This window comes from Rattus rattus, chromosome 4, assembly GCF_011064425.1.
Source record: "Rattus rattus isolate New Zealand chromosome 4, Rrattus_CSIRO_v1, whole genome shotgun sequence".
Lineage (NCBI taxonomy): Eukaryota > Metazoa > Chordata > Mammalia > Rodentia > Muridae > Rattus > Rattus rattus.
In genome coordinates this window covers 42182658-42254746 of record NC_046157.1, presented here as the reverse complement: position 1 = coordinate 42254746, position 72089 = coordinate 42182658, and the positions used below count along the sequence as shown (strand labels likewise).

The window sequence follows — 72089 nt, the reverse complement described above, 5'->3', positions numbered from 1 at the left end:
CAGAAAGGTTTTTGCTTTGATTCTTACCTGCAGATAAGAGAGAGAGAGAGAGAGAGAGAGAGAGAGAGAGAGAGAGAGAGAGAGAGAGTGTGTGTGTGTGTGTGTGTGTGTGTGTGTGTGTGTGTGTGTGTTTTCAAATATAAAATATATCTTGAGGGGATAATTCTGTTTTGCTTTTCAATGAAAATAATGCTACCATAGAGTTTTCCCCCTTTAGACCTGTGTTCTTCTGACTTCATCAAAGTTCACAGACATCTGTCAATCGATTCAATGTCACACTGAGTGAAAATACAAGAACCTAGGCCTTCTGGACATGCTCTCAGAGGACTGATAGGTAGAACTGAGAAATACCATCATTCATGTGTTGCACTCTATCTCTTCAGCAGTATGTTTTCCTTGAAGAAGTGTGAGAAATGCAAGCAATCACCCATTAATTTCTGCCACCATGCCTTTAGAGTTGAAGACTGAAGAAATGACTATGTAGGGGGAAACGGCTTAATGACCCAAGAGTTTTATTTGAACAGCAGATGATTTCAGCGGCTCTGCCCCTAAGCAGCTTCATCTCAGGGCTTTCTTCAGAAAGCAAGGAGGTTGGATTCAAGGGCATCTCCCCCACTACCCTTTGGCCACATATAGCCATAGATAGCCATGAATAGATGTTATCAACAACAGCAGCCCATAAAAGTATGTAAGACGCCATGAAGAAAGTTGGTTGTTTGCTGACTCAACTGCATGATTCTCAAGCGTGAAGGCTGTTGGTGACAGCCTCTGGTGGCAATGACAAAAGGTTGGGTATACTTGGGAAACTGGTCCTTGTTCTAACTTTGTACATTTTCAAGATGTTTTCACTGTAGTTAATTCAAATCTCTTCTTAAAAACAAATAGACAAAACCCCCAAAGAATCATCCTGGAGTCAGAAAGCTGACTCAGCAGTTGAGTCATGTGATTTTCTTCCACAGGATCGGAGTTTGGTTCCTAGCGTCTTCATTAAAAGGCTCCCAGCTCTCTATAGCTCCAGTTCCAGGGCATCTGGTATCTCTAGTCTTGTGGGTACCTACACGCATATGAATATGCATGCATGCATGCAGGAATGTGTGCACGTACACTTGCACACACATGCAATTAAAATGAATCTAAAATAATTGTAAAAAGTCATCTCAAGTTTCATCTTAAAGTCATGGGTTTTAGATATTCATTTGTTGTTGTTGTTAGCAGGTCTTTCTTTAGAAAAATTATTCATCTTTTCCTCTTACATGAGTACTTTAGGGTAAATTTTAGGAGCTTTGAATCCCTTCCTGTATGTAAAGAAGAACAAACATTTTAGAAGAACCAAGGTTTAGTTATACACCAAATAGAATCAGAAGGATATGGTAGAAAATGGTGCCCACTGTAGTCATGAGTTTCACGTTCCTATGGATTTGGGAGATAAATTTTTTCTAAATATTTTCCAATATCTTATTCCTTTTAATGGAATCCTGAAGGCTTCTTTTGGTGCTTCATTTCTTCCCTCACTAAATCTGGAAAGCAGTAAAGAAGGCCCTTGAAGTAGCAGGAACAGTGGACTGTTAGGATCCTTTATTTTAAGCTACCTCAGATTTTTCCCTAACAGTTTTGCTTAGGCAAAGAGAGACCATCTCCTGCTGTGGGACAGATGCACAGGCAAGATTTTCCAAGATAGATATTGCTGGTGAGTGTGATTTAAAATAAACCTCTCAACGGCTGCCAGGGGATGCGGTTTTGGGAACAGGTTTGTACATTCACATCTAGCCTTTCCTATTTGAATCATTTCCCTCTAGAGTGTGAAAGGGGTTGGCGAATGTAATGAATGAATGCAGTGGGGAATGTAATGAAATAATGACCAAGAGTATAGTATTGGCCTCTTGAAATAAATTCATGAATGGTACAAGTAAATGGTTGAAAGTCCCTCAGATGCAAAGTGATACCACAGTTTTAGGCCACTGTCTCATGAGGACAGATGTGGCTTTTTAAAACAGTCACCAGTTTGCAGGATGATGAGCAAGGTCAGTTTGCATGTTGATAATAGTCATGGGTAGAACATGGAGGAGGTCAAGTTGAATTACTGGCTAATATTAAGCATATCCTAGGATATCATAAAGAATAAAGGAACCTATGACTTTCTGTTGGCATGCACAGTGTATGATATCTGTTTGCATGCATTAAAAACTCCAGACAGACAGAACCACTTATTGGTTCCTGTGATGAGAGAAGCTGAGAAACCTTATTCAACATAGACTTGAAAAGACAGCGGTAGAGTTGGAAGGCCAGAGAGCCAGAGGTCCGGCAGTATAGATCCCAGTCTGAGTCTACAGACTTAAGAATCATAAATGCCAACAACAGCAGAGGATTGAGGTTCTAGCTCACGTAGTCAGGAGGGAAAGTCAGTGAATCCCCCCTTACCATCCATGATCCAGTTACAATGCTGTATAAAATGATACATCACACTGCCTAAATGTCATTAAGAACATTACCCCTGGGCTGGAGACGTGGCTTAGAGGTTAAGGGCACTGGCTGCTCTTGCAGAGGTCCTAAGTTCAATTACCAACAACCCCATGGTGGCTCACAACCGTCTATAATGAACACTTGTGCCTTCTTTTGACCTGCAAGTATACATGCAGGCAAAATGCTATATTACATAATAAAATAAATCTTAAAAAAAAAAGAATATTACCCCTAACAAATGATAAAATGTCAATAAAATAAAAGACAGAACCAGGACTTTCTGGGTTTTCTAGTGCAATTAAGTTAATCTGCATTTTCTTGATGACATTATTATGGCCATATGACCCACTTATGTGGCAAAAATGTTGGTATGTACAGCCTATGGGCATATACTTGCAGATTCTACTCTTTGGGTCTTGGATTTATGAGACTCAGCACCTACATATAATCACTTGGAAACATCCCCTTCCCTGCTAGAGCTCTCAGAGCTAGCTTTTCTAGCGGACAGCCCCATAAGGAGGTGACCATAGTCTCCCACTGTGCCCCACCCCCAAGGTTTTCTATCACATGGAACTCTTACTGAAATTAGCAAGGACGTGCTTAATTTTGCTCTGCAACTCCAGTCATAAAAGGTTTTACTTTTTCTAGTTTCTGTTCTTCAAGTTTGCTTTTTGAGTGATTTCATGTAGTCTTTGATGTACTTTTTGTAGGCCTCTTTTGTGAAGCTAGTTTATTGTAATTGATGGTTCATGACAATGTCAACACTGGTGACTACTGTGCTATTGGTATCTTTGCCCTCTGGACCTTCAGTGGAAACATTTCCACCAATGAGCAAGTCATCAATGGCACCCTCTTTTCTTTTTTTTTTTTTCATTGTTATTGCCATTTTACACTTTTAATTATTTAGATTATATTCATATTTACAGAAATAAATATATTTAATACAATGATAGTTTAAGGCAGAAACATTCTTTTTTTCTTTTTTTGATTTTTTATTAGATATATTTTTTATTTACATTTCTTTTTTTTATCTTTATTAACTTGAGTATTTCTTATTTACATTTCAATTGTTATTCCCCTTCCCGGTTTCCAGTCCAACATCCTCCAACCCCTTCCCCTTTCCTTCTATATGGGTTTCCCCTCCCCATCCTCCCCCCATTACCACCTTCCCCCCAACAATCTCGTTCACTGGGGGTCCAGCCTTGGCAGGACCCAGGGCTTCCCCTTCCACTGGTGATCTTACTAGGCTATTCATTGCTACCTATGAGGTTGGAGCCCAGGGTCAGTCCATGTGTAGTCTTTGGGTAGTGGCTTAGTCCCTGGACACTCTGGTTGGTTGGCATTGTTGTTCATATGGGGTATCGAGCCCCTTCAAGTTCTTTCAGTCCTTTCTCTGATTCCTTCAGCGGGGGTCCCGTTCTCAGTTCAGTGGATTGCTGCTGGCATTCGCCTATGTATTTGCTGTATTCTGGGTGTGTCTCTCAGGAGAGATCTACATCCGGTTCCTGCCGGCCTGCACTTCTTTGCTTCATCCATCTTATCTAGTTTGGTGGCTGTATATGTATGGCACTCTCTTTTCTACTGAGCATCGTGCCCTCCACCTCTAGGCTGTCCTGGCCAGCACTTGCTGAATCAGTGTACAGCGCTTGCTGTGAGCTCCCAGAGGGAGAATGATGTAGGGACTTCTTTATTAGAAAAGTTAGGGGAAACACACTCAAAAGGTTTCCAATGCTCAAAAGAAGAGAAAGCCTTTTCTATGGAGACTTTAGTTTGCCCACCTAGTGTATGTGGGCTTCTACCCAGCACTAGGTTTCTAGTCACATGTGTTCACGCTAATCAAATGAAAATCATGTATGCAAGGAGATGCCTTTCGAGGGCTGGTCCATGGCAACTTTGTTGACCTAGTGTTTGGAAACGGTGAGCAGCACTGGCAGGCAAGAGTGGTTAACAGGCTCTAGCTTGCAGTGTTATGTTAATATTACAGTTCTAGTTTGGGCTTTCTGTATTAGGACCCTTAGCCCTAAACATTTCATTGCTCTTGCGTAGGCCTAGATGCTAGGATTTCTCAACACTTATGACAGTTCTTGGTAGACCCTGAGACCCTTGCTCCTAAAGACTTGACAGCCCTTTGGAAATGTTTTGACAGCCATGGCTTACAGATGGTCTTCTCTAGATCCCTACTTAAAAAAATAAAATGTCATGTTTTTCTTGGCTCTCTGCCCTCTCACTGCTTCTCCACTTCTGCCACATTCTTCTTCCTGCTCTTGCGGCTCTACAGCTGTTCAGCTGCTGCTACATCCACGGTTGAGCAGCCAGCTGCCCTGAGTGGCTTGACCTCTCTGCTGTCCCTGATGCTTGGGTCCCCGGCTCTAACACCAAGGCCACCGTTCTCCCCCTGCTGAGTCTCCTTTCTCCGAGTTGTACGTCTAACTCGGTCCTCACCACCGAAGGTTGTCAGGAAAAGGCCACTCAAGACAATTTCCCCCAACTGGGACTAAGGCTACATAAAAGGTCAATTTATAAACTCAGTCTGATCAGCCAGGGTAATTGGACTAAGGGTGGCTAATTGTTTTCCATGGATCACAAGATTTATCACCAGTTACAGCGGTGAAGGCTTTGCTTATACGAACTGCAACCTTACTTGTTTGGCACAGTGTGGTAGTTTGGGTACTTTGAATATGTTTGGACCAGGAAGTGGCACTGTTTGGAGGTGTGGCCTTGTTGGAGTAGGTGTGGCCACATTGAAGAAAGTCTGTCACTGTGGGTATGGGCTTTAAGACCCTCCTCCTACCTGCCTGGAAGCCAATGGTCTCCAGTTTGCGCGTGATGGCAGGGTGATGTAGAGCAAAGCTTCTTAAACTGCGGCTTGCAGCAGTATGGGGTCAGATAACTGAGTATGGAGGTCCGACTCTTTTTGTTTTCGTCAGTAAATGGCTTGTGGATGTGCAGGAGCACACATTTATCTAAGGTAATGAACTCAAGATGTCCCCGTCAGCTTTCGCCTGTGTTGCCCTGCACAGACTCACTGCAGCCTTGGTTCTGAAAATCCGACACGTGCCAATCTGCACTGTGCCCGCCTTCACACTCTGCAGAGTCAATGAACACTGCCTGAAATACCTCAACCTACGTTCAAGACTACTGGATGCTCTGCATGGTAGTGTTTTTAGGTTATTTACAAAGATTCTGCTCTTAAAGCATAATTGTCTAGCTACTGAAAAATGAAGGCTTTTCATAGCTTTCTGCCATTATTCCTTAGGCGTGAAAAACAGATTAGTATCTCTGGACAAACAAACATGTTCATTGCATAAGCATGCAAATTTAGCTTCGTCTGTAAGAAAGGGCAAGATTACACACACACACACACACACACACACACACACACACACAATTACTTTAAGGTAATTTTCTCTCTGTATGCTTTACTATCTATCAGTAAAGGTTTTCGATTTGTATACTTATCTTATACACCTATGCACCTGGGGTCACGTAAAATTTCTTCGCTGGGAATCACAATAGAAAAGTTTAAAGAGGCCCCAATCTAGCATTCTTTGTTGCTTGTGAAATGGGAAGTCTGCTGTAAATTGTTGATAAACAGCCCTGGGTGGGAATGTTCTTTCAAGAGCTTCAGCAGCTAAGGTGATCAGCGTGATCACATGATCAGTGTACGGTTATGATAAGTGTTTATAGTATGTTCATGGCTTGTGCCGGCATAAAGATAGCTGGGCGTGCTACTGACACTGCTTTGGCTTAAGGCAACCATGGCAACAAGGGAGCATTCAACGTCCACTAATTAGAGTAAAGCTGCTCCATTCTCCTAGGTCTTTTATTTATAGAAAAATGAGGAATGAAAGAAGTACTCAGAACATGAACTTAAATATCTTATCGTTAAGAGCAATGACAATTTTAAACAGACTTTAACAGTGCTTGGCACCTGTCCAGTGACCCTGGAAGAGGTAGGTCCCACTTCTCTGTCTCAGTGACACTTAGGTTAATTAAACTTTCCTTTCCCTTAACCCGGAGCCTCTGCCAGGTTACCATGTTATTTATACTCGGCACTGGAATGTTCTTTCTCTCCCTCTGTTCCACTCTCTAAAACCTCTGGTGTTCTTTTCCGGATTCTTCCTAGCTGAAGCTTCAGTGTCTTCCCATGGTCAAGGGTAGCTTTTGTCCAGTTAGCTCGCTTTTGTCCTCTGAGAAGTTGCAGGGGTCCATCTGGATAATTTGACAATTAGCTCAATACAAACATTATTTTTTTAATTTCACTGATTGTTGAACTTATAACTGGAAATTAATACCACAAGGATCTCCAAAGATTTTCTCAAATATTCAAATGAAACATGTAAGTATTAAGGGTAAAAATTTAAAAGCGTGTATTTCTTTTACATAATTTGTTGAGGTGATATTTTGAATACTAACAGGAGAGCTGAGGATTTGTGTAACCCATCAAGTGTTAAAGGACACCCTTAGGGCTTCTCTGGCTGTTCATTCCCTCTGACAATCACAAAGAAGGATGCCCATGTGCTTGGTAAACAGTGCTCTTAACCAAGTTGGGCATTAACACTTTCATCTCATCAGGCTTAAGGGTCCTTGATACTTATTTCTTTTGCATGGGCATTCCCCTGCTTCAGATATTTCTTATCTTCCTGTCTCTTAAAACAACAATTTTTACCTTTGGGTAGAAACAAAAGTGGCATGCCCTTTTCCTGACTCAGTGATGACGCATGTGTAAACCGAGGATATCGCCATTGGGGTGACTTATTAGCCAGTCAAAATATTATTTGAACGTTCGCATTTGCTTTCAACTTGAAAGGAACTGCTTTGTGTGGTCTTTGGTTTTCATTATCTTCCTGCTTACAGGGCCAGCTTCCGATGTGAGGGTAATGGGCAGTAGTGGTGTCTCACGGCGAGCCCTCAGACCTTCTCTGCTGTCCTGCTTCTCCTTCTCCCTTGATCTCCATTTCTAAACAGCTGTTCTTCTTCTTTGAAACATTTTCCACACAGTGGCTCTCCTCCAGCCCAGGCTAGCCTTGAACCATTGATTTAGTTGAGGTGAACTTGAACTTCTAATCTCTCTGTCTCCATCTCTTGCATCCTAGGATTATGGGTATGTGCCACCATGATTGTTTTATGTAGTGCTTAGGAGTCATCAAACCTGAGCCTCTGTGCAGGCTGGGAAAGACCTCTACTGACAGAGCAACAGCCCTAGCCCTACAGCTTGTCAAGTATTCATAGAGGACAACCTCCACGAATCAATTCTCTTTTTCCACTCAGGAAACCATCTTTCACAGTCAAACTTGGTTCTAGTCACTAAGCCATCTCACCAGGCTCCCTCTTGAATGAAGTCTTTGGGGGTATATGGGAGTGTATGGAAGGATGAAAGGTAAGGGAGAAATGTTATTATATTATAATCTCAAAAGAAATTTAATAAAAAGAAAATAAGAGTGGAGAAGTAACCTTCCTTTGATGGCAAATGCATCCAGGAGAAGTAGCAGCATGACAGTCCCTGTGCTGCTAATTGCAAGCGTTCCACTGTCCCAGTCTATTTCACTTGTTATTTAGAGACAGGGTCTCACTAACTAGATCAGGGTGGCTGTGAACTCATTATGTAGCCTTAGAAGACCCTAAACCTTTTTATTTTCCTGTCCCAGAGTAGCTAGGACAGGAAGTAGTAGTAGTAGTAGTAGTAGTAGTAGTAGTAGTAGTAGTAGTAGTAGTAGTAGTAGTAATTGTGCACTACTAAGCCTGATTCATGTGGTGCTAGTACCAAACCCAAGGCTTGTATTCTCAGCAGCACTCTGGCAACTGGCAACATTTAGAGCCCGGAAGCATCATTTTCACACTTTCACGTTCTCTTCTGTATCTCCCTGCATACAGTGAAAACCTAATGATACCTTCAGACTTTCGTAGCCTTTGTGTTAGAATATTTGACAGCTCACATATTTTCTCTGCTATACCTGGCAAGCTTAAGGAATTTTTAAAGGAGTGTCTGTGGCCAAAATTCCCAAATGAATAAAGATAAGAACTAATTTGTGGTGAAATGATACATGAAGTTTAAGGATTTAATTCCCAAGAAGATTAGACTAAATGATTGCTTACAGGTTTAAAGGTTCTAGATTTCTGTCCACCCAGATATTCATAAAGAATGAGTGGCTGCCACTGACAGTGTCTTTTAAAAATAATCTCAGAAATTTTATATTCAGAAAAGGACAATTAAAATGACAGGTTCCTTTGCTTTGTGTCATTATTAACTTACTAGCATGTGAGTTCTTTCTAAGTGGTTGATTAGAAATTTGTTCATGTGCAAAATACAAGATAGTTATTAGTGTGTGGTTGTTGTGTGGTAGACATTTTCCTGATGTCCATCACCACCTGTGACTACAGACAGCATTCCTCCAAAGATCAGTCCATTGTTATCCCAGAGTCCAACATGCCTTAATTCAGTAATCTAATCCAATACTAGATAGCTTGTTGCTTTAAACTACTAGTGTTTCTTTTATTCCCCTTTCTTTCATTTGATTTCCCTGTGGTCATTGACCCACTTCTCTATTTGCATCTCCCAAGCAATACGCCATGGAATAACCTTCTCTTCATTTTCTTCTCCTCTTGTTCTAAATGTATTCATTTAATTCTGTCACATAATTTTATTTCTGAAATATCTCTCATTTGTACCTTCCTTTGTAAATGTTCATGGTCACAGATTTCATCTAGGCCCTCAATTAATAGTTGGTAGTAATGTAACACATGACTTAAAGTCTCTTCACTCTAAAATGTGATGCACTCATGGCAACAACACACAAAATCATGCCATTTCTACATTTAAAATCTGCTCTATACTATCAAAGAAGGAATCTGAGGCCTTAGGTGAATAGAAGACTTTTTAATTCATGGTTTTAATGTAAGAAGTGTCCCTATTTTCTAATGGTTTTTTAATCTATATCTTACATTGACTGAGGTTTATTTATTTTTATTTTATGCATTTGGGTGTTTTGTCAGAATATATGTTTGTAAACAATGTGCATACAGTACCTTGGAGTCCAGGAGGGGGTGTCTGATGCCCTGAAACTAGTGTTATAAGTGGTTATCAGCTTTCATGTGGGTGCCAGGAATCAAAACCAGGTATCCCGGAAGAGCAATCACAGCTCGTAATGCTGAACCATCTCTCCAGTCCCCAAACATTTAATTTCATACTCATTCTAAAAGTTAAACTTTATAATTACTCTGTTGTTCTTTTTCTTTTTTTTTTAAATATATTTTTACATCATTTATCCTTTATGTTCCCTCAAACCCCTCCCATGTCCACACTGTCCCCACCCCCTTTCAAATCCATGGCCTATTTCTCTTTGTTATTGTAATATATTATATGTATAATATAAATTATATAAATTAATATACATATAAATTCAGCATACTCGGTCTATTTAATGTTACTTGTATGTACACTGAACAGGGTCCATTATAGAAAACTACAACTGGTCAAATGTAAAGGTTTTTCCTAGTGGTGAAGCACTGTGAGATTTCTGTGTTTGATGATTAGCCAGTGTTGGGTGACTGCCATGTCACCAAAGTCATGGAAGGGATGGTGCAACCTGGTTCCCACCTGTGGAACAGAGCCACCAGGGTGTGGGCCTCCATGAGTGTTGATGGTTGCTGAGTATAAGGCTCGTTTTGTTAATATATATGCTTTATATATTATTGTTGTTATATATATGTATTATATATGTAATATATAATATATACTATTTATTTGTTTACTTCATGTTCCTCCTTTAGGAAATATTCTCTGTCAAGGTTATTGGGGAATGTCTACTTTGCCAAGGTTAACAACTCCATATTAATCAGAGACAACACAAGATTAGGAGGCAAGGGTGTGTCTAATATGGTTGAGTGCTGTGACTTCCAGGACAGCCCTCAAGACTGTGGGAAGAAACTTTGAAAACATAAGTTCAAAAATCTATAGACAGGATTTATCAACTATGCAAAATATAAGGATGTAATATGATTATATGGCAGTCTTCACAGACCTAAAAGAACAGAGGCAGCTGCACTATAAGCCAGCTTGTCAGAAAGATATTAAGGGAGGATATAAAGAGATTTCGGGAGTGGTGGTTGCAGGGCAAGATCCCACCCAGCTAAGTTTATTGTTTGTGCTTATGAAGGCTGTCATATTCCTGAGTTGAAGGTGGTTTTAGGGCAGAACTAGTTTTGGTCCAGGTCCAGGTGTGGTGGGAATGGTAATTGCAGGACAGGATCCCACCCAGCTAAACTTATTATCTGTGCTTACAAAAGCAGGCAGATCTCTGAGTTCATCTGCAATGTTAAAAAAAAAATAGTGTGCTTGCTCTCTTTTTCCAAGAATCAGGGGTCTGGGGTGATGGAATGCTGATTTATCAAATAAATCAAAAGGGAATCTGGAGTAAATATGTAAATAAAAGACTAACCTTAGTCTTTGAGAACTGAGCTGTCTGGATGAGTGGTCTGGAGCTCTGCAGGAAAAGTTAGTTTAAGCAGAACACAGGGCTGTCAGCTTGCACCCCATGGTTGTCTTCAAGCAGTTTTTTTCACTGCTCTCAGACACCCCTTCTCTCAGGAGCCCCTCTCCAAGCTGAGGCTGGTTCTTGGCAGGTGCCCAGCCCCGGTAGAAATCTTCAACACAACTTGTGCCCCTAAGGCACAAGCATCCCTGTGGAATGGTAAGAACCAGAGGAACAGAACGTCTGTTGTGAGATTGTGCCTCTTATAAACATCAGGAAACTTCCACTATGACAGGGCAATGATGTGGCTGCTGAAACAAGATGCAAAGAAGAATGACAACAGTAGATGCTATATTAGTCAGGGTTCTCTAAATGAATGGGATTCATAGGACACACACACACACACACACACACACACACACACACACACACACACACAGTTTGTTTGACTGACTTACAGGATGTAGTCCAGCTAGTCCAATGATGGCTTTCCCACAGTAGAAGAACTGAGACTTCAGGGGTTCTATAGTTCTTGAAGGTGGATGTTCAGCTGGTTCTGGGGTCCTAAGAGGTTTGTAGAGCTGAGATCTCCAGTCTTTGTTGGGATCTCGAGGAAGTTAGTTCCAGGGTAGGTCAAGGAATGCCTCAGCAGGGGAACAGATGAACTAGTTGTGAGAGTGAGGGCAAGCAGCAAAAAGCAAGTTTCCTTCCAGGCTCCTTCATGTGGGCAGCCACTAGCAGGTGTAGCTCACCTGAAGGCTGAGTCTTCCTTCCCATCTCAAATGATCCAGTTAAGGAAATCCCTCACGGGCATGCCATCAGATTGAGGTTTAGTTGATTCCAGTGGTAGATAGATAAGAACCAAGAAACAGCTCTCACACATTGCTAACACATCTTATGGGGCCCCAACCCTAGACAAAGAACTCTAGGCAATTAAGGGATGCTGAGAATGAAAGAACATTCTTTCCCAGGAACGACACCACCCCTCCCAGCCATTGGTTATACAACACTAGTTAGTCAGCTAGGTTTTTGTGTTTTGGTTTGCTTTACTTAAAATGTTTTCATATGATATGTTTTAATTGTAGTTTTTTCCCTTCACCCAACTCTTCCTCTCTAGAACCTCCTTACCTTCTTGCCTACCCAATATCATGGTCCTCACCCCTCCAAAAGAAAACGACAAAAATCAAAAAACAAAACTGGCTCTGCTTATCTCTATCTTCTCCGTCACACTTATTTCTCCTCAATATTTTAAGGCTTAATTACTTATTTATTTTTCACTGTATATTTTGTTCTTGCATTTATCCATTTAGTCTTGCATCCATTCATCTACATACTTGTTCTGTTTCTACAAGGTAGACTATTAAATTATAACATAGTAAAGAATAGTGCAAAGCTCTTATCTTGGCGAGTTTTTTTTAAAAAAATACATTTTAGTACAAAATACATAAAAAAACAGATAAATGTAGTGATAATATGACTTCAGACAATGAAAAATGTCTTTGGAAAACAACAAAAGCAACACTTTGTAATGCTGTAAGTTGTCAGAGTCAAAAAGTTCCTTAGTGCAATGGCTACTATAAGAAAATAACACAGACACTAATTCATACAGAAAAAAGGATATTTCTGATAATTCTAGAGGATGTGATGTCCAAGCTCAAGATGCGGATAGGTTTCAGCATCTGGTGGGGGCTGCTCTTTGTTTTCTACATGGTACCACATTAATGTATGCTCTGAGAGGAAAAGGTTCTAATGGAAGGGGGCCCAGCTTGCCTAACACTAGGTAAAACCTCTTTTATAAGAGTCTTCATCACACTCAAAAGAAGGTGCACCAGGTGTTAGATCAACTTCTTAAACATGCCACCTCTTTATCCTTTCTTACTGGCAACTGAATGTTGGAGAGGACACAATGAACGCATTACAGGAAGACCCAAATTAACTGTAGTAGCCATGATGACATTCCTCAAATGGAGTTGATGTGGGTTATGTGAGAAATAGACAAGAATAAAATGTGAATACAATTGAGACTTGACACCACTTTCTAGGATGAAGCAGATTAAAAAGACACAAGTTAAAGAGAGGATACATTATTTATTTACAGATTAATGTCTCTCATTAGGGAGAAGCATGGTGGAACAGAGCTCACTGAGGGGCCCTTGGGGTGAGACAACTATGAAAGATAATGTTTTGGAATCATTTTTAGCTCCACTGTGCATCCTTGAACCTTAATTTTTTAAATGACATAAAATAATAGCATATTCTTATGGAATACAATATGATGATTTGGTATATGTATATAATGTATAACGATCTGTATCTTGGAACATGCATTTTTTTTGTATTACCTGTAAAATCTTCGGCTAAGTTTCTTACAGTTTGCATATTGAAGTGTTTTCTTCTCGCTATTACTATGAAACAGAACACTATCAGTTCTTCCTCTTACCTAAGATATTATTTTCCGGTTTCCTTCTATCTTCCACTTCCACCCTCTGTCATCATCCTGAACCCCTGATTCCACTCTCCCATTCTGTAAAATCTGTAAAATAAACTTTTTAAACTTCTAACAAATGATTGGAACATATGGTGTTTGTCTTTCTCTGCCTGGCTTATTTCACTTAGAGTAATGTTGACTCCTAAAACTTTAAGATGGGCAATTTCACAGTAGCTTAAAATCAAATGTTTATTACCCAAAGACATTCACAGCACTCATTACTAAACTCTTCAGAAGTTTTCAACTTAAAATACTGTCTTCAACGTGGGTCACAATAAAACCTAAAAGGGGAGGGGAGCAAGTTAGTAAAAAACAAACAAGCAAGCAAACAAAAACAAACAACAACAAAAACAAAACCCAAAGGAACAAAACAAACAGCGAAAAAAACCCCGAAAACCAAAACTTAGCAAATATATTGTTAATAAAAGAGAAATCTTGAAGTAAAACTTGTTTATTTTTATTCTATTTGTTCACATGGCATTCACATGTTTTGTTCTTTATAACACTGAACACTTATTACCTAGAAGGAAGGGAACCGCCTATGGTCATAGGAAGAACACGGAACATTGGAAGGCCAAGGCCAACTCTGGTTTGTTTACATCCAGGAATAGACATAAACTTCCCAAAGCTCACTTCCATTAACTGTGAAGTAGGATAATTTTGTAGACGCTGCCTATCTCATAGTGTTTTGGTGGCCTTTTGCCAAATAACTTTAAAAATGGAAGGTTTCTGTCTTGCCCCCTCCATAAATCATGAAGCTTTATAGCTGACAAGGCAAACCCCTTGATTTCAAATTTCTCTTTTACCAGGGCTATTACAAAGATCTCAAAGATCGTCTATATACGTTGAGAATGCTCCCGTAGCCGGACAGGCAATTATCATGCCCAAGCCATTGCAAACCGAGGCCTAAGTGAGACGCAAGGCAAGTTCAAGGACGTACTACTCAAGTCGTTCTGCATTGTAGTTACTGGTGTATTCAATTTATTTCCCAAAGAGACGATAAATTCCTGACTGTTAGAAACCATGTCTTGTATAATATTCTCATATTCCCACTATTGGCAGCAGTTATGAGCTCAATAAAGATTAGTTATATGAATCAGTGTGAGTGGGGAGGTAGGCTGTGGAGCTGGTATCACTACATATATAAACACTCCATAAATCTTCCAGTCCACATATACAGTTCCCTTGCTTCTCCACGTCTCTGTTTTTGGAATGTCCATATTATGAAACTAGATTAGTTTTCTTGGGCCACGTCCCCTATTCCCTTGTGTCGTGCTTGCCCTCCCATAAATATTTCCAAAGACATTCCAGAAAGATATGCACACCTCAATTTTCCTAAGAAAAGTATACTTGCTGTAAATGTTTTGGCAAAGTTCGTTCCATTCCTTGAAGCCTGTAGAAGACATGGTATAACGATATAGCTCCTTTTACTCCTTCATCGTAGGCATGCTGCAATGGCTTCTGCTAGGTATTTGTGTAAGGGCAAACAGTAAACTTTCCCAGAACCCTAGAAAACTCATCACAGAAGTGTACTCCCAGGTTATTTCCTGACCGCATTCTGAGAGTGGTTAAGCCCTGATGAGGTCGTTACAGACACAGGAAACAGCTGCAGAGGAACACACTGCCCGGAAATCTGCCTCGTGTTGTCTTAAGCCAAACTTGCTATCTCTTCTGAATGTAAGCTTTTTGATCAATGTCACTGTCAAAGTACATTCCAAACACACTGTGTTAATTTCAAAACAGGCCTAGATAAGAATATTGAGTGCTCAGAACACCTGGCGTGTTTCACAACTCGACATAAAACACAAATGGGACTATTTGATCATAATCTAGTTTCTTCTCTTTACGTGTGTGGTGCCCTGTAGACAAAACATCAAATAAGCTCCCAGTTCACGTGAGTATTGTTTTGTGGTTTCGTTGATTTGTACTTGGGAGATGTTATGACATATTGGGTCAAGTTCATAACTCAGAAGTTAGGAGGTCAGGAGTCGGCTATCAGCTATGATATTGGTCAGTAATAAACGCATATGTTGGACAAACCATTTCACTCTTTAAGATTAATATTCTTACCAGTTTGCAAAGATGGTTGAACTGAATTTGGGATATTTCCCAGCGATCACACTCTTTAGCGCTAATCACTTGTAGCACAAAATAACACAGTGCAAACTTAACTCCTTCATCTAGTAAAGTTGAAGATGGGCCAAGAAGAACTGAATGCCGGATGCAGAAAACTTGATTCCTTACATAAAGAAAGAACTTTTTTTTTTTTGATGAATTAAAGCAAAGTTCCAGGCTAGAGACTACAAATCAATGAATAATTCTCTTTAGGTATTGGGTGAGACTTCTCTATTATTCCAGCACTGGACACAAATGTCCAAGTTAAAATTAAAAGGACACTTGGGATGTCCATGTTTATAAGGCTGGTTAATGGATGTGATTGTAGCCAGACTATTTTATTTTATTTTTTCATCCATATACACATATCTATATTTATATATTAGATACAGGCACAGGGAGGTGGGGAGGGGCACGGGCTCTCCATGGGCCCCACCTCCACATCCAATCACATACATACAGAAGCAGCAAGGGCGTTACATGTGGCAGCTTGAGAGGGAGAGGGTTAGGCCTAGGCCTGGCTCCTCAGGGAAACCAGCCTTGAGACTTAGGAATGTCTGTCAGGGAAAATGGGGTTCCAACATGAGTATGAGGGCAGAGTTAGCCTGCTCAGTGTCCCCACCCTCCGCAGAAAGCACAGGTCCTAGGATGGTCATAGCCCTTCCATTCCAGAACAGGATACCAGAGCTGGGGCTAGCAGGGATAGATTAAGACACAGCAGCAGAGATCAGCTCTGGGGCCACCTCATCACTCAGGCCAAGGGGAGATGGGGCAGGGGACTGGAGTGGGAGAAGCCTGCTTGAAGCAGGAGACCCCGGCAGAGTGAGAGAAGGTGGCCAGGCCCACCCTTGGTCCAGCCTGGGCTGCCGGGGTCCGGATTGAGCAAAGTTCATTTTCTAACAATCTGCAGAGAAGGAGCAGGTAGGAGCAGGACCAGATCCAAAAGGACAGGGGTGTCTGTTCTTGTTAGAGGGCCTCTGGTGCCCCTGGCTGGAAGCGGGCTGTCTCTTGTAAGGTCAGCTCCTTCAGCAGCTCCTTGGGGAGATCATCCAGTTCCACGTCAAAGGTGAATGGCTCCTCTGCCACTGGTTCATCTGTCGGATCATAGTACTGTTCCAGGTAAGGGTGAGCCAGTGCTTCCTCTACTGAGATGCACTTGTTTGGGTTAAAGGTTAACATCCGGTCCAGCATGTCAAGAGCTTTGGAGTCAGATTTGGGAAAAAGCTTGGCCCAAGTCACCTTGGTTTTAGAGGGCAGAGACTGTAGGTAGTTTCGGGCCTTCATGTTAATGATACAATTTAGGTCCTCCTGGGATGGGGAACCCAGTATACCTATGTGGTTGAGCTGGTCCAGGTAGTGCTTGCCGGGGAAGATAGGCCGGTTGGAGAGCATCTCAGCCAGAATGCAGCCCACAGACCAGACGTCAATGGATTTGGTGTAGCCCTTGGAGTTAAGCATGATCTCTGGGGCTCGGTACCAGCGTGTGGCCACATACTCGGTCAGAAAGCCAATGTGGTCGTGCTCAGGGTCAGCAATCCAGGCCAGGCCAAAATCACGGATCTTAAGGTCTCAGGTGGTGTTGATAAGCAGATTGGAGGGCTTCAGGTCCCGGTGCAGCACATTGGCCGAGCGTATGTACTTGAGGTCCCGGAGGATCTGGTAGAGGAAGTAGCAGTTGTGGTCATTGCTCAGCTGCTGGCTCTTAAGCAGCTTGTACAGGTCCGTCTCCATGAGGTCCTGAACAATGTAAACATCTCTCATGGCTTCCAGGGTGGGTGCTCTGAGGATGTCTCGGATGCCTATGACATTCTCATGGCGGAAACGCAGCAAGATCTGGATTTCTCTCAGTGTGCGCTGACAGTAGGTTTGATGCTCGAAGGGGCTAATCTTGATAGCCACTCTGGTCTTGCGCACGTGGTCATAAGCTGAGCTGACCATGTCCGCATCTTCGCCGATGTACTGCAGCTGCGTGTAACATGGGCCCACGTCGAATGGCTGCCCCTTCACCACCACCACCTCCCCGGGGACCACCGGGACGACCCCAGCAGTTCCCTGGCCTCCCCTCGCCCAGGGCCGTCGCCACCGCTTCCCCCCCTGCCCCCACTGCCCTGTCCCAGACTTTTTTATTTACTTATATTTTTTGCTTTTATTTATTTATCAAAAATTATTTATATATGTGTGTATGTGTCTGCTTGTCTATATGTTCACAGTTTGTGTGCTGGTTTCTATAGAGGTCAGAAGAAGATATAGGGACAGTGGAAGTACAGTGATAAATAGTAGTAAACCTCCCAGTATGGGTGCTGGGAACTGAACCCGAGTCCTTTGCAGGAGCGGTATGTCCTTCTCATTGCTGAACCATTTCTCCAGTCTAGTATTTTAAAACATAACAAAATATCCAGTTTACTTAAACAGGACTATGTTTGTCTGTAAATGAGAGTAGAAAATTAAACCAACACCACGTCTAAGCAGAAAGAGCTAGAGCCTTGTTTTCCTGGTGGGGAGTTTCTTTGGGGAAATCCTTTCCTTGAGTCAAGGGATCCAAACCCAGCATTCCTAGAGTAGCCCCATGGAGAGAGCCTGACATATCTGTGTGACAAACTCCAAGGCAGAGGATCAGAGGCCATGCAGAACTCTGTGCTGAACTGACAGGCAAAAGGAAGTGGAAAGTAGAAGGTCTCTGTAAGAAAGCGCGAGAGGAGCAAGGTTCATTCTGAACGTTGTCACCTGAGGATGCCCCCAAAGATCTTGTAGTCAAGGACAACCTAGAAGCAAGAGGCTGTGGGGCACATGATTATAGGGAAGTACATATGGGGCTTGATAATTTCAAGTTTGGATAAGTCTCCTGGGCTGAAACTGTGTAGTTAAAAGACTATGAAAGTGCTGTTGAACAATTTGCTTCTGGGTTCCCTACAGAGGCACACAGCAGACATCATCTCACAGAGAAGGCTACTCATCTTGCCACTTCTTTCTGTTTCCTAAGAGGAAGGGATTCAGAAAAGGGATGAGGAACAATGAATGGAGAACTCCAGGATCTTCTCCATGCGCTTCAGGATAAAGCTAATGGACTAGGGGGGAACAGGACAATCTAGGATGTGGAGTTAAAGTTCAGAGAAATGAATCGGTTTTATCCATTTATGAATTTGACTTCGTGGTAGCCTAGAGTAGCTTAAAACCCATGGGAAATGGCAGTTTCAGAAAGAGGTAGTGAGGGGACAGCCCAGGTCGCAGAGGGAGAGGACTGTTCAAATTAAAAACAGGGTTGGAGAGATGATTTAAGAGCTGGCAAGGCTTACTCTTGCAGGGGACCTAGGTTCACTTCCCAGCATCCACAATCAGGTGGCTTCCAGCTGCCTGAAACTCCAGTTCCAGGGAATCTGTCCCTCTCTGGCTTTCTGGGGTGCTTGAATGACAGTGGTACACATAAAACTCACACACACACACACACACACACACACACACTCGCACACACACACACACACACACACACACTGTCATACACACTTGTATACTCTCATTCAAATGGATAAAGATAAAGTGAATCTCTTCTAAGAAAATGAGAGAAATTTTATTTATTTACTTTTAACACATAATTTGCCCTGTAGATCAGGTTAGCCTCAAACTTGCGTAGATCTTCGGTACACTAAGATTCTAGAGTTATATCCTAGACCTAATCCTAGACATTTTATTTTACTGTTTATCCTTCTCTATCTAGAACTTTTAACAAATTGGTAGCCAAATAATAGAATTTTCTAATACCTTCATCCAAATTGTGATTTGAGCCTAGAATATGCCCCATAGGCCCATATTTTTATTTATTTCTTTTTCTTTTTTTATTGTTTTTTTTATTTACATTTCAAATGTTATCCCCTTTCCCAGTTTCCTACCCATAACCCCCCCCATCCCATATCCCCTCCTCCTGCTTCTCCTCCACTCACCCACTCCTCCCTGCATTCTTCACCTGACATTCCCCTACACTGGGACATCGAGTCTTGGCAGGACCAAGGGCTTTTCCTCCCATTGGTGCCCAGCAAGGCCATCCTCTGCTACATATACAGCTGGAGCTCTGAGCAGTCTTGGGATAGTGGTTTAGTCCCTGGGAGCTCTGGTTGGTTGGCATCCTTGTTCTTATGGGGTTGCAAACCCCTTCAGTTCCTTCAATCCTTTCTCTAACTCCTCCATTGGGGATGACATTCTCAGTTCAATGGTTGGCTATGAGCATCCATCTCTGTATTTGTCAGGCTCTGGCAGAACCTCTCAGGAGACAGCTGTATCAGGCTCCTGTCAGCATGCACTTCTTGGCATCAGCAATAGTGACTGGGTTTGGTGATTGTAGGTATATGGGCTGGATCCCCAGGTCGGGTAGTCTCTGGATGGCCTTTCCTTCAGTCTCTGCTCCAAACTTCATCTCCATATTTCCTCCTTTGAATAATTTTGTTCCCCCTTCTAAGAAGGACTGAAGCATTCTCACTTTGGTGGTCCTTCTTGAGTTTCATGTGATCTGTGGATTGTATCTTGGGTAATTCGAACTTTTGTGGCTAATATCCACTTATCAGTGAGTACATGCCATGCGTGTCTTTTTGTGATTGGGTTACCTCACTCAGGATGATATTTTCTAGTTCAATCCGTTTGCCTATGAATTTCATAAAGCCATTGTTTTTGATAGCTGAGTAGTACTCCATTGTATAGATGTACCACATTTTCTGTAGCCATTCCTTTGTTGAGGGACATCTGGGATGTTTGTCCTTTCCAGCTTCTGACTATTATAAATAAGGCTGCTATGAACATAGTGGAGCATGTGTCCTTATTATATGTTGGAGTGTCTTTTGGATATATGTCCAGTTGTATAGCTGGTTCCTCAGGTAGTACTATGTCCACTTTTCTGAGGAACCTGCAGACTGATTTCCAGAGTGGTTTTACCAGCTTGCAATCCCACCAACAATGGAGGAGTTTTCCTTTTTTTCTACATCCTTGCCAGCATCTATTGTCACCTGAGTTTTTGATCTTAGCCATTCTGCCTCGTGTGAGGTGGATTCTCAGGGTTGTTTTGATTTGCATTTTCCTGATGACTAAGGATGTTGAACATTTCTTTAGGTGTTTCTCAGCCTTTCAATATTCCTCAGTTGAGAATTATTTGTTTAGCTCTGTACTCCATTTTTAATAGGGTTATTTGATTCTCTGGAGTCTAACTTCTTGAGTTCTTTGTATATATTTGGATATTAGCCTTCTATCACATGTAGGACCGGTAAAGATCTTTTCCCAATCTTTTGGTTGCCGTTTTGTCCTAATGACAATGTCTTTTGCCTTACAGAAGCTTTGCAATTTTATGAAGTCCCATTTGTTGATTGTTGATCTTAGAGCATAAGACATTGGTGTTCTGTTCAGGAAATTTTTCCCAGTGCCCATGTGTTTGAGGCTCTTCCCCACTTAGGCCCATTGTTTTAAACACTTGGACCCTGATTTGTGTAACTATTTTTGAAAACTAGGCCCTTTACATTGTAGGGCCTGGCTAGCCAGAGTAGGTCCCTGGGTGAGCCTTTGAATGTTTTTAGTTTGCCGGCTGGTCTGGTCTGTGTTCTGCTTTCTGTCTTCTACCATGTAAACACCCTTGGTCTTATGCTCCCTCACCAAGCCTGCTCCACAAGGAAGACTGAAATCTTTCTGAAGCTGAGAGCTAAAGTTCACCTTGTTTCTGTCAGATTTGGCTAATTGTACTAATGCAGTCCACAGTGGGAAATGACGTTGCTCCTGCCATTATTGCATAGACAGGTCACCATGTCTGATGCTACTTCAAGAGTTTGTGGAAAATCATGAAATACTAGCTTCCGTAGAAAAGAAAGATGCTGTTCAGGGTATCCACAGAAACGTTTCTACCTGTTTTTATAGGCAAGTGATTCTTCCCAAATAATTTCATATTATTTCATGGTCCAGTATATAAAATCCAGTAACAAACATGCGCTGGGAGGTAGATGTTCAAGTTCCCAGAGGTTTATCTACCAGAAGCCCTTGCTTACATTCCATTGATCAAAAAAAATAATTTTTTGTTTACATTTACAGTGAAAGTTTCCCCCTTTCCTTCTGTTCTTAAAAGGAGGGAAACGGGTATCTGCTGATGTTTATGCTTGAGTAACACTTTCAGTATTGTCTCACGATCTGAATCCTGCTGCAAGTGAAGGTTAAGAACTAGACTCATTTTGGTTGCAGGTAAGTGGCACTAAAATGCTGTACAACAATAATAGCTCACATTTCTGTAGGTATGTGTGACATAATCTATAGACATATATTTTATACAGAAATATATATAATATACTTATGGTCATATAAAACATACTATGCTTAGTATACAGATATACATTTCAATAGGAAAGCTATTCAGTATTTTGAGGGTCAATAATTGTATCCTTCTGTTTAAAAAATGACATACTAACCAAATGAGCAGTTTTAATGTAGTATAAAGCATTTTATGTTACTCCTATAATGTAATTTAAGAGACAATGAGATTTTAATTTTTCTGTAAAATAAAATAACTCGATTTCCTATTTCTTAGTCTGAACATATTTGAATCCTAATAATATTAGAAGCACATATTGCAATGATCTATTACTAAGATAGAAATATTTTAACTCTTCAGAGGAATGTATGTATTTCACAATACAGGTGCAGGAAGAAAAGCCACATATTAGTGAAAAATCTACATATGAACAAGTATGTTTTGTAATCAGGTTGAAGTTTATTTAACAACTTTTGAGCTCTCTTTGGGCATGAGGCACTTAGATACAAACAATGATATATTCTCAACTTTGGAGGAGGGTAGTGAAAAACAAGAGCATCTCAGGGAGACATCCTGAGTACAGGGACAAAACAGAGAAGACTTAAACCGTGCTAGGGTCTGAGGCGAATGCAAAGCAGAAATGCTTGGGAATTAATTTTCAATCTCGACTGCACAGTAGGATCTTCCTGCTAACTTCAAAACAAAATGCTTCCTCAAGGCTCTAAACAGGATGAAGAATTTTGAGATGGTACCCTTGTGAGTCCCTGCTGATTCTCATTGCATTTCAATGGAAACCCACTGTCAGGGTTCTGGAGAGTGAAATGGGACTTAATGAGAAATGAACAAATTCCCCCATCCATAAACTACCATGACTGATTCATTAGCTTAGATAGTTAGAAGGTGGGCCCATTCCTGAACGAAGGGCAGATGATTTGCAGCCCCTAACCTACAGTGAGGATGAATTTTAAACTGCATTTAAGCTACAAAGCCCTTTGGAATGCACAGTATACTCACTGCCCCATAGGCTAAGAACTCTTGGAACATAAAGCTCAGGCCTTATTTATCTATCTTTGTATTTCTACAAGTTCTAACATAAGGTTTGTCACCCAGTTGGCATCCAATAAACTTTTGCCAAAAGAGTAAATGAATGAATAAAAGAACAACACAAATAAACACACATCGAGCTCTTCAAACAGCACACGTGCACGCACACACACACACACACACACACACACACACACACACACACACTCACATACAAGATTAAAGAGAAATAGTATCCTTATGGTTTACATTCAAGTGAAGGTTTATAAGGATATGCAAGCTTATGGAATGAATCAAATTAAGTTGATTTATCGCAGCTTTCAAACAAAATGTGAAGAAACTGGAAAAATATGCATAGGAACATGTCTCTTATGCTAAATGCTTAGGCTGAGAACAAAGCTTCATGCACAGACAATTTAAACAACAGGAGATTTCCAGGAAAAAAAAGGTCAATATTTAAATGAACAGTGGAATTCTTGGAAAGCAACCACATTTTCTTTGGAGTCTCCCCTGATCCCCACTCCCTGCTTTATAAAAGATGGTCTGACTTTGAAAATGAGTATGAAACCCCAGTCTGTTTCTGTCTTGTGTTTCTGTCTCTATCTCTCTGTCTCTGTCTCTCTCTGTCTGTGTCTCTGTCTCTGTCTCTCTCTGTCTCTGTCTCTCTCTCTCTCTTTTTCTCTCTCTCTGCATCTTCCTCTCTCTGTGTAAATAATGCTTGGATTCACACATTATGAAGATATTCAGAAAAAAATAAATCTGCCACCCACCAGAATTCTGTCTCTTACCTGAATTGCAAATTCCATATCACAGAACGAAGAAGTCGCCTGTGGTATTTAGGTGCTTGGGCTCTGGAATATGAATATCTAGGCCCAGAGTATTACTAGGTCTGAAATGTTACAGAAACCTTCAGTGAGTATGAAGAATAAACAACAGACAGAGACAGCATCTTGGTGGAAACACCATTATTAACTTAAGGATTAACAGGAGGAAGCCAGGGCTGTGGAAGGTTCCAAGAAGGAAGAATGTGAACAATACAGCACAGTCACACAGTGGAAGAGTAGAAAAGTTAGTCTCTAGATAAACAATACAGTTGATCTGAGGAATGATGAGAATTAATGGCGGGCCTGACATACTTGATGAGTGGCCCACATATGCTCAAATGTTTTAATGCCCCAACAGTTTAGTGGAACTGTCTGGGAAGCATTGAGGGTAGCCTAGTTGGGGTCGGTGTGACACTGTGGGTAACCAACAGTTCCCACCCACATCTGCCTGTTGCTTGTGAATCAGATGTGAGGTCTAAGCTATAACTCTAACATTATGTCTGCCTACATGTCACCACAGTGATCACGGACTAACCCTCTGACCCTGTAAGGAAGCCTCCAGTTAAAACTGAATTTTATGAGTTGCCTTGGTCATGGTGTTTAGCACCTATTCACAGTAATGAAACAGTAACTAAGACGGTAGAGAAACTTATAATACAGCTTTTCACTTTCCTCCGGGTCCGAAGTATTGAAACCCCACTTCTTGGTTCTGCCCATTGTTGCCTTTGACAGGTGAACATTCTTAGTAAACCAGCCTCACTGAGGCTGGAAATCAAGGGAGAAAAGTGGATGAAGAAGATGCATATTAATGGAATTGAGTTGGAGCAGGTAAGGATATGCATCTGTCCATTTGGTGCAGAAATAAGGGTATATTCCAAGTGCTGGTGGTTATGGTGATTTATGTGGTACTTGGGAAAATAAAACTGAATGAATATGGCTATTCGGAAGAGAAAAGGGGAAGAAACAAAGGGGATAGAATTGGGAAGAGGTAAAGTTCTTTTTCAAAAAATTAAATTTAAGGGATATTTGTTTGGACCTAAGGAATCTTTTTTTTTAAAAATTGAATATTTTTATTTACATTTCAAATGTTATTCCCTTTCCGGTTTCCTGACATAAGCTCCTATCTCATTCCCTCCCTTCTTCTATAAGGGGTGTTCCCTCCTAACCACTCCCCTTCATACCTCCCACCCTGACATTCCCCACACTGGGGGTCCAGGCTCTTGCAGGACCAAGGGCTTCCCCATTGGTGCACAAGGCCATCCTCTAGCATATATGCAGCTGGAGCCATGGGTCTGTCCATGTGTAGTCTTTTGGGTAGTGGCTTAGTCCCTGAGCCTGGTTGGTTTGACATTGTTGTTCTTATGGGGTTGCAAGCCTCTTCAGCTCCTTCAACCAAGGACTTTTTCTTGAAATAATGGTGTCTGGAGGCACTGTGCATTTGACAAAGCTAAAAGGATTCACTAAGGTGAATTCTTCTTGTTTCCTGGTAAATCATAGAATACTATTCAGCATTAAATCTGGACTCCAGAGATGGCCTAGAAGTTAAGAGTGCATACTGATCTTGAGGGGATAAGTCGGAGGGCCCAGTGCCTACACTGGATAGATCACAACTCTCAGCTTCAGGGTACCTAGTGCCCTCCTCTGGCCTTCGTAGGTGCCTGCATTGATGTGCATGCCCCCATATACATATGATCAAAACTTGAAACAGGGTCCTTAAAATTGTGTCTCATATTTTTATAATACACATAATATAAAAGCATAATTCTTATGCTATAAATGAATAAATGTGCACCTTAGGTATGTGCTCAATTTTATTGATAAGTGTGTGTGTGATTAAAGAGGACTGAGGCCATAGTATCCAAGAAGCAAAATACTCATTCTCTCAAAAGTCAATATTAAATAAGGAATCATCGAGTCAGGGATGTGAAAAAAATATTTTGGCAAAGTAAAAAATTAAAAAGTGGAAAACAGGTGTGGCAGTTCTATTTTAAAAAACAAATCTTTTTCTTCTTCTTCTTCTTCTTCTTCTTCTTCTTCTTCTTCTTCTTCTTCTTCTTCTTCTTCTTCTTCTTCTTCTTCTTTTTTTTTTTGTGCTTTCTTGAAGCCTCTGCTTATATCTTAATGAGGTGAGCTTTCTGAAGCTGGGAACTGAGTAGAACTTAATAATATTTTTATTTTATTACTTTTCCAGAACAAAGACTTTGGTCATCAATGACTGATCCTGGAATACCAAAAATATCAGGTATGAAATAAATATTTCTGAGAAGAAGGTGCCAGGAGACTCCGCTTTGATTCTTTTCTTAACTCAATGGTCTTTGGATGTCCTAATGTCTCGTTTCTAATCAGACAGAATGAAAAAAAAATAGGTGTCCCGGTTGCCAAAACTGAGGCAATCATGCTTCCTTTTTTATAACGGAGGTAGTAAAACAATGTCAAAGACAGAAAACATCTTGTTCCAAACACTGAAAAATTCTGGGTGTTAATGTAGCTTGACTAGCATGATGGCAATAGCAATCATCTGAAAAAGTATAAGATTTATCTTTATATACTGTCTGCTTTTAGGCCCCAGATGACAGAATTTATAGTTCATATGAAACGTAAAAGTTTTCTCTCTCTTCAGTTGAAGGGACAATGCGATTATTTACTATATTTAGGGTTTTTATAATGGCAGATCCTGCCGGAAGTTCTTTATTATGCAAAAAGACACATTTTAGTCTGAACTAGTCAGTGGCAGGACATTTCTTTAGACCCCGCTTCATTTCTTTGAGTTTCCCTTTGCCATTGAGGGCTGGGTGACCTTCACCCCTGCAGTGTGCTTTTTTTAGTAGAATAATCTAATAGAACGATTTTTTTTGGGCAGGCGAGAAAGGACAAGCGTTTATATATGAAGGCTTGTAATGGGCTCTTGACAGGACAAAACCAAATGTTCTGCCAGCATTTAGATCTGATGACACGGCAATGAACTACTGAAAATACAGGGACACACCTTCATACAATGTGGGGCTGTAGGTCATCCCAGCAAATAACTGTGTACCACAGAATTCCTTCTGGCCAGAAACATTCTAGATGTTCTTTTGAAACTAAAAGTTTATGTAAACATGAAAATTTCCATCACATTGCAATTTTTTTTCATCATTAATATTCAGGGCTCAATTTGCCAGTGCTGTTCCATTTTACTTCATGAATACTTCTCAACAGTTGAAGGCCAACAGAAGAGTTAAGCCTAACTTTAAAAGACCTATAATTGAAATTATACTTTTGATATATCTTTCACACATTTTTTAAAAAATTTCTAACACATTGCTGCTTTAGTTGAATATTAGTTCTTTACTTCTTTATCACACTATTAAGAACTATACTTTTAGTGTCGATTTGAATTCCAAGTAACTTTGTCCAGTTTGGTAAGTCTGTAAGTTTAAATTGTGGGTGCTCTGTCACCCCAGGGTAACATTGATAAGGACCAAACGTCAACTAGAACTGTAAACCTGGAACCCAATGTAGCAAGGCTACATTCATACTCTATGTCTTTGTAGGTTTCCGGCTTCCCACAATCCAATCTGAACATCTTAAACTGGTAAGAAAATGATTTGTTCTCAGGATAGAAATACAGGAAAAGCAGAGTGCTATCATGTCCTCATGCATTGCATAGTTATGGCAGAGCTTCTATAACAAATGACAAGGACAGAAAGCCATGACAGGTGAAATGGTTACCCAATCAAGTTTTATTTAAATTTATTTTCATGCTATGTGTAGGAATTATATATATATATATATATATATATATATATATATATATATATGTGCACCATATGACCAGCGGGTGGTGGAGAAGGCCAGAAAGGAGAATTGAATCCTCAGGAATTGAAGTTATAAACAGTTGTGAGCCACCGTGTCAGCACTGGAAACCAAACCCAGGTCTTCTGCAAGAGCTTCAAGTGCTCTCAACGGTTGAGCCATCTCTCTATTTCCTTTGTAACCTTGTAACATACTTTCATGGGAGGTTGGTTGGAGTGAGTGAGTAAGTCAGTCAGTCAGTCAGTCAGTAAGTTAGAGTAAGTTAGAAAGCCAAAGGAAGGTCAGAAAATATGACCTTGTGTCAGGGGAAAGCATCCTGCATCCTATAAGCATCTATATGTATCATGTGACTAAGATATGGAGTTCACTTGCTGTATTAAGCTGGAGTTTAGGATACTACAGTGAAGATATATTTTAGATGAGCTTAACACTGAAGTCAGTAGGCATACTTTGAGTATTAGATTATACCATAACACGAGGGTGTAACAGCCAATCAGTTGAAAGTCTAAAGGGATTAGTCGAAAGAGAAGGAATTCTGCCTGCAGATTGCCACCGAATCAAGAATGCACCTTCATCTTCTGCCAGAGTTTTGACATTTCCGTGCTGCTGATCTGATTTGCATTTTTCCGACTTGCCATAATCTCTTTCCTCACATAAGTGTTTGAGGGTATATGTGTACACTGAATGAATTCCGTTTCTCTGGAGGAACTCTAATATGGATAAATTGAGATTCCTTTCCCAAATTACTTCAATAAATTATATTGGCATTGCTTTTGAGAAAAATACAGTCTTGCAATTGTTCATTCACGTGTCTTTTCTTTATTTAACCAAGCCTTGAAGCATGTGTGCACTGCTCTATCAGGGGCTGCACATGGTACTGGACACACCAGTAGTAAGACTAAAGTACCGTTGACTTTATACTTAAATGTCCTGCTGATCTTTGCCCACTTGGTTCTGCTGTTAGTCCCAACACCTGCTGGTTTGCAGAAGAAACATTTTCCATCCTGAAGTAAAGCCTTGACAACAAGGTCCTTACCCAGAACTGCCTTTGTGGAATTACAATTCAAATGTTTCCATAGCTGAGGTCAATTCACTGCTAAAAATTGCTCCAAAATCACCAATTATTATAAAATTTCCAACTACTGAATGCAAACACTCTCTCTATCTGAAGATTAGTTTGCTTTTGTTTTGTTTTGTCTGGTGTTCAAAGCAAACAACAATTGGAAGAGGTTTCCTGTCACATTTGTCCTTGATAGACTGATACTTAATAATTTAGAAATAACTGTTTCTCATCAGGAGCAGGGCCTCTCTCTGACTCTGTTGCCTGTCTTTGGGTCCCTTTTCTCTAACTGAGCTGAACGTCTTGCCTCAACAAAAGAAGATGCTCTTAGTACTACTGCAGCTTGATTTGCCAAGATTGATTGTGATTCATGGGAGACCTCCTCTCCTCTGAGGAGAAAAGGGGGTGGATAGGAGAGAGGGAATGTGAGAGGGATGGACTGGGAGGAAAGGAAGGAGGAGAAGCTTCAATCTGGATGTAAAGTAAATGAATAAATAAACTAATGAGAAAAAGTAACTATTTCTTACCCAACATGTTTTCTTACCTCATTTTTTAATGTTGAGGAATTTTACATTTGATTCTGGATTAAGAAGAGTAGAGAGAATAAGTACAATGACTTTCTTTGTATCTTTGCTCTCCTGTGTTGATGAACTGAAAATCAAATTTAGCCCCATGAGACTAGTCTTTACCCTGTTCTGATGCTCTGTGACTCATCATATTCTCTTCTCTCTCTCTCTCTCTGTGTGTGTGTGTGTGTGTGTGTGTGTGTGTGTGTGTGTGTACATGGACATCTGGTATGGGAAGAGCAGCGGTTGATACCACTTGTCTCCCTCAAGCCCTCATACCTGGTTTGCTCTTTGAGACAGAGTGTGCTCACCATCATGCTTGGATTTTAAATGGATCCTAGGCTCTGAACTCAGATCCATGTTGTTTTGTAGAAGTGCTTAAAAAACATTACTGTCCTGAGTTTAGAATTTATTTTTATCTTGCCCAGTGCTGGAACAAATAACCTGGATTCTAAGAAAAAAATCACCCAGAGAAATTGGAATAGGTCAGGAAAATCCTCAAAACAAGTGTAGCTATTTCACTACCTGAAAGCTCTTTCAGTCCCTGTAGACACAGTCACCTCCTCTTGTTTAGGGACTGTAGTTGAGGTGGCTATGGTTTAAGTGATCAAGGATAGTTGATAAAGTAGCCTGGTCTATTACATTGTTTAGCCCAGTCATGTCTCATGCAGTGCATTTTGAATGAATTGCTTCCTCCCTACCAGGTACCATCATTCTACCAAGTTCAGTGGTGCTATGTTAATGTCAACATCCTTTCATCTTTACATCAAAAAAAAAGTTTTCCTTTCTTCAAGGCCAAGAAAGAAAAATGGTCTATACTTCATTTTGTCAGGGACAAAGCTGGTCCAACAAACCTGGGAGGGGAGAGTTTAAGTTGTTCAAAGAAAGAGACCAAGATAAAAAATACCTCAGACTAAACATTTACTGTCTATCTGGAGCTGACTTTGACCAGTCTGTAAAATCTGGCAGTATGTGTTAGAGGCAGTCGGTGGTCCTGAGGCTTGCCAGTTTCTCATCCAGAGACTGAGGTGGCCACAGGCATCTAATTATTATTGTCAGGATTCAAAAAGTCTAAATAAACATCAACATTTTCATAAGGAAATGTAGGAATTCCAGATGCGCCAACCTGGGGAGAGAAAGGCTCTAGAAAGGAAGTGGAGGCAGACACTCCCACACCTCTTGGACAGACATTCATATTTCCTACTCTGGGCATCCGTTTGCCTCTTAACACGAGAACTGAGCAAACATCACTTTCACAGACTGGCCCAGGACAGTCCAGCCCAGCCCAGCAAAGGCACATTTTGATTCCAGAAATTCTCCACGTTGACTAAAGGAGTCTACCTATGAACATTCCTGGCTGTTTTTCTCCACGCTGAAACAAGAATGTCAAGTCATTTCCCCACTCTTTCCTCAGGGGAAAGAACACCATTGAGATGGAAACTCTTCATTCTAGACAGGTCTGGTTTCTAGAAGACCATAGTCACTATAAAAAGCTGTGTGCAGTAAGGTCAAACATAGGGACACACCAGGAATGCTATGCACAGTGTTCTGTGATGTTTTGGAAAGGCTGGTTTTGTTCTTAAAAAGGAAGAGACACTGGCATGTTCTTTAAGTACGCTGTCTTCTAGGCTGAGCTTCGCTCCTATATAAATTCACCACAGCCAGAGCTCTTAATTAAATGTGCTAGAAGAGAATTTGCCTCAAAAATAGCAACACAAGAAATGAAAGCCACTCTTTTTGGATGTGGTGGTTTTTTTGTTTGTCTGTTTGTCTGTCTGATTGACTGACTGACTGGTTGATTGATTGATTGATATGTTGGTTCTCAGGTGTACATCAGAATCAAATTTCCTTAAGTTCTCCTGCTGCAGCGGGGCCTCTGTGCCGAGGAAGGAAGGATGGAAGGGTTCCTCATGCTTGTCTTCTCACTTGACACCAATCACTGTCCCTGAAAAGCAGCACTGAAAATGTGGACAATATAGCCTTTCAGATATTTTGATTTTTTTTTGTTTTTCAGATTATAATATAACTATACAATTTCCCCATTCCCTTTCCTCTCTCCAAAGCCCCCCAGTGTAACCTCCACCATTGCTTGTTCTCATTTCATGGTTTCATGTTCTTTAATTTTTGTCACATGTATCTCTATATATGTACATGCATACATAAATATATACACCTAAATGTAGAAGTACAACCAGCTCACTCTGCATTACTTTACTTTTATGTTTATATTTTCAGGGTTAGCCATTTGGTATTATAGAACCTAATAAGTATGCTTTTCTTTGGGGAAGAGTTTTATCTCATTCACAGAATTCCTTGGTCATCTGTAGTTCTTTGACTTACATTAAGGCCTCCCACACAAACGTTTCCTCTTCCATGTCAGCACGAATATTGATGTCACCCTTGCCGAAGTCATGTTTAGGCCACCGTGTTGGTGGGACCCCATGGGTGTAGCTTCTCTGACTTTTCTGCTTCTCTACATTCTCAACGTAAACTTCCTGCTCAGATATTCAGATGGTCGTGCTTGAGGTCACAGTAGAATGGTTTTAGCAAATAAGTCACAAGTCATCTGAATGACAAGTATTTCCCTTAGAGGTGCCATTTGCTTGGCATATACTAAATGGCCCACTGCACTCAGGCACATTTATCTTTAATCTCTGTTTATGAAAAGGGTAGTTTTTGTTCCTTCAAGACTTTTGAGGCGTTCAAGAATGGAAAAATATGAAAATGAAGACATAGGAAGAAGGCACTTCTTAAAGAACAGAAGCCGACTGGCATCAATGCTTTTCTTGCCAGGTTTGGGGGAGAAAAGAAGCTGTGGCTGGTAAAGTTTGATCCTAAAACTCCAAATGTATCTTTGATTTTAAAGTAGGACCCCATTGTCTAAGTGATAGAAATGCTGATTTGATTATGGTCTAGCCTAAACAACCATGCAGGATTTGATTTTTCTTCTTCCTTTGGATGCTTGTATTTTCGCAAGGCTATCAATGAATCCCTTACAACTTAATTGAAGCTGACTTGTGGTTGAAGAAAAATTAGAGTAAAAAGGTTAACAAAGCTCCAGGAATGGTTCTTCAGATACAAAATTTATGACCTGATTTAGAGTCATCTGAAGAAACAGTACTTTATGAGTTAGTATATACTGGGTGTTGGTTTTCTCTGTTCCTCTCTAAGCTGAGAGGGGTATGATCTCTTAATGTCAGGGCAATGCTTGATAGTGCTATGCTGTAGAGCTGAGTCAGCCCGTATCCTGAGAATGGGGCCCACATACACTTGAGAAAATAGACTCAAGCTTGCCCATCACTGTCAGCTAAATTAGATGGACCTTAGCACTCAAGGATTGAAACATATTTACTTTAAAACATACCAAGTCATAGGACAAGGCCAAGTGTGTGTTTGGCACAGGCTTATCTACTATATCCATTTGTATATTTTAATGGAATCTGTTAGTATATGTAAGCTTCTCTACAGAAATACAATCCAGACATCCCCGGAGGGAAGCAACTCAGTAAAATCATTTTCCGATCTACACTAGGGTTATGATACTGAAACGTGTAAAGGGTCGGGAGTTAGCCCAATCTGTAGAATTATGACATGATATGAATTTCATTTATTCCCTATGAATTATCATCACAAAACCTATTAAAAGCAAGGCAAATTCATGCTAAAAATATAATAGAGTATTTCTTGTGATTACAGTCTAATGCTCTTGGATTAAAGCAGAATTAGGAATTGGGAAAATTTGTCCAGGCTCAGTTCTACAAACTCACTGTGTGACTGTAGGTTGATGTCATTATGCAGGTGAAGGCGACAAGATAAAACGAAGCTCGTCATTGGATGAGAAGGAAGGGAAGTGGGAACAGAGGTTTTAGAAGGGAGGGAGAAGACAAGAGAGAGGCCAGAGTTAGAGAAGGACCTGAGAGACCATGGCGGCAGATATTAAGATTCTTCTCTGCGCATAGATACAGGTTGTTATGACTATTTTAGAAGGATGGGTGTCTACAGGACTTTGTGCTGTCTAGATGGGTAAATTATATCTTATCAATTGGATCAGAGGTTATTGTGTAGTGTGTTCTTTCCTGTGGTGACTTAATTGAGTTCAAAAGGGTATATGGTGGCAGGACGCATTGAGCCTGCCACAGAATTGGGATGTGTATGCATGGTGGGGTAACAATCCACCCTGGGAACTAGGCGGGTAGAGAGATTGCCACAGGCTCAGAGAGTAACCATTGGCAGTGTGAGATGAAATGGAGCTGTGAGTGAGGGCAGGGTGTCATGACTTGTCAACCGCCTGGGTCAGAGGGAGCCTGGGAGAGAAAGTGCAGAGGGGTAAGCTTGGGAACTGGTCCTATGCACCTAAAAGATGTAAACAAACTAAGCTTCAGTGTCTTGTTTTGATAATTAAAAGGAGTTTGACTCTTTGATATATTTTACATTATAGTTATCAATTTGCACAGTTGATAAGTGGAAAATGGAAGGAAAGAAATGCAATAATGGGATTACCCTTTATATATTCTCCTTTTCAGACGCCTTCTCTGTGGGGATGTTTTCAGGCCACCAGCAGCCCTCTCTTGTTCCCATTTAGCATAGTCAGGACAGGAACCATGACAAATGGTACAAACTAGATGTGGAAACTCCAAATAAGCAAACTTTTGATACTAAGGATGGTCTAGAGTCAGAGACTCAGATTCAAGTCAAGGACTTGAATCTCTCCTTGGTGTCTGAAGAGACAAAGGGTCAACTTTATAACGTTTAAATTCTGAGATGGAAAGTGGAGGGTGAGTAGGTCACGGTGCGTAAGGTTAGCTTTTCCTTTTGCTGTCTGGTCATCCTCATCAGTCTTCTGCTTCTTGGTGTCAACATCATCATCCTCATCATCCTCAGCTACCCGCTTGCCGGTAGGAGCCTCAGCTTCCTCATCTTCATCTCCATCCTCTCCGCACCATCACCTTCTTCCTCTTCCTCCTCCTCTTCCTCCCCACCTTCTTCCTCTTCTTCATCTACCTCATTGTCAGCCTCCTGCCCCCCATTTTCCTCATTTTGAGCGTTCCCATGGGCCGGTGCGTCTCTTCCATTCTCTGCCTCCTCCACAACTTCCTTCTTCTCCTTCATGTCCTTGGTGGTGATCTCCGAGCTGGTGTCCCACTGCCGACATAGTCGTGGTGGTCGAGTAAGGGAATTAACCATCGGGGTAGAAAGCTGTTTGAGTCCCGCATTGAAAAAAGGGGTGGGCGGCCGAGGTGGCTGCAGGAGCACGGAGCACGACAGGAACAAGGCAAGATGGTTTTGGAGCAGCCAGTCAGGAAACCATTTTTTTTCTCCATCTTTATTAACTTGAGTATTTCTTATTTACATTTCGATTATTATTCCCTTTCCCGGTTTCCTGGCCAACATTCCCCTAACCCCTCCACCTCTCCTTCTATATGCGTGTTCCCCTCCTCATCCTCCCCCATTACCACCCTCCTCCCCAACAATCACATTCACTGGGGGTTCACCCTTGGCAGGACCAAAGGCTTCCCCTTCCACTGGTGCTCTTGCTAGGATATTCATTTTGCTACCCTATGAGGTCAGAGTCCAGGGTCAGTCCATGTATAGTCTTTTAGGTAGTGGCTTAGTCCCTTCTGGTTTGCTTGGCACATACCGAGCCCCTTCAAAGTCTCCTAAGATTCCTTCTTGGGGGTCCTTTCTCAGTTCAGTGGTTTGCTGCTGGCATTCGCTATGTATTTGCTGTATTGTCTCTCAGGAGCGTTCACATTCCTGTTGGCCTACACTTCTTTGCTCCATCCATCTTATCTGGTTTTGGTGGCTGTATATGTATGGGCACATGTGGGGGAGGCTCTGAATGGGAGAGGAAACCATTTTTATCGAAACAGTTGAATTGCCTTACTTTAACTAACAATGAGCGTCGAGCGAATCCAGAGTTGACAGTGTCAGCTTTAACCCTCTTATCCCAGCTTGTATCACATCACCTCCAGTGAGTTCTCAGGTGTGACCTTGTCCTTTGTAGAACATTTTCTCATGGATAAAACCTGACCTAATTTAGAGTGTTTTAAGTCCAGTTCTTTCATCAACATCTTCAAGTAGAAAGATTCTTAAACAATTTTTCTGTGCCTGAAGTTTTAATGCATAAAATTTAAGCTGCAAAAGGAAACTTTAACCAATATTTCTGACTCTCCTATCCGTCGCTGTCAGTGTGAGACTTTGAGCTCAGCGAGAGCCATTCTCATCTGAATGAGTTCAGTCAGATTGTTACTGAGTGTCAGAACAGTTATCTGGAAATAAGCCATTCCGAGTATATGTTCACTCCAGGAATAGCCCTAAATCAAAATGAATGGATTCCTGATGACACAGTGCTGCTTTTTGAACTGGTATGAATTATTGACGCAAACAACCAATATACAGCTAATAATAGAAAATTGATAACACCAATGTATTGGCCTTCTTGATACTTTTAGATCCAGCTGAAAGGATAGAAAATCTATAAACACATTTCAGATTTCATTTTCTTTTTTCTTTATTTACTCTTTTTTCCTCTTTTATTGGATATTTTTTATTTACATTTCAAATGTTATTTCCTTTCCCAGTTTCCTGGACATAAGCCCCCTATCCCATCCCCATCCCCTTCTTCTATAAGGATGTTCACCTCCCCATCTACCCCCATTCCCGCCCTACACTGGGGGTCCAACCTTGGCAGGACCAAGGGCTTCTCCTTCCATTGGTGCCCAACAAGGCCATCCCCTGCTACATATGCAGCTGGAGTCATGGGTCAGTCCATGTATAGGCTGGGTAGTGGATTAATCCCTGGGAGTTCTGGTTGGTTGGCATTTTTTTTCTTATGGGGTTGCAAGCTCCTTCAGCTCTTTCAGTCCTTTCTCTAATTCCTCTAACAGGGGTCCCATTCTCAGTTCAATGGTTTGCTGCTAGCATTCGCCTCTGTATTTAACATGCTCTGGCTGTCTCTCTCAGGAGAGATCTATATCCAGCTCCTGTCAACATGCCCAATCTTATCTAGTCTTGGTGGCTGTATATATAAGGGCCACATTTCATTTTCTAATGTCACATAAGGACTATTTTGTGAACTATTTGTGTATAACCTTTATTAATTCTTCTCCTGGATAGCTTTTTTAAAAAAATTATAGAGGTTCTCTGTGTGTTTCAGATAGCTGGTTGTGGTCATTTAGAACTGCTTTCTCCTAACCTTTACTTTGGCATTTTTTAATGGAATCAACAGATAATTAGATACGGCAGTCAAATGCATCAATAATAATGTTCCATGGTTTTGCTCCACACTTCTTGACTTGTTTACTACCTTATGTCAGATACTTCCCCAAATCTCTTCATCTAAAAAATACTGTCACATTTACATTGTACATCACCCAGCTGCAATCTTGTGGTTGTTACTTTTCTGTCACTCCATCAAATACATGAGACGTGTAACTTACAAAGAGAAAGGGGTTATTTTGACTTATGTTTCATTGCATGGTTGGTTAGCTTCATTGCAATGAGAGAAGTGACATCACAGCAAATGTGTATGAAATAGCAAGCCAGCTTACCCAGTGACTTGTAAGCAAAAGAGATTATAAGCCCCAGGTTCCACAGTCACCATTGAAGGTGTACCTTCAGAGTAAGATTAGTTTCACCTATTAAGTGTCTACCTGCTTCCCTAATGGTGCTCTCAGACCATGATTTCAAGCCCGTAACACATGAATCATTAGGAAACATTCTAGACTCAAACTATAACAATATTATAATTCCACATGGAGATGTAATTTTGTCTTGCTGTGCTTAACACCACACCACACTTATACTGAACTTTTCTCTAACAATTTGTAAAGGCCCTATCATTTCCCAAGTGCCCCACCTTCTCTTAGACTCTATCATGGCCTTGTTCTTTTTATCATTTCTCCTATTAATATTACATTGCTTTAGTTACGGTAAACATAAAAGAGTTAGATTTCTTTATTATTTAGTGTGTTTGAGTGTTATACATACAGTCTGTGCCTGGTGCCTAACAGAGAGCAGGAGAGGGCACCGGATCCCTTGGGCTGGAGTTGGAGATGGTTGTGAGCCACCATCTTGATGTTGTACTAGTGCTTGGTTCTCAAACATTTCTTTGATGTACCTGGTTCTTTTTGTTTCAGGTGCATTTTATTATCGCCTTCTGCATCAGTTGCTTTTCTTGTCCCTAGACAAAACAACTTAGGAAAAGGAAGATCTATTTTGTTTCCTGATTCCGGAAGGTTTGGGATTTGGTCATTTCATCCTATGCATTTGGGTGGAGCAAGCAGTACACAGGGAAACTGTTCCTTTCATTCCAGACCAGCAACAGAGAGAAGAGAAAGACATGTGTCAAACTGGTCTTCCTCTCCTCATTTTATTTTTGCTGTCTTTGAAGCTCTTGGGATGGTACCACTCATATTAAGGAAGGTATTTCCCTTTCAATAAGTTGTTTCTGGAAATGCTTTTATAGAAACATCTAGAAGTATGCCTGCCCCTCTATCTTCTAGATGATTCTAAATCAAGATCAGTTGATAATAACAATTAGAGGTCACAGTTCCTCACATTAAAAGTCTGTCTTGGAATTTGATTAGAAGTATTTGAAACTTTAAATATATATTTAACCTATACATATTACATATAACTATATACATATTACAATATACATATATGCATTATTCATGTTAATATATACTATATATATTTATATATACATATACGTGCATTATATACGTACATGTTCTCACACACTATGAGAACATTTCATACTTATGTTATTGACTCTTTCAACTAAGCTAAGATAGCTTTCAATTGGTTCGAGTGCCTTTATGAGGCAGAATTTGATATTTTAATTTTAATTTTTTAATTGATCTTTTATTATTTATAAGTTTGTTAAATTTATTGCAAATGTTTGTTTCAGGGCTGGAGATATGGCTCAGAGGTGAAGAATGATTGACCTGCAATCACAAGGAGTAGAGTACAGATTTGAACACTTGTATAACAAGCCACGCACCCCTGAGATATCCAGCCTCAGCACTGGGGTGGCAGAGACAAAGATTATTAGCACTTACTGGTTTCTAACTTCATTCAGGTTCAAACAGAGAACCTGTCTTTATTCAGGAGCAGACAGAGAGTGGTGGAGAATACCCAATGCCCTCATCAGGCCTCCATGCATAGGCACAGGTACACATACCTGCACATAGTTGTGTGCACTCACATAGACACATACACAGACTCACATTCATGCACATGAGTAAAGAGATGGATGGATACTTAGATAAACAATTTTATTTTAAGACGTTTATTTCATCTTTCTAGGAATCCATTTGAATTTTGCCTATTTTTTACACTAATGTTATAGTTATATCTAGCTATTTCTTATTGATTTTAATAGTTTTATTAATGTTGCATTAGCAGAATTATTTCATGCAGATAATAAAAATCAATAGGAGACCACTCCAATGTCTAAAAGTAATAGACCTATTAATTTTAGAGTTCCAAGGAAATCTACTAGGTTTTACTTTTATTATTAATAAGGTTTTGGTCAACTACTAAGTATCAGAAACTGTTTCTTTAAAGTAAGCCATTCTCTGATGCTCAAGGGATCATCAGAGACATGTGTAGATGACTTAGTGAAAGAGATGGCTGGGATTTATCTCTATGACATGTGATTAGTAGGTGAGGAAGAAAATACCCTCAAATTAGCATTCCTAATATTTTTCCTGAGATGGTGCTGCTGGTGGTTAGGGGACCACACAGTCATATCTCTGTCATAGTTCCGGGTTAAACTTCTGTTTTATTAACTGAGCATTACGCTACAATGAGCTAGATTTTGTTTGTACATAAAAATTTTTATACCAGTTTTACATGGAAACTTTCCCTGTCCTCAAAGAAATTACTCAAGTAAATAAGAGGCTCACCTCATGACTTCTTTTGTCAAGTAGTTTGTGGCTACTTGCTGATGTCTAGGAGATGCCTGAAGACATTTGGGACAGTGCTGCTGTCCAGGTTTTATACTTGTTTTCCTTCTGGTCCTTTCATTCCTTCATTTTTGAAAATATAATATAATCACATTATTTCTCCCTTCCTTTTGTCCTTCCAACCCTCTCCATGTTACTGCTCTCTCAAATTGTGGCATCTATTTCTTTAATTGCTAATTCACACACACACACACACACACACACACACACGCACGCACGCACGCACGCACGCACACACACACGCACACAGACACACAATATATATACATGCACATATATGTATATATAGTCCTAATATAGATACACACATATATTACTAAGTGTTTAAGTAGAGCTTCCTTAGATCTATAATACTACTTCTGTATATATGATTTCAGGGATGACAATTTGATGTTAGATAGACAATTGGAGGGCTCTCTGTAGGAAAAATTATTTCTCCTACTAGTAGACCTTCTCAGGTGCCTGTATCCTTTCTCTAGGACTAAGGGCCCACGGGCATTCCTTCTTCCAAGTTAGCATGTTGATTGATGTCAGCCTTGCTCAAGTATGTTTAGGCAGTCTTATTGGTGATGTCATGGGTGTAGCTTCTCTGACATTTCTCAGAAACATAGTCTCACAGCAAGCTTCCCTTTTAGCATCTAGCTATTCTAATTTAAGTGATCTTATTACAGTATTTTGTTAAATCATTTTCAAATGCATAAAAGCCAGAGGAATGCTATGCTAATTGTGTACGTGTTTCCATAACTACTTTACTCTATCTGGTAAACAAAACATACAACTCTCTATTAGTACATTTCATTTTTCATGCATTTGTATCATTTTTCCTTGTGTCTGTAAGTTTCCTTTTCTTCTTAATCACCTTAACCATATTTACTTTAGATCTCTTTTATGTTTTCCTATTTCCTGTCATTACTGGGAATAGAAATCTTTGTTATGAGTTCTGCCTCATTCATGATACACTATTTCCTCTTATTTTATAATTGCATTGGAAACACATTTTCATTTTTTATGGGAATCCTGTGCAGCTGAAGTTGAAAATACTCCTATCAGACATTTTTTTTTTGTTTTCATATTCCATGACTCAGGAGTATAACTGTTACAAGAACAATTTTTATGGTCATTTCTCTTCCAAATCAGACAATGTTTGGTCGAGACCCAACATAGAGATTATTAGTATTTTAGCCATTTAAAATCTAGGCTAGAGAAAACTTCCTTTATTTTCCATATGCTGGTGCACTTTCCTCTTTTTAGTCTTTTTACTTAGTGTGGACTTTGAGGTCCCAACTTTACACTAATAGCATTATCTCCAGTCAGCATTTTCTTTCATGTATATTCAATGTTTTTATGAATTCTTAAAGAATTCCAGAAAATGTGTATTTTGATCATGTTTACTCCACATTTCTCCCCAAATGCACTCTTGTTCAGAAAATATGCAGGATAAGGAATCCTGCCCAAGAATTAAGGTTATGAACTGGCAGATGTGAGCTCATAAAACTTAGCTTCAGTACAGCCCAGGAAACAATCAGTTAAGTCGAGAGGAAGTCCCCAGAGTGGCCTTTTTCATCCTACTTGTAATGGAAGATTGATTTCCAGAATACATAAAGAACAAAGAAAGAAAAAAGAAAAGAAAAAAATCGGAATCAAGAAAACAATCACAACCCCATTAAAAATGGCCAGAAGCTGGGAAGGACCCAGATGCCCTTCAACAGAGGAATGGATTAAAAAAATGTGATACATCTACACAATGGAGTACTACTCAGCTATCAAAAACAATGACTCCATGAAATTCATAGGCAAATGGAATGAACTAGAAAATATCATCCTGAGTGAGGTTACTCAATCACAGAAAAACACACTTGGTATGCACTCATTGGTAAGTGGATATTAGCCCAAAAGCTCAAATTACCCAAGATGCAATCCACAGACCACAAGAAGCTCAAGAAGGATGACCAAAATGCAGATGCTCCCATTCCTTCTTAAAAGGGGGAAAATATACATAGGAAGGGATATGGAAGCAAAGTTTAGAGCAGTGACTCAAGGAATGGCCATTCAGAGCTTGACACACATGTGGCCCATATATATACAGACACCAAAACCAGATAAGACTGATGAAGTTAAAAAACATGCATGTGGAAAGGGACTGGATATAGATCTCTCCTGAGAGACACATCCAGAACATGCCCAATACAGAGGTCAATGCTAGCAGCAAACCACTGAACTGAGAATAGGACCCCCTTGGGGGGAATTAGAGGAAGTTTTGAAAGGAGTTTGCAACCCCATAAAAACAAATGCCAGCCAACCAGAGCTCTCAGGGACTAAACCACTACCAAAAGACTATACATGGTCTGACCCAGGGCTCCAACTGCATATGTAGCAGAGAATAGCCTTGTTGGGGCACCAGTGGAAGGGAAAGCCCTTGGTCTTGCCAAGGTTGGCCCCCAATGCAGGGAATATGGGGGGGAGGGGGCAATAAGGGGGGCTGTATGGGGGGGAATACTCATATGGGGGAGGGGTAGGTGTAGGGGAGGGAATGGGGGCTTATGGACAGGAATCTGGGAAGGGGAATGAAATGTAAGTAAAGAAATATATAATAAAAAATTTAAAAAAAGAAAGAAAATAAATGGCTTATCCATCTGAACAGAATTTTCAAAAGGAGAAATAAAAATGGCTAAGAAATACCTCAGCAAGTGTCCAGCACCAGTAGCCATTAGTTTAATGTCATTCTCTGCTCTTGTTTCAGTGTGTACCAATCCCCGGGCCCAGATGCAGCCTCAGCTCAAAAGCTATCTGCTGCTCCATTTTGTTCCCAGATGTGCCTGGTTTCCTGATTCATTTAAAGGAATCTCTTGTAAGACTCATTCATGTTTTTGGTTCTTATATGGTTGGAGAAAACAGGTTTGCCTCAACATCATTCAGTTGGGATTTAGTTTTGTGTGTACTCTGAGAGGTGCCTATATCCACGTCTTGTCTATTTACCCATATTTCCAGTCTCATACTATGTTATTTTAGATTTTTCCCAACTGAAACTACCCTTTCTTAATATTCACCAGTGTGACTTTTCTCTCTTTAAATCACATTGACTGTGGCTTGTATGAATGAAATGCTTATAATATGCTTTATTATGCTTTATTCTCCATTGATTATTCTGTTCATATCGGTTATGGTATAAACTTAGTTTTTTTGTTACTTTATATTATTGTTATTTACTTCGTCTAAAATTGTTCCATCAATTGAAGTACAGTTTAATGAAAAATATATCTAAAATATAATTATTCCCGTTAAAGTTTAATGAGGAAACAATATTTCTAAATTAATTTTTCTTTTTAAAACAGGTGTCCATAACATAACGGATTGAAGGAGTAGTCTCAAATTTCAAGGTTTATGTAGCAATATTAACATGATGGTGTATTCAAATTCTCACTTTAAGGAAGCCAAAATTAGATATATTAGATATCATACAGGAATAGCATCACACAACATAGATCTTACATGTCCTCGGTAGGGATGTATACGTAAGTTGGAAAGTAGAAGAAAGCTGCAGAACTTTCCCAGTTCTCTTGGAATCATCTTTGATTTTGTTACCTTGTTTTTATCACATAATTCCCCCTTCTCCCAGCAACCTTTGGGAAGCTGACTGAATAAAGGCCGTGCTAGGAGACATACCAAACATGGGCAACATGCTTACAAAGGTGGTGGGACCAGCAGCAGCCTGCCATTAACACTCAAAGGCATGCTCAAAGGCTCCCCTTACAAGAAAGTAAATGGGAAAAAAATGTAGCACACAAAAATAAACCAAACACTCAAGAGCATCAATAAGTGGCTTTGATAAGTGAAAGGGATGAGATAGACAAGAAACTTATAAACATGGGTCAACTAGAGAGCAGGAAGGATGGGATGGTTGGAGTCACCAGCTGTGGAGATGAGTATCTCCACAGCCTTTCACAAACAGGCTCTCTCACTCCCCACTCTCGTTACCTTGAAACCACAGTGCCACTTGCCCTAGTCTTCTTGGGGCTCTTTCGAGACCATGCTTTGTAGTCTCAATTATGAATCTACTCCTCACACGAACTCTAAACATGTGTGCTTTTTTGCATGCAGAATCAGACTAATGTAAATAGAAAAGGAACTGATTTACAATTCCATTTTTTTTTTTAAAAAATAACAGTTAGCAGTCTTGAAGGCAGGGAACATATGTCTTCTGCATTCTGGCATACTAATAATTGGGCAACAGAAGAAAAACATCCTTGCTGAGTTTGCCTGCACCGATTTGCTCATTTAGAACTGTATCTTAGCAGAGGGGTACCCCAAAGCGCATCTATCATCTTTGCATAGGTGTCCTAGGAATTGAAGGCTGTGAATCATTGGCTTGAGACATGGGAAACCTAGATCACAGTCAGAAGTCAGCCATCACAAGGAGAGGATGGTTTGGGGATAATCCAAACTCTTTAGCCTCTCTTTTGGATCTCAGGCGACCTATTCGGAGGAGACTCTGCAACACCGCAGATCCAGTTATTACCTGGTTTATTTATTGGTATAGCAATATCCAATAATACCTGGTGATTGTTATAGTCATCAAAGAGGGCGTTAATGACAGCCAACCGAAGGGGTATGTGGCACTTCAGAATGACTTTCAATGCTTTTAGTCATTTAGCTTTTGTTTCTCATTTCCATTCATGCTTGATTTAAACGTAGATGGCAGTTTCATGTATCTTATTCAGTTAAATGTCTCCATATTCCTAAACCAACATGTAACAAAGGCTAGGTTTAATTTGTTGTCTCGTGTTCACTATTAAGTACAGAGAAAGAGAAAACTACTTCACGCTCAAGCTTGGAAAATACAAAGTTGTTCGCAGCCTTAACAAAGAAAAGGAGATGAGCTGAGGCCTTTTGTATAAAATTGCACTGGGCAAAGGCATGAGCTGGGAGAGTCCAGCCGCATTCCTCTGTCCTTCCTGACCTGAACTCCTAGGTTATCCTCTAGGCAGCAAGAAACCCGTGTCTGTTCTTTCCTCCCATCCTCATCCTCTCAAAGTCTTGCTCCCTGAACTCTACCCAAAGCAATCAGAGTTAACAAAGAAGAAAATGTCTGCTAAGGGCAAAATATATTGTTCACTTAGAACAACATTGGCATTCTCAAACTTTGTCACAGTAGCGGTGAACACCTAGATATGCAGGGATTTTCCATTGGCTTGTGTGTGTGTGTGTGTGTGTGTGTGTGTGTGTGTGTGTGTGTGTGTGTGTGTTTTAAATAAACTGTTCTATTGGTTCTTTGATATTTCATTTAATGGATTTTGATGCTATTTACTCTCCTCTCCCAAACTCTTCCCACCTCTAACCTCCCATTCCTTTTTTCTTTCTTTTCAAACTTTCAAGTCCAACTAGTACTGCCCATCTACCCTTGGGTAAGTGGCTATCTACTAGAGAGTGGTCCACATACCAGGGGTCACACCCTTAACAACAACTGAGTCTCCTGTTCTGAGTAGCCATTATGTGTAGCAATTGTCAATAGCCCCTCAGCTAGGGGTGAAATTTCACCCCCCTTTCCTCTCTCCATGCTACTGTTTTATTGAGCTTGAGCGTGCATAAGTCATGTGTAAACTGTTTAACCTCTGTGAATTCATATGTGGAACTGTGTTGTTGTGTCTGGAAGACACTATTATAGTCATCCACCACCTCTGACTCTTACAATTATTTCGTACCTTCTTTCACAGTTAACCTGAACCTCAGGAGGGTGGAGTGTGATACGGATGACCCAGTTCGGGTTGAACATCAGTATCCTACTATATATGAGTGAAGCACAAGAAGCAGGCTAATTCTCTATGCAAAAGACTCTCTGTCTCTCTGTCTCTGTCTCTCTGTCTCTTCTCTCTTTCTCTCTCTCTCTCTCTGTCTCTCTCTCTCTTCCCTTTCCTTCATTCCTCCTTCCCTTTCCCTTCCCCCTCTCTGTGTTTCTTCCCAGACTCAGTGTGAGACTGCGTAGGCACACACACATGCACGCACACAATCGTGTATATTGCCTTGGAAGAGAAATTCCAGCTACAAATTGTTTTTTTTTTTTCTTTCTTCTATCTCATCTGTAAGATAACCCATGAATGTAACTGTTCTCTAAAGTGATTTCATCTGCTCTGTTTGGGGGACACTGTTAGCCAGTAGGTGTCAGGGAATGATTTTCCTTATCACTGACAACCCTTTATTGACTCAGCCAGCAATAGCCAGGTTGGAAAACATTGTTTATGCAAGGTCCAAATGTGTGCTGGTATCTCATAAGGCACAGATGTCCGTATTCTAGATACAATCTTCACACCAGCGCCCAAACCAACATTGTGCTAGGAGACTGAATTCCATAAAATTTCAGCCCTTATTATCTGAACTCTTTTGGGGAACCGTGCATCTTGTTCCTCTCCCAGCCTCTAGCCCTTCAGAGCACTAAGGGAACAGTTTAAAAACAGTGAAATTCAGCAGGAATGTATTTGCAACTGTTTGATGCTGGCCTTGACTAAGACTCTCTCAAAATTCTATCATAAGAATCTCTGCCTGAGAGACTGAAGGAAAGGCCAGAGAATGCCACACCTGAGGATCCAGGCCATATACATACAGCCACCAAACCCAGACAATATTGCTGATGCCAAGAAGTGCATGCTGACAGGAACCTGATATAGCTGTCTCCTGAGAGGCTCTCCCAGAGCATGTCAAATACAGAGGTGAATGCTAGCATCCAACCATTGGACTGAGAACGGGGTCCCCATTGGAAGAGTTAGAGAAAGGATTGAAGGAATTGAAGGAGCTTCCAACCCCATAAGAACAATATCAACCAACCAGAGCTCCCAGGGACTAAACCACCATCCAAAGAGTATGCATGGACAGACCCATGGCTCTAGCTGCATATGTAGCAGAGGATGGCCTTGTTGGGCACCAAAGGGAGGAGAAGCCCTTGGTCCTGCCAAGGTTCCATGCCCCATTGTCAGGGTTTGTCAGGGTAGGGAGGTGGAAAGGGGTGGGTGGGTTGGTGGGGGAACACCTCGTAGAAGCAGGGAGGGAGAGGGGGGGATGGGATAGAGGACTTACAGATGGGAAACCAGGAAGGGATTTTACCAAAACGATTTGAGATTCAATGCAATCCCCCATCAAAATAAATATCCAATAAAGAAAATTTGCAAATTCATCTGGAATAACAAAAACCCAGGATAAGCTAAAACTATGCTCAACAATAAAAGGACTTCGGGGGGAATCGCTATCCCTGAACTCAAGCAGTATTACAGAGCAATTGTGATAAAAACTGCATGGTATTGGTACAGAGACAGACAGATAGACCAATGGAATAGAATTGAAGACCCAGAAATGAACCCACACACCTATGGTCACTTGATTTTTGACAAAAGAGCCAAATCCATCCAATGGAAAAAAAGATAGCATTTTTCAGCAAATGGTGCTGGTTCAATGGAGGATTAATGGGGTGATCCAAGACTACAAAGCTTAAGTCCAAGTTAGCTAAATAAAAGGTCAAACTAATAGAAAAACAGACAGGTTGTTGAACAAAACACAATGAGCTTATGCTCTAAGATCAAGAATTATTATCATCATCATTAATCTTTACCAATTAACAATAAGGCCTTATATAAAATGAGTTATAGAGAAAAATGTGAGCTAAGCCAAGGACTGATTGTCAATTATGGACAAGATTTAATTCAGAATGACCAGGCAGAGGTTCTGTTCACCTCAAGCCTGTTCTGCCTCAAGCAGCAAAACTATTTTAAATGAGATTTTGATTTGCTGTATAGTGTTAAAACCCCCAGGTTAGCAAGTAAGCTTGTTCTACGGATAGCAAATTTGGTTAGATTTCAGGAAGACGTGCTTGATTCTAGAGATATCACCAATAAAAAAATAAGTAGAGAGATGATTGGCGCTAATTCAGGGCAGAAGAGAAGGGGTGGTGGGAAACCCATCCCTGAAGTATATTCAAGTGACACTGCATTGGATTTTATATGTCTGTACGTGCTGACGGCAGAGTCAGTACAGAAATAATTTTTAGGCTGCTGTAGCTTATTACACAATTATGAATTCCTGGTGAAATAATTTTACCTCAGTGATTTAAGCAGAAAATGAAATAGTGAATGATTGTACTATTGTATGTAAAATAATGCTTTTAATATAATAGGAATCATTATAATATTTTTGAAAAGGAAATATGTATGATTGGACCTTGAAACGGCTCAACAGGTAAAGGCCCTTGTGGCCAAACCTTATGAAATCTAAGTTCAACCCTGTGGACCCACGTGACAGGAGAGCAGATTCCTCTAAGTTGCTGCCCACCTCCACATGTAGACCCTGGCACATTACCCCCCCAAAAATGAATGAATGAATGGATGGATGGATGGATGAATGAATGAATAGCGTAATATCATTGTACATTTCCTATTGGACTGCTTTTATGTTGGTATATTTAAAAAATTTAAAACCCTGTTCTTTATAGATGGCAGTTTTACTAGCCTGGCAGGAGAGCAGGCATTTTAAAGAAACAGTCGTGCCCCTTCCTTTTGCTACCAGACTGTTGAAATGAAGGATCCAGGAAAATGAAAATTTCACAAAACATGAAGGACTGGAGCCCTGCTGCCAGCCAGGAAGGAAATTGCCTCCCAGGAAGAGATTTCACACACTTCTGGCATCTTATGGCGTCCCCGTGCAGGAGACGCTGGAGCCAGCCACTGTGGTTGGGTACTGTACAGTGCATGATGCATATTAACTCTTACTATTTTGTATTTCTATTGATTTTGAATCTATTCTTCTTTTTTTTTTTTTCTTTTTTTTCGGAGCTGGGGACCGAACCCAGGGCCTTGCACTTCCTAGGCAAGCGCTCTACCACTGAGCTAAATCCCCAACCCTTGAATCTATTCTTAACCATTCTCTTTCTCTGTGTTTCTCTCTCTCTGTCTCTGTCTCTGTCTCTCTCTTTCTCTCTCTCTCTCTCTCTCTCTCTCTGTGTGTGTGTGTGTGTGTTTGTGTGTGTCTTTGTCTTTCTACATGTGGGCCCCAGCACAGTGAGTGTTTCTGTCTCTCTGTCTCTGTCTCTCTATGTCTCTCTCTGTCTCTGTCTGTCTGTCTGTCTGTCTCTCTCTCTCTCTCTCTTTCTCTCTGTGCCTCCCCTTCCTACTAGTTCTTTGAGAATTTTGTGTAATATATATTTGTCATAGTTACCCAGACTTCTTCCAGATCAAGCCTTGCTTCCCTACTAAACATATCTAGTCCACTGTGTGTCCCCCAAACCTCTTGGATGTGGGTCCTGCCCCGGAGAGTGGTTAGCTTGTCAGGTGTCACACTCTTTACAAAATTATTGCTATCAATTGGCAACAGTTGCTCTACTAGACGTGGGACATTGCTCATAAACTCTCTCCTTCTTGTTGGAACTTTGTCTGGCTTTACCTTGTGTGGATGTTGTGCCTGTCCTTTTGTTTTGGAAAATATTGTTTCCTTGCAGCTATCCACTACAGCAACAGGTGTTCTTTTGGCATTTTCCTAATACTTTTTTGTTACCTACCTTTCATCCAATTCTTTTCCTTGTTGCTTTGTCCCACACACCCAGCCAGCCCCTCCATCATATGTATCCTAGGATTGTCACAACCATTCATTCTTTAGATGTTATTTCTCTCCACCATGATCCCCTTTCTAGTTTCATGACCTATTCCCACGTTCCCTCTCACTTGATTACACACACATAAAAATCAGAGGATAAGATCTGCATGTGAGAGAGAACATGTGGTGTTTGTCTTACTGAGTCTGAGTTACCTCACTTAATATAATATTTTCCAGTTCCATTAATTTTCCTGAAAATTTCTTAATGCCATGAAAAAAAAAAGCACATGATGTTTTAAATGGAGCATTCACTTCAGTTCTAAGTCAAGTCAGATTGTTTTTGTCATTTTTGTAAGAAGAGATGGGATAGAATAAAATTTGTGAGTTTTCTTTAACACTTATTTTATAAAGCTATTCACTCAGTCCATTTCCTGAGTCTTAGAAAAAGCCACTTAATGTACCTACATTTTTTGTGTAATTCAGAATTATACAGAACTGGATCATATTCTAATGTTCAAAGTATATGACCTACAAACACTTACCAAAGATGAGTTATCATAAGAAAATATGCTATAGTATAAATATCATTAATAATATTTTATGCTTATTATCTTATATACAGAGAACTGCTTTGATGGGCTGGATGATCTAAAGGCAAATCTCATCTACATCACTGGCGAGCCCTCTATGTCATTGTAAGCTTTCCATTGTGATAACAAAATCTTGCACAGATGCAAAAATATCTAATAATAACTTGAAGATAGGGCAAACGAAAACCACCAAGGGAAGTAAAATTTGCCTCAAAGGTTACCCTCATCTCTCAAGGGTCTGCAAGTACAGAACTGTGAGAAGAATTCCCTGAGACTTACCATTAGGCCATGCCCATCAGCTTCATATTGAACTCCGTAAATATGGAAGAGATTCATCTTTTGCAGAAAGGAAATTAATTTTGTATTTATTGCCCATGTGGTATTATTTCAAACAAAACTATAGCTCTACTAATATGGTTTAAGTCAAATAATCTGTGCATCTCCAAATTTGGAAACAGCTGGTGACCAATCGTTGAATCAAGTCGCTTTGATTATTTAAAGAGTGCACAATAGGACTTTTGGGTCTTCATTTCTCAGGTTGGGTAGTTTCTCCCCTCCCGGCTTCCCTTAGCTTCCAGTTCTTTAATCATCTTCTGGATCATCTCTAAAGTGCTCCAGTCTTTCATGAGTCAGTCTACTCGAGAAAGCGCTCCAGCTGCTAAGAAACGCATCGGCCTCTGTCTTTATGTGTCAGGTTTTTCAGCCTCGTGATATATATTTCTTTGTAGCCTCTGGGCACATGGACAGATGATGCTATCACAGGAGTATTTCTGCCTTCTTCTTACTTTTAAAATGTTTGTATGATAGCGTGCTTTACCAGTGAGTCAGATTCCTTAGCTAAGAGTACGAACTAGACACAGGGATGACAGTTTAGTTCCATTCAAGTTTAGAGATTTGACATTGCCAGTTTTCACTCAGCTTTAACAATCTTGACTTTACAGGAAATGAGTAAAGTGGAGGAAATATCTTTACTAAGATAGAAGAAATTCCTTCTCTGCATAAGCAAACAGGTTGGCCTAAATTCTAAAAAAAGGACTATAAACTTAAAGTTTCAGTTTATTTGACACAGAATTTAAATATAGTGGCAAAACCCATGAAATCAGGAGATATATGCATAACTTGTATAAATTATCTTATATATAATCTATGTATTATATATTGATAGATGGTAGATATATATAGATATATAGATGATAGCTAGCTCAATAGGTAGATAGATAGATAGATAGATAGATAGATAGATAGATAGATAGATTACAAATGTAGTGTTAGTGACTGGAAATGTGTCTAGTGAGTTTATACATTATATAGATCCTGAGAAATCACTGTCATTTTTAGACCGACCGTGTGATGAACAGGGTAGAATTTCAATAAGATTGATATGGTATTCATGAATAAAATCCACTCAAATATGAAAATTGTTTGGAAAACAAATAATTTAGGAATAATTCAACAAAAGTTTGAGAAATGAAGGACAGACTGTCTTAGAAAAAATTATACAATTTAATTGATGTGGAAAGTAACATTCAGGGGCGATTCTAATGCTAAGTGTAGGCTGCAAACAGGCAACACATTAAAGAAATAAAAAAACCAAAGGGCAAGAGACTCCCTAGGATCATAAGAGGCAACCAGATTTTACATAAATGGCAAGTCAAGGTCAAAAAAGAATATGTGAATATTTTTCTAAAATTGGGCAACACTGAGAAAGATAAAGGAAGGTTGTTAACTTGAGACATGGACTATGAAATTGATTTGGAACTATGGAGATTTTGTCTGTGGGAAGCGATGTTCATAGAGTACAAGGGAGGAGACAACATGGAGGTGTTAGCCAATGGAATAAATGACAAGCTGTGAGCTTCAGATGGCTGGAGTAGCAAAACTCACAACCAAGCACTTCAAAGTTGCTGTCCCAGCTACATTAAAGACTTTCAGGAAAAGGAGACAAAAAGAAGTGAACAACAGAAAATCTCAGCCAAGGAATGAAACTAACTCTTCACCAACTCACGTTAGAATCGAAACATTTTAAGAAATTAAAATATACATTATTAATAAGGATATTAATACTTAGCATTACATAAAAATGATCAATAGCAAAAGAGGCTCCGTGAATTCGAGTAAACACTGAAGAGAAAGGAGGGAGCACGGAAGGGGAAAAACCATTTAAACCTTAGGATGGATTAAAAACTTTCAAGTCCAAGAAGCTCAGCAAACCTCAAGAAAGAGAGAAAAGAAAAGATGCCAAATGTGGTGTATTAGACAAGGACAGTGACAACTGCAATAGCTTTAGTGACTGTAAGTGGGATAACAAAGGGGACAGGGCCAGAGTGTTTTAATAGTCGAGTCCCAACTGTGTTTATTGTAGGAAACAAAATGCAAAGTTGAAAGAAAGGATGAAACATGACACATTGTACAAAACAATGTAATTTGCAGTTTTGCACCTATGACGAGTGTCTTAGAGAAACACATTAGAGGAAGAAGGATTTACTCTGCTCATAATTCCAGAGGTTTCAGTACATGATGACTTTGCTCTGATGTTTTGATCATAGTATTAGGTAGAATGTCATGGTGGCAGGAATGTGGGACAGAGGTTGCTTGCCTCATGGTGAACATGGATCAGGCACAGAAAGACAATGTTTAGGAACAGGATATAGCCTCCAAGAATATAATCCCCAGGGACTTACTTTCTCCCTAAACTTTATGTCTAAAGTTTTCTACCCCTTGCAAGGTCACAATATTGTGAATTCATCACTGGGTTAATCCATTAGTTTGGTCTAAGGCTTCATGACTCAATTGGTTCTCAATAATCAGATCTACCAAATCTGCTTTTTTGAGGGACTATTGCAGAACATATAAAGAGGTGATATGATTCTACTACTGTGGGTAAATGTACTTAACAATAGAAGTAAATTTACTATAGGCACAGAAGGACGTAACACAACTTGGAAGGGTTGATCTTTCATTAAGACATGGTGGTCTTAATCTGCTACACACTTTCAGATGTAGGGCAGGGTGCTGCGGCTACACGGGTGAGGGAATTAGAGTGATGGGGTGTCCCGCATGGGGGCATGCGGTGACTCGTGACTCCTAGAAAGAACACACTGGCAATGTGTGGGGCTCAGGATGGTGCTCCACAGCAGGCACGTGGGTCCTGAGAGAAGCGACCTGACATGCGCTCCTGTTTAGAGCAAAGTAACTGTGTACGCAGTGCATAGCCTTGACTCAGGAACTGTGAGGATTCAGGGTCCTCCACGAGCGAAGATTCTAGGTCTCTGCAGTTTTAATAGAGACCATTTGGTTGCCTTCCACTTATTTTTTCCTTTCAGGAGACGTCCGTCTTGGTTCCAAGGACTTTGTAATGGAAGAGTTGGCGCTGCGGCGGCAGAGGATTTTGTTTCCTTCTCTCCGTAGCCATTCTGAGTTTCCAGGATCCAGAGCGGCTTGGTCACCTTCACTGGCCCCTGCAATGCTCCCTTGGATACACCAGTGGGAGAACAAGTGTGCACTCACTATTTCGATCTTTTCTATGAGGAGAATGGGCATCTTGCATTTCTTGGGAGACATCTTGCTCTTCTGCCCAGCGAGTGACCATTTCTGTAACGCTTAGGAAAAGAGAAAGCATGCTAGTCAAGCCTTTACGGTTTAGACAAAGTTTAAAGCTTTAAGGGACACACCAAGAACAAATAAAAGTCATACGTTCTTAATTAATAGGAGAGAGGCAACAGAATACCCTAATACAACAGCCAGGAACAGACATTTCAAAACACATTCTTTAAACAAAACAAAATCATGGAAGAAAGAAAAACTATAGAATAAAATGCAGTGCTGTAGACAGTGTCGCCTCTGACATAGAAGACAGCGAAAGGGTTCATTTGCTAAGCTACAAACTTTACCTTCACAACACCAACTTTAGGATTATTTATCCTAGATGATGCAGTTGTTTAAAGATTGATTATAATTATTAGGAGTGGTCTAAAATAGCAGCATTATTTTTAATGCAAAATAATCATTATAACGTTTTTAAGTATATACACAAATCTTTCAGTTATATAATGTTGTTGTTTTGCATTGGCCACCAATTATTTTAGGCAATTATTTCAGCTAAAATGTTTCATTCACTATTTTCAAACACATACAATCTTTTTACTATCTACTCATTCATGCATTTTAGCATTATACTGTTTATGCACAATGCATTGCATGGTAGCCGGTAACATTCTATAAATTTCTTACAAATCCTCCCTTCCTTTAAATTATTACCAAGATATCAGCTTCATTATTGAATTAGAGTTATCGATAGGTAAGTAAATTTCAATAGAGTAGCAAAGAACTTTTAAGCCCCTTTAATATTTAATTTAATAGGATTGAGAAAGGAAAACACAAACAGGCACATAAACTAAAAACCAAGCAAACGAACAAAGATACCCCAAACCCAAAACTCAGCTTTCAAAAAGGAGAACTTGTTTGTACAGAAAGGGGAGGAATTTCAGTTTAGTTTATCCAGGCTTCTGAGCATCGGCCTCCTTCTGAAGATTGTTGGTTTTCAGCCCAATGTGATTTTTATTTGATTCAAAAGAACCTGGAGAACTTCCTTGTTGAAGAACAAAGTGTATGAAACATCGATCGACTTTTTCTTTTTTCAAATAAACGTTTACCGCGTCACTAATACTGCCTAGTGGTTTGGTTTAGGTAAACATTTAAAATTACCAATACGATCCTATTTATCTTGAAAAATTTTTATTTCTTTCCAAGAATATGAATGAAATGCACTCTGGGGGAAAAAAGCACATTCCTAAAATAAAGCTGCACCTCGTCGGCCGAGTGAGGGAAAGCTTGAGCTGACGATTGTGAATCCGCCTTACTGAACGATGCTCGCTCGCATAGATAACACTTAGTAGACAATGTTTAATTTAATTCATCGCTGGCCATACTCTAGGTCATAAAAGAACAGCTGGGTGCATGATGGAGCTGCTCTCTGTTCTTTCCAGAAACATTTATCTTATGTCATGAGGCATGGGAAATGTATTTGTATTCCTTGGAGAAGCTGATTCCAATCAAAGTCAAAGGAAATTGCAATCTCTGATCTAAACACATGGTTAGAACTATGTCATATCAAGTTTGGGGGCTTAAGAAGAAGCCTAGGCGATTGGAAACATGATTAAAGATTAAAGGAATTGGGATTATTTGGTTTGGAGAGAGCACGGTTGGGAATTGACAGGCCATAAGTCTTTAAACATGACATTCTTACTTTGGAGACTGCTGAGCAGCTGTTCCCAGCCCTAGTACATTCTGCCTATAAGGCAATTGTTTGAAATAGCAGCAAGAGAAATACAGAACAGATCTAATAAAAAAACCTTTCCAATTCTAATACAAAAATATTGAGGTTTAGGAAAAGAGGAATGTGGTGTGTGTGTGTGTGTGTGTGTCTGTCTGTGTGTGTGTGTGTGTGTGTGCATATATATATATATATATATATATTCTATTATAAGTGTTACTGGTTGAAGAAACTCACATTCATCCATGTGAATCTCATAACGCAGAGATGCACAAATATTATTGGTAATGTATTCATGGCATCCATTCATTTGGATTGAGAGGAAATGTTTATTATCATAATAATATAAATCACAAGGTGATTTTTATATGACCTAAAGAAAAATGTGACAGCAAGAAATAATGGCTGCCAGAGTGTCTATTTTCCTTAGAAACCATCACACTTTCCCTCAAATTAAGCTGGAAATGGAATCTTGGCAATATGTGCTATGATTCTCTTATTCCATGGCCATAATAAAAAGGTATTCAACAGAATGAGAAAAAGCCTTTACAATGTTCTCCTGACGTTCCCACGTTTTTCCCTGTGACTGTGACTAGCTGAAATAGCTATGAGTCAGTGGAATTTCTGTGGTTGAGATGTTCCCGTGCTCCACTAACCAGGAGAAACAAGGCTAGCTCGAAAACACAGATGAGGCAACGCAGAGACAACCTACATTCATTAATAAAAGCCTAGCGTGAAACAAAAGGAGATTCAGATTAAACCCAGACTGCAAATGATGTTATAACAGTACTTAACTGGAAGAGTCTCCAACATTTTAGTGTGGAAACGTTTTATACTTTTGAATGTATATGTTTAAAATGTAACACAAATGAGTTTAAGCCAATTTTAATGAGCTATGTTTTATATAAGACAAAATAGGTCCGTTTATATGTACCTTTCAATGAGCTTTAACAAGCGTACACATTTACGTAGCCATCCCCATAATAAAGACAGAGAATTTTTTTATCAGTGTGTGTGTGTGTGTGTGTGTGTGTGTGTGTGTGCGCGCGCGCGCACACACACATGCGCATGTGCTGAGTGAAGGTGTGCAAAGCATAAAGTGCGCATGTGGAGGTTGGAGAACACCCTTGGGCACTCGTCCTTTGTTTTCCACCTTGCTTCACTGCACCAGGCTAGCTGACTCCTGAACTTCCCGGCATCCCAGCATATATCGACCATCTTGCAGTAGGAGCACAGACATGGGTTGCACAGCTTTTTGTAGATTCTGAGAATCCAAACTCAGTGGATTAAGCTTTCAGAGAAAGCATTTTACATACCGTGCCATTTCCAAGTCCAGGAAACAGTATGCTTTTTCATCATAACTAATTCTGTTGTCTTTCTCTGAGAATAGTCTAAGGTAACAATGATCTATTGTCTGTCAAGATAATATAGATAATTTTTCCCATACATGAAGGTGGTTATACAGTGCAGAGTCTGTTGTTTTACTCTCCCTTAATGGTTTTGAGATTAGCTTATGTTGTTACTTTAACCTCTAAGTTCCCAAAATGTCCCCAAATCCTTGATGTCACTTGCTTTATTTCAGTCTGATTTCACTCATTGTCATGCGTAATGTGATTTAATTTAACTTCTTCCTGATGACCAGTTATGATAATTGTATTTTCATGCATTTGTTGATGATTTGCACATCTTTTTCTTGTATCTAGAGAAAAATTATCTGCTTATTCTCCGAGAGCTTGTGTTCACATATATTTATTCTCAATTTTAGTGATAGAGCCTTGAGTTCCTCACTATTAAGTATACAAATACGATGCTAGCTGTGAATTTACAAATTTTTTACCAGCGAGAGAACTCCTCCAAGATCCTCTGACACAAAAGTACTAATTGCTTAAATGAATTATGAAGGCATTATTTCTCCAAATAATTATTATACCCAATATTTTAGTGTACAATCATGGTATGCATACACACTATTCATCTATATTCATCTGTATGTCTATGTATGGCATTGATACATCATGCCAACATGCTTATGCTTCCTCCCAATCCCCACAGCTGTGGTTTAACTCTTCTACACAATACATTTCAAATCCAAGAAGGTTTTAATACAATGAACCTAATTTATCACATGCTTCATTTGTAAAAGCCTGTCCTTATTCAGAAATCTTTATGTGAAGATTTATCTTTCATGTGAAGATTTTCATCTGGTTTCTTCTAGAAGTTCTACAGATTTAACTTCTATAATTGTGTTCATATTGCATTTCTCAGTTAATATTTTACCAAGGGTCAGGAAAAGATCAAAGGTCACCATTTTCCACTTTCCTAAGATTTCCAATAGAATTTGTTGAATAGATTATCTCTTGTCTCCCTTACCTGCTCCTTCCTTCCCTTTCTCTCTCCCTTCTTCCTCCTTCCCTCTCTACTTTGATCCATACATTTAATTTATGCAAGTACTATCTTGAATATGTCACTTACGGTTCTGAAATAGTTTCAAGTGTTTAAACTCCTTTTTCGTTTGAAGCAAACATTTGTAGTTATGTTCTGCATCAGAAAGCACATGACGTCTGAAATGTTCATAACAACTGTGGTCCTGCCGCACTTCTGCCAGTGTTGAAATTATTGAGGATAATTTACCTATCTCTCTTTAATTTTATTAGCTTTTTCTTTGAGTATTTTGAACTTTCATTATAGGGCTCTTACATATTTTTGATTAATTTACCTCTTTAAAATTTTATTATTTATATTTTCCAGACTTTCTACTTATAACTCATCTTTTCCCATTTTCTTTTTTTAATTTATTTTTTGGATATTTTCTATTTACATTTCAAATGTTATTCCCTTTCCCGGTTTCCCGGCCATAAGCCTTTTATCCCATCCCCCTCCCCTTCTTCAATAAGGTCGTTTCCCCTCCCCAACCACCCCCCTCTTTCCACTCCCTCTGACATTCCCTGCCTGGGAGGGGGAAGGGTCCAGCCTTGGCAGGACCAAGGGCTTCTCCTCCCTTTGGTGCTCAACAAGGCAATCCTCTGCTACATATGTAGCTGGAGCCATGGGTGTGTCCATGTGTAGTTTTTGGGTAGTGGTTTAGTCCCTGGGAGCTCTGGTTGGTTGGCATTGTTGTTCTTATGGAGTTGCAAGCCCCTTCAGCTCCTTCAATCCTTTCTCTAATTCCTCCAACAGGGACCCCGTTCTCAGTTCAAGGGTTTGCTGCTAGCATTTGCCCCTGTACTTGACATGCTCTGGCCGAGCCTCTCAAGAGATAGCTAGAGCAGGCTCTTGTCAGCATGCCTTTCTTTGCTTCATCAATATTATCTAGTTTTGGTGGCTGTATATAAATGGGCTGTATACCCAGGTGGGGCAGGCTCTTAATGGTCTTTCTTTTGGTCTCTGCTCCAAACTTTGTCTCCACATCCCCTCCTATGAAGATTTTTATTCCCCCCTTTTAAGAAGGACTGAAGCATCCATACTTTGGTCATCCTTCTTGAACTTCATGCGGTCTGTGGATTGTATCTTGGGTAATTTGGGGCTAATATTCACTTATCAGTGGGTGCATACCATGTGTGTTTTTTGTGAGTGGGTTACCTCACTCAGGATGATGTTTTCTAGTTCCATCTATTTGCCTATGAATTCCATGAAGTCATTGTTTTTGATAGCTGAGTAGTACTCCATTGTGTAGATGTATCATTTTCTCTATCCATTCCTTTGTTGAGGGGCATCTGGGTTTTTTGTAGCTCTGGCAATTATAAATAAGGCTGCTATGAACATAGTGAAACATGGTGTCCTTGCTGTATGTTAGAGCATCATTAGGGTATATGCCCAGGAGAGGTATAGCTCGGTCCTCAGGTAGTGCAATGTCTAATTTTCTGAGGAACCTCCAAACTGATTTCCAAGTGGTTGTACCAGTCTGCAATCCCACCAACAATGGAGAAATGTTCCTCTTTCTCCACATCCTCGCCAGCATCTGCTGTCACCTGAGGTTTTTAAGTTAGCCATTCTGGTGTGAGGTGGAATCTCAGGGTTGTTTTGATTTGCATTTCCCTGATGACTAAAGATATTGAACATTTCTTTAGGTGCTTTTCAGCCATTCTTCATTCCTCAGCTGAGAATTCTTTGTTTAGCTCTGTACCCCATTTTTAATAGGGTTATTTGGCTCTCTGGAGTCTAACTTCTTGAGTTCTTTGTATATTTTGGACATTAGTTCTCTATTGGATGCAGGATTGGTAAAGATCTTTTCCCAATCTGTTGGTTGCCATTTTGTCCTAATGGCAGTGTCCTTTGCCTTACAGAAGCTTTGCAGTTTTATGAGGTCCCATTTGTCGATTGTTGATCTTAGAGTATAAGCCATTAGTGTTTTGTTCAAGAAATTTTCCACAGTGCCTATGTGTTTGAGGCTCTTCCCTACTTTTTCTTCTATCTGGTTTGATGTGGAGGTCCTTGATTCACTTGGACTTAAGCTTTGTACAGGGCCATAAGAATGGGTCGATTTGCATTGTTCTACAGGCTGACCTCCAGTTGAACCAGCACCATTTGTTGAAAATGCTATCTTTTTCCCCCTATTTTCTATACTTAAAGTTTTCTTGTATAGAACATAAAAGATAAGGCATAGCTTTTGATTGGCATTGTGATCTTTATATTTAGTTCATTTATTAACATGACTGTACTTAGCAATCAGGTTTTGCTTTTTAACCCAATTTTTACTATATCCACTGTGCTTCCATTATTACCTTTCTATATCAAACATTTTTTTAGAATAACTTATCTTTATGCTGCAGGTCACAATTATCTGGCTATGGCTTATCTAGCCATTCCTATCTATCTTTCTTTCTTCCTTTCCTTCCTTTCTTTCTTTCTTTCTTTCTTTCTTTCTATTTTGGCTGCTAGACAGCATGAATATTGTAAATCTGGCAGTGCATTGGTTTTGTTGTCTTATTGTCTAACTATCTATAACATTTTCAGGTAAGGCTTACAGTAACCATCCACAGAGGTTCTAGGCCATTCCACTTCTATGTCCTATGTTATCTCAAGAATCACTCTTTTGCTGGCTGGTTGGTTGTATCAAAGACAATTGCGATGCTACTTCATACGGTTTTAATCTGCTTACAGTAGAAACATAACTTTGAAGCAAGTTGTGGCAAAAGGCAAACATTTTCTACGCCTTCCCCAAATCCCATAAACAATCTATTATGCTTCCAAGCACATGATATATTTTCAGAGCTTCTGATACTGCCCAGCATCCCCATCATAACATGAACAGCACATTGAGACTCAAACTCAGAAATATGAAAAAAAAGTTTCACTGAAATTAGGGATTTTCTAGTTCAAATGCATAGCAAAACCCCTTTCCTGAATGTGTATAGAAGAAACATTGTGTTTATTTAACATTTTCTTCCATGTTTGGTTGCTATATTTATGGTAGTCCTCAAATATATTTTTCATAAAAGCACATCGTCAGTGAGGCATCCCCAGTGTGAGTTCAATTACTATTTAAAAAATGAAATACACTGTGCTATTCATTGTTTCCACATGAAAATGGGGAGTTTGGCTTGGGGGTCTTGGCAAAATAGTTTATTTGTTTTTAATTTGACTCATCTCCCATTCAACTTGAAAAATTCCCTATGTCATTGGCATTTCCAAAGACATTTCATCAAACTTTCAAAATTTCCCTTCATCAGCTTTCCAAGAAAGCTGGTGAAGAACCCTGAATTTTGTTAGGAGGTCCCAGTAATATCAAAGCTGTGAGAATTTAAGCCAGCGGGAAAAAAATTCATTGAGATGAGTATCCATATTAAAATGTGTCGATACTTAAAGTATCAATCCCAAGGTTCCATCAACAATAACTCCAATGCCCTGTGAGCTATTTTAAGTCATCATCAAGTTTTTATCCATAACGTTTTTATAACATTTATCTGTTTGGGAGGAGGGGTGGGTCAGAGTCTCACACTGTACCCAGGATGGCCTGTGTAATAGTTGCTACATACTAGCCCCAGGGAGTGGCACTAGTAGGAGGCATAGCCTTGTTGGAGTAGGTGTGTCACTGTGGGCATGGGCTACCCTCATCCTAGCTGCCTAGAAGCCAGTATTCTGCTAGAAGCTTTCAGATGAAGATATAGAACTCCCAGTTCCTCTTGTACCATGCCTGGCTGGATTCCACTATACTCCCACCTTGATGATACTGGACTGAGCCTCTAAAGCCAGCCCTAATTAAATGTTGTCCTTATAAGAGTTGCCTTGGTCACGGTGTCTGTTCATGGCAGTAAAACTCAACTAAGTCAGCATAAAATGCATTGTGTAACCCAGGCTGCCTCAGAACCCAGACAAGTCTTCTTGCCTCTGCCTCCTGAAAGCTGGGATAGCAGGTGTCAGACATGGCACCCAGTTGTTTCTTTTATATTATGATGATCAATTCTATGTATTTTAAACCTTTTGTGTTTCAGAGGATTGATTTGGTTTACTCATGATGAAGCAAACCATTTACTTTATACAGTATTTAAAATACTACATAGCACATGGCAGCATCTTGGTTTATAATTAAATCCTAGAAGGCCTGTGAGATGGCAAGCACGTATCCTTGAAGAAAAGGTATCATCACTAGCATAAGTATTTTTAAAAACTATCATCAGCCTATTAGAAAGTATGATTCAGTTTCTTTCAAAGGGAATCAATTCCTAAATTAGTTTTTAAAAGCTCCTGCTTTTAGGTAAATGCAAATAAAATAATTTGCCTGAAGACAAACAGAGGAATGCAATGATTAAACGCGATTTGAATCTGTTTCTGTGACAGAGGTAAAGAAACTGCACACACATCTCTAGCATGAGATGATAATAGACTCAATAAGACTATACTTAAAAATTCACAACAAACAAGTCATGTGTTTGACAAAGAACAAAGCTTCAAGACCAGTATAGATTGGAATGCTGATACTGTAGGAAATCATTATCCCTCTACCCCTGCAGAAAATTTATAATAAGGGAGTTATGACAAGGTCAGCTAATAAACACTGGAATAATGTTTGGCTAATGATGGAAGTCACGTTGCTAGAGGAAGTGAGATAGAAGCGGAGAGGTGACGTAGAGTCATGACATTACAGGGTCCTCTCTAGCTCTGTCTTCACCTCATTCAGTATTCATGTTTGCCTGAGAGAATATCAGAGGCAGGTTAAATCCTGCCATGTTTCCAGTGACTGTGCCTAACTGAACTCAAAGGTCTTTAATATTCTCTTTCCTCATCATGTAGTAAGCAAAGAGAGAAGAAAGTGCCCTCCAGGAAGTGTGCTGCTAGGCATTTTGGCTTGAACTTCTGAATGCCTGCAAAAACACACAGACATGGCAAGGGCTCTAGGTGGTAGAAGGGTTTCATTTTAACAGGAATCATATGAGAGACGGGCTGTCACAAGCGTGAGCACCACCCTCATAGTTGGCATATCAATTTATTGTGCGGAAATAAATGTCTCAAGTGCTTTCCAAAGGAATGGAAATGAAAAAGCCAGTAAAGGGGGTAGGATTACATAAGATCCAGATGAGCGGGGTAAGATTCCTATGTTGCTCATGCGAATTCCTCCACTATCACCATGCCATGGAAAAAAACAGTGTGGACAAAGTTCACAGGCGAAATTTTAAGGCCAATTTTCATTGAAACATGGGCACTGCTAATTCTCGGCCTAAATATTAAAATTTCTCAGGATGGTTGCACTCATGTTCTGAGGAGGAGCGACTCTGTTTACTCTCCCCAAGAACTTGTACTGCCAGAGTTCTCTGAATAATTACATTAGCTTTCAAAATATACACCATCATGAACAGTAGACTCATTTTTTTTTAAAAAAGTTTATTCATTATCTAGAAGAGGCACCTGTAACATGACCTGTGTTCTTTCACCCCATTCATAATTGGCCTATATAAGATTTCATTCATGCTACATCCAAGTTACTCAGGAAAGCATAGGACAAGCCTCAAAGGTAGGTTGTTTTAGATCAAAATGTTTTACTTGCAATCCTTAAATTTTTATCCAAAATAAAAAATTTCTACCAGGGTCCCAGGGTCTTATGGTCCATCCTAACTTCGACTGTTCCCAGAATATTGGAGCCTGATGGTGAATAGAGCAGTTCCAGATGGGTGAACACATGCCTTTTTCTTTTAAATATTGAACTTGGGTGAAAATACTGTGAGATTACAGATGAGCACTGAAACTATGGGGAGGAACTAACATCATTGGGAGACCTCATGGACCTTTAAGTGCACCATAATTTGTAGTCTTGATGGGGTTTTCTAGCAGAATATACTTCGTATAATATGTACAAACCATTACTTATATTAAATTAAATCTATGAAATTATAAAATAAAAAATTATTCAAACATATAAGCATAGGATTTGAATATGAATACACATACACACCCCTTCAAAACAAAAAAGGGGTAGAGAATTTACTAGGAGATTGACAGATCATTTTAATTGCAAAGTGGTTTTATATCGACATCGAGTGTATGGAGGTTAAGGCAAAAGATTGGAAGATACTAAGATGTTGCTGTCAAGATAAAGAATAGTGATTCTTCAGAGGACTTAGAGTCTTCATGGACTGACTTCCTTCCAGCCTTGATTCTCAGTGTTTATGTATAACCGATACCTATCCTTAGATGACAGACTCATTCCATCCTGGAATGAGCCTTCAGGAGGCAGGTCTGAAGGGCTTTAGCAGCATTTGGCCTTGGCCTTTCAATGTAAGGGGAGAAATAAGTGGCTTTCTCAAGTTCTGTTTTCTCTAGAAACCTCAATAAGCAAACAGAAGAGGAGAGTATATACCCTTCTTTCCATGTATTGAAATGGTGTCCAACCTATGAGATTGAAAGTTTACACTGATGGTTTTGTTGCTGGACATCATTCTCATATTTTTACCAAGGCAAAAAGAAGTTTAAATTATATAGTTTATTGACAACCTATCCTGACCAATGTGACAACTTGGCAGATGGTGAGGTTATAAAGCAAAAGTTGACTTGTGCGCATCTCAGAAAAGGATATATTGGAAGACGTAGGTGGTAACATGTGAAGTAGACAGACTTCATTTTCCCCACTTAATTCTGCTATCCATGCCTGTGGCTGGGATGTTTTGATAGAGTGGAGTGTCATGCCTGTTGTCCCCAATAATAAATTTATTTATGGCTCTACAACTCTTAACATGAAAAATAAGCCATGAAGCATCAATCATGACAAAGAAATGTTTCAACACATTTGGAATTTAAAATTTAAGATATTAGTTTTTAATATGCAAAAGCCAAGGTCCCTAAGGAAGATGACAGAAGACTTGGATCAAACAACTACTTTTCCTTCTAGCCCCAAGGAACAACACTGCCATACTGTGGGGGACAAAGGAGGGATGGAGGTAGCACTCAGTCTTATGGCTGCCTCCCTCTGAGATGGAGCTCTGTGGCAATAGCCTTGGGCTATTTGAAAATCCGATAGATGTATTATGGATATATTAGGAACCTGACCACTTTTCTTAACGGATAAGTTAGGAGCTTAACAATTTCTTTCATTTTTCTGTCAATACAAATGCATTACTGCATGATACTATGTATCACAGCTATATTAGAAAAGAAATCATAAAAGAGAAAGACAAATAGCGGCAGAAAAATGGTCAAGAGGAACCCATGAAGGAACAGAAAGGTTTTACGGAATTGGTTCTTACATGAAAGCTGGGAATTCCCAAACCTGAAAGTCATGACAGCTTGCTGGAAACTTAGGGTAGAGCTGATGTTGCATTTCAAGTCCAAAAGCAGTCTGGGGGCAGAATGAGAGCTAAGGTTGGTGTGGTCTGAATATTCCCCCAAGGCTCATGTATTCCTAGGCTTAGTCTCCTTAGTGGCACAATTGAAGTGGAAGAACCTTTTGGACATTCGGACATGGACCTACTATAAGATCTTGAGGTCACTGAAGGCATAAGGAATACTGTTGCACCCTGGGCCCTTTCTCTTCTTTTGGTTCCTTGCCTGTGAGGTAAGTAGTTTTCACTCTGCCCACATACTCTAGTTGTAGCATGATTCTTCCCTATAGACCTGAAGCAATGAGACCAACCAACTACAGACTGGAATCCCTAACACTGGAAGCCAAAACTTTCTCTTTAATTAGTTGATCATTAATTCAGATATTTTGTTATAGTGATGGAAACTATCACTATCACTAACATCACCCTCTACTCTGCAGCAAAGAAGTCAAACTTATTGCTTGTTAAGTGTGAGAATTGTGAATATGGGATACAGACTCTGGATGAAGCAAAGAGAAGGTTTTAGATCTGTCCTGTGTAATGGAATTCGAGTACTGGCTTAGTGTCAAACATGTCTCAGAGTAAAGCATGTGCTTGTTTGTAAACAACGCAGAGGTCCGGACTTGTATAGAAAGCTATCATTAATCACCCCAGTCATAGATTTAATGTGTGTTGTGAGACGCTTTCTTTATGACTTACATATTGGACAAAAAAAACTCACAATATTTTCTTTTTTGATTTTAGAGAAAGGTAAATTACTTACAATATGGATGATGTGGGGCCCAAGAGGCATAGATCCCAGCAAAAGGAAAGAGATATTTCTGATTGAAGTAGCTCAAAAGATCTATTTTACTTATATTTGTTGATTTTGGAGATGAAAAGTTATCAGGAGAGAGGAATTGATTGTAATAGAGGGATTGAGTAAGCACACAGCATTCTGGGTACTCAAGGGGTGAAGTACAGTGTAGTGCCTGTCACAGTTGTAAGTACAAGCAGGATCCTGACTGTCTCTGCATGAGTCCTGTCTCTGTCTGTGTCCATGTCCACTGTAAGCACTTCAGCCTGTTGATTAAACTCTTTCTGCTCCTTGTCCCATCTTTAAAGTGACCCTAGCAATAGTATTCTATTCTTCAAGATGTTATGAGAATAACACAGTATGTATTAGTTGGTGTCTATTGCAAAACCCAAATGCTCCGAGTATGAATATTCACAATCTCTCACTGTTTCTGTGGGGCTAAGAACCTGGTAGAAGCGTTGCTAAGACCTTTGTCTCTAGGTCTGTAGCTGTGATGTAGTCATGATGCTGGGGCCACATTGGTTCATCCATCTGGTGGCTGTTTGTTGTTGATTGTTGACCAGAGGCCATGGTTATTCTGTGTGTAGACCTCTCCCAAAGATGTAGAAGAGTTTGTACAGCAAACTGGCTGGCCACCCAACAACAAACAATGTATCAGGAGAAGTACCAGTCACAAGCTATCCTGTCCACAATTGGTTGCAGAGTTACATAGAACCACTTTTGCCCTAGTTTCTCCCGTAGACTCAATCTATAATCTGGCACATGTTCGAGGGGAAGGGGATACAGGTGGAAGAGTATTGGTGAATTTATGGCATATGTAAAAAATTACATATGTAAAGTAAACAGAACTAAATAATTCATAAGTACCTTATATGTTTAATCAAATAACAAGCTTAGATTGTCAGAGTTTAAGAATGTCTCTTACTTTTGTATTTCTTCAGTATCTTGGGGCTTCTTGTTCCTGTATATACCTGATGATGATACCAATCTCAAGTGCTTAAGCCAACACTATAAAGAACATAGTATTTTCATGTAAGCTGTGCATATCCTCTCATGTCTTTTGAATCATGTCTGGATTACTTGCACTACTCAACAGTATAGCTGGTTGTTTATTACTTTCTGTGATTTAGGGAATGATGACAAGAAAAAAAAACCCTGCATATGCTCAAAACAGACTGAGTTTTTAAAGAGTCTTTTCAGCTTGTGTTGATTTGATTCCATGTATGTGGAGCACATGAACTCCAATGCTGTCGAGGGTTATCCAATATTGTTAAGAACAATCCTATTAATAATAGTAATTTGTCCATTGACCCCTTGGGGTTATCCATAAATTTCCAATAATAGTTATAATAAACATTCCAATGGAATCTGAATATGTATATATTCCACATCTTTTTCTAGTTTGTTGTACTGATTGGGAAAGGGTGGTGATAAGGACTATTCTTAGTTTGTCCCTAGCACTTGAGGAAATCCTTTTAAATTATAGGGTTTACAGCAAGCCTTTTACATATGTTTTTGGTCAGTGATGAGTATCTGGACTTAGATAAGAATGTTGTCAAAGAATTAATACTGAATACATATTTTCTAAAGCTGCAGAGATAAAAAGATGATCTTTGCCCTTCATGTCTGTCTCGTCTTCATTTATGACTTTTCTCAGAGAGGAGAGTCCAGTCCAATCCTGATGCTTCTGAGTGACACTGATCAGGATTCAGAGACCCATCAACCCTGAAATAAAATGTCTGGCTCTCAGTTCTTTGCAGATTTCTTCTACAAAGTCCATTTTTAAGTTGTAAGTCTTGGGGAATCAAGGTTTACACTTATTAAGTATTCTTTTCTACAGTTAGGCTTTTTTTTTTCTGCTTTATGTCTCTTATAAATATTCTCTGGAATTTTGAAAATAAATATCATCTATTCAAATATGCCTCCCCGAATACAATTTCTATATAAACATATGCAGGCATGTACACACACACACACACACACACACACACACACACACACACACACACACAACTACTTCTTCCCACCCCTCAAATAAGCCAATAAATTTAAGTATAGAAGTAGATTGGCTTCCTAAATTTACTTTGTGGTAGATTGATTTCACTGTTCTTGTTTTCCTTTGAGTGGGAAGGCGGTCCACAGAGAGACATGAGTCCTGCTTTTCCTCAGGGCTCATGTGAGCAAAACAACATCACTGGTTGCAGCCAGGTAGTACATTAGTCAGTGATGTAGAAACAAAGCCGTTCTTCATAAGCTTTCTTCCTGAGAAATAAAAAAAAAAACGAATGAAACACACTTTTCTCATTTCTTGGAATTGAGCCTCGTTGACCTTAAAGATTTTAGCTCTTCTCCTGGTTTGTCCTCTCACAGGTAAGAATGGCTGGTGGCTAGCCAGCTGGAGAAGTGCGTATGCCCCTTGAAACTCCCTCTCCTTTTTTTTTCTTTATTTACATTTCAAATGTTATCCCCTTTCCTGATTTCCCCTCCAGAAACTCTTATCCTCTCCTATGCTTCTATGAGGGTGCTCCCCAACCCAGCCACCCACTCCCTCCTGCCTCCCCACCCTGGCGTTCCCATACACTGGGGCATCCAGTCTTCACAGGACCAAAGGCCTATCCACCCATTGATGACTCCCTTTTTGTTTTGACCATGTTGAAAGTGGTTTACTCTCAGGCAGCAGTCAGAATCCTCCAAACATCAGGATGACTGTCACATTAAGTTGCAGGTCTCTAATCCTAACAAATGTCAGGCTTGTGCTGACTTGACCCACTGCATCCGTGTCTCTCCTAGGAGACTGACAAGATTGACAGCTTGCTTCATGAAGAGGCTGCATGGGAAAAATTGGCAACTTCTTTGTGTGTGTTGGCAAGGCATAAAGAAAGGCGAAGTTGGCAAGGGATGGAATACTAATTACTACCAGGCTCGGAGAGCCTCTCGTCTGCCAGGCGTTACTAAACATAATTTATTTATTTATTTATTTTTACCTCTCTGGGGAGCAAGCATTGTTATGGCCAGCTTACCTAGGAGAAGCTGGTATTCAGAGAAATTCTACTAATTTTATTTTAGATAGAGATAGAATAAGTAATCTCAGATTATACATTTCCACTTATAATTCCAATGACTTGAACACATTATTTATGTGAATTTTAAAAGGACAAGTAGGGTTTTCACAGTCAAATTTATCATCACACAAGCTAGAGCAATCCATCCCATTTGTTCGAGTAATATCACATTCAGACCTGTGCTGACATGGTGCTCCACTACTTAAGGAACTATGGTAAGGCAGTGTCCTGCTGAGTGTTCCAAATTCAACGGGCTATATATTTTAATAAATGTGCTCTGTAGGCAAAGAAGCAGAATAAAAATACTTTTGTGGATCATTAAAGGCAGCATTCCTGTGAAAAGGAGCTTTCAGACTTTACGAGTTTGATTGGCTGTCACTGGTTTTTAATCACAAATTACCCACCCATAACAATCAAGCTAGTTCCAACAACTTTATTGACTTCAAATAATACCATCTGCATAAAACAAAAGGGTTCCGAAGCAACAGAACTCTTTCCGTAGCACATGGACACCTGGCTGCTACATTTCCAAATGGTGTTTCTGAAAAATGTCATTCTGTTTTTATTTCTGCAGGCAATTCCCTTTTTCTCTGACTAACTATCACACAGGCCTTTTGGAATTAGAAAGAAAAATAAACCTTAAATTTTTGTTTTTATTTAGTGGGATACCTGCATGAAGTGGGATTGCTTAACTCCACAAACTTTCAGTTTTGTCCTAGAGAATTTATAAGCAGAGAGTAGAATCTAGTAAAATCCAGAGAAACTTGCCTGTCACAATCTATAGATGTAAGTAATCACAGCATTTGTAGTTACATTAAACCAGAAAAATTATGTGAGATTGACCTGAATTGAGAATGTTTATATAATTAATAAAAGACTACAACTATGACTTTTTATTTTCTCATTTTATTTATTGCTGTAATTGTACTCAGTAGATAAAAAAAATTTCTAGAACTAAATAGGAGGGCTTGGTTGCATTTGCTCTTGCGTTCATACTCATGAAAATGTTGATGAACAAGATTTCGAATATTGAGGAAGGATGCTCTTAAAGTTTTCTGCCCACTTTGGTTATTAATACTCATCCTCCCTTTGTCTGTTTATTATTCAATGGACAACTGCCATGTGGTAAATTGTTGCCTGTGCCCTGGACTACTCGACCCCTGACCCTACCTGCCCTTGAGGGTTGGAGGTGAGGTGGTGCAAAGTTAACTACACAGACTCCTGGAGCAGGTTAGAAACACCCCCAACGAACTCTGTGAACACCGCTGTGTCTCGGTGAACACCGCTGCAAGCTCCTTTAATACTTTCCACTCACGCCCCATTGGTCCCAAGAAAGCATCTCTTCTCAACAGCAGTTCCTGATTGGCTGGTATTGACCGTGCCAGCAATCCTTGGTTTCTCAGGCAGCCCTCAATTAGGTTCTCCTGCAGGAGATGCTTTTGCAGTTGCGTGGCCTCAGACGGTTACATAGAGGTAGCCCTGCTGTTCTTGCTACAGGAAATAGCAAAACAAAAAAACAAAACCAAAAAAAACCAAAAAAAAAAAAACCAAAAAACAACAAAAAAAACCAACCCAAAAAAACAAAAAACAAACAAACAAACAACAACAAAAACAACAACAACAACAACAAAAACCCAACCACCAAGAAGGTAATTGAAATATACATAAGCACACACAAAAAAAGTGAATGTCTTGTGATCTTGCTTCCCACTCTGACAATTTTAAATGCCTATATATACATTTGGACATTTTCTACAACAAAAGGACACACAAATTTATATGACATTTTGAAACAATTCCACGGTGTTATGTATGTACTTTCCTGCTGTGTTGCTGTCACTCCACCATGGTCCTCTTTTTAATATCAGTGCTTTGAATCCTCCTATGCCGAATCACAGTGTTCTGTAATATGAATAATCCATAGATGGTTTAAACACTGTCCCATTGTTGGATATTTATAGTATGATAGTAGATTTTAGTGAGTTTGTTCCTATAACGTTATGATTACTGTAGCTTTCTTATTTCCACTTTCAAAGTTGATACCAAAGAAACATACATTTTATGAATAAATTGATTATCTCTATGTGTCGTTACCTAGCGTTTCTTTCCAAAGCAGTTACTATCAAAATATGCTGGTTAAAAATGAGAACAATAACACGGGAAAAAGCCTTAAACCCCTTATACTTGGTGCTTGAAAGGTTTAAGTAATTAATGAGAAAAGTATCTGCTTTTGACAAGTACTCTGGAATTTAGCAATTAACACAAACATTAGAATTTTAACATCTTAGAAATCTGCCAAGTGCCAGAGCTGTTGAAAGTGTTAGATGTTTTTGTGTCGTCTGGTTTGCTTTTCAACTGTATATAGCAATTGACCACGGTGACCATAGCTGCACAATAGCTTTTATACTGTCACAATTAGGATGCTATTGTGGGATAGGTGAGCTTTTCTGAATTGAGACTGTAACACCGTCATGAGAATCGGCCTGCATTTAGGTGTGAGAGTCTGAAGGAGTCAAATCGCCAGATGTAAAGGGAATATCCTTTACTTACTCTTTTTGTTTAATTTTTTGGTATTTGTGTATGGAGAGAATATTCAACCCAGTGAGTAAGGATAGAAGCTTGGATTTTCTTAGTCTGTCAAAAAAAAAAAAGAAAACCAACAAGCACAAGAAAGAAATGGCGAGCGGCACAGTTGAGGGCATCGGCACTGGGCTTTATGAATGGCCAAATGCCCGTATTTACATTCGTATCTGCCTAATCTACCACCGTCTCAAAACGGTTTGCTCATTAGCTGTTTTTCCACCTTCACTTTTCATCTTCACAGAGCAGCTCACATATATTTTACAAAGGTGAGGTGGCTACATCTCACTCTGGAGGTCCTGCTACTGACTCCCCCCCCCTTTTTTTTTTATCTTTATTAGCTTGAGTATTTCTTATTTACATTTCGATTGTTATTCCTTTTCCCGGTTTCCAGGCCAACATCCCCCTAACCCCTTCCCTCCTTCTATATGGGTGTTCCCCTCCCCATCCTCCCCATTACCGCCCTCCCCCAACAATCACCTTGGGGCAGTTGTTCAGTCTTGGGACCCAGGCTTCCCCTTCCACTGGTGATCGTATTTCAGGCTATTCATTTGCTACCTATGAGGTTGGAGCCCAGGGTAAGTCCATGTATAGTCTTTGGGTAGAGGCTTAGTCCCTGGAAGTTCTGGTTGATTGGCATTGTTGTTCATATGGGGTCTCAAGCACTGTCAACTCTTTAAGTCCTTTCTCTGATTCCTTCAACGGGGGTCCCGTTCTCAGTTCAGTGGATTGCTGCTGGCATTCGCCTCTGTATTTGCTGTATTCTGGCTGTGTCCCTCAGGAGAGATCTACATCCGGTTCCTGTTGGCCTGCACTTCTTTGCTTCATCCATCTTATCTAATTGGGTGGCTGTATATGTATGGGCCACATGTGGGGCAGGCTCTGAATGGGTGTTCCGGAAGTCCTGCTCTTTGGCTGGTGCCCGGATGCTCTGCCTCGTGGAGAGTACTATTTCCCACAAACCCCAGCCGCAAGGCCTAGCTTGGGCTTTTGTTTTTCTTTCTGTGTTTAAGTATTCTGCTGCAGATTACTGCTAAGCCTTCGAGGAGCTGACTTCCGGTCACCTTTCAGAATCACCTTACGTGTTTTATCTACACACTTTTCCAACCATATGACATAATGTATCTCCTCCTGCTCTATTTCTTATCTAACTTTGTATTTTTCATAGCAATTTTTTTCTCACATATTTCTTTTCTTCAGCCTTGATGTCATTTAACTGTCAGTTTTACCAGGTTGAGGGTCAGGTTGGTGCAAGCCATAGAGTAGGGGTTCCACAGCACTCATGGCCTGGGTGAGTCATGAACCGTTCTGTAGACTATTTACAAGGCTTGTATGGCATTTGTGTTTAGATCTCTGAATGAAGTTTCTTAGAGGAATGTTTCTGTTTCGTCTGCTTTGTAGTTTTAAA

At 39.9% G+C, this 72089-nt stretch overlaps 1 protein-coding gene and 1 pseudogene across 1 annotated transcript; both read right to left on the bottom strand.

Moving 5' to 3' along the window:
• Window positions 1–16235: 16235 nt before the first annotated feature.
• LOC116898328 (mitogen-activated protein kinase 3-like) lies at window positions 16236–32922 on the bottom strand. The gene is given in 2 exon segments (XM_032899659.1): window positions 16236–17642; window positions 32859–32922. Coding segments are annotated over 2 exon segments (1206 nt in total). The 3' UTR covers window positions 16236–16500.
• An 841-nt stretch (window positions 32923–33763) lies between these two features.
• LOC116898327 lies at window positions 33764–34275 on the bottom strand (annotated as a pseudogene).
• Between the last annotated feature and the right edge of the window lie 37814 nt (window positions 34276–72089).